Source organism: Apodemus sylvaticus, chromosome 14 (assembly GCF_947179515.1).
Source record: "Apodemus sylvaticus chromosome 14, mApoSyl1.1, whole genome shotgun sequence".
NCBI lineage: Eukaryota > Metazoa > Chordata > Mammalia > Rodentia > Muridae > Apodemus > Apodemus sylvaticus.
In genome coordinates this window covers 18,568,841-18,640,929 of record NC_067485.1, presented here as the reverse complement: position 1 = coordinate 18,640,929, position 72,089 = coordinate 18,568,841, and the positions used below count along the sequence as shown (strand labels likewise).

The following is a 72,089-nucleotide window of genomic DNA, read 5'->3' as shown; positions in this document are numbered from 1 at the left end:
AGTAACATATTACGTCATATATTTCTTTTAACTGCATAAGATAAGACCAGCAAGATGGCTATGTGGCTGAGGACGCTTGATACCAAAACCTGAGTCCTCACCGCAGGAGGAAAGAACTGACTTCCACAAGTTATTTTCTGACCTCAAATATGCAGGTGCATCACCACACAAAAAATAAATAAGTGTAAAAAAGCGTTCACAAGATAATCCTATTGTGACCAGGGTTGAGAGCAGCTAGAAGCGAGTGTTAGTAGAACACTAGTAAACATAGCTGAAGACAACAAAGCAGAAAAACAAGAAAGAAAAAGAAACATTCAAATCTATTTCAAGGGTCTTCATGGGTCAACTCTCAATGTGAAGTGTGGCATTTAAATAAATCTAAACAGTATAGATGATGCAATCATCTCTTATATATATATATATATATATATATATATATATATATATAATGCAAAAATATCAGCCTCAATAGATTTCTTTGAATTTTTAAACATTTGGGAACAATAGTGCAATTTAAAAGCTTTAAGGAACTGTTAAAAAAAAAATCACATTAAATATGCAGCAATGTACCTGGGCTTGGTGGCTCGGGCCTGTAACTATAACATTCTGGTGGATGAGGCAGGAGGGTTGCCATGAGTTCAAGGCCAAACTGGGCTGTGTGGTAAGCTCAAGCCTAACCTGGGCTACAGAATGCGAGCTTGTCTTAAAAAGCAGGCAACTACTCAAGAAAATTAATGACTCATTCAGTCCTTATCTCAGATGGAGAGTGAGGTTGTTATTGTTGTTTGATACAACATTATCACCAGCAGTAACCCTGGAAATCTTACACAAGTGTTCCTCTCCTAACTACAAATTCTACCCAGCCAATTTTTATTACCATTAGGATTGAGCTGTTTGTACACATAGGCTGAAGAGAACTATCATTTTCTTCAGAGAGACCTTCATCAACACAGAGCATGGACTCAGGCAGGACACAAAAGCCCTAGCAGGCTCATCCCCTACCTTCAAAGGGTTAAAAAAAAATCTAAGGATGAACCTGAGACTGGACACATAAAAATATTCACAACAAAGCAAAGAGCCAATGTGCAGAAATGTAGACAGAAGCAGAAGGCGGCCAACGGGCTTGTTTTCTCTGGAGTGAGTGGACAGGCACTGAGAAGGGAGTTTTCAACTTTTGGGTTCCTAAGTCATCAGGGCAGCTTCAGAAATGCAAATCAATGCTCACTTAGTTCCCAGGGCTACACACACTCACACACACACACACACACACACACACTCACACACACTCACACTCACACACAGGACTTGAAGCACAGCTATGCCCCTTTTCCAAACCTGCTACAAGATCAAAGGGCCCACGTGGGGATGGAGTGGGGACAGGACTGAAAAGCTTGCCTTGCCCCAACACCAGCTTTCTCCCTCCAAGGACAACTCTCTACTATTAATTCACATCCCAGAGATGTCTCAGATTCCTTTTCTGTTCTGGGAAGACTTGTCCATTTTGGAGAACTCTTTATATTCCGAACTTCAACTCCTAACTGTCTTGACATTCAACTTAACAAAAAAAGCAAAGCAAAGCAAAACAAAACAAAACACCATGTCTTCTTCTAAAAAAGGGTTAATGCAAATGTCTTTCAAAGAACGTTGTTTTGGGGTTGATCAACACTCAGCATTCTTCGCTGAGAGAGCCGAGGGTTATCATTTCCACTGTAATGACCATGTATTTTTTTTCCTCTTCTGTATCTTGGCTGGAGCCTCCACTCTGCAGGTGTCCTCGCTGCAAGCACTGAATCCAACCACTAGGAGCCTAGGGTGGGATGGAGCCCAAATGGCACCTGAGGAACCAAGTTTGCAAGCTCGTGAAGAACACTGGGACCTGAGCCCCAGGAAAACGGAGAAAGCGCATTTCCTTGCTGGAGGGACACCACAAGAGCCTGAGGGCTGTGGGGATGGATGGGGGTGCACAGTAGTAATGGAGGCACTTTCTACAGTGATATGTAGATGCACAAAGCCAGAGGGAAGGGAAGAGAAGGGAAAAGGGAACCTGTTCTTCTTGTCAGAGGCCCCCAAAGGACTAGAGAGATCTGTCATCAGGCCCGCTAGTCTAATACTGAATTGTTTCAAGCCAAACTTATAATTGATGCCAGTTAAATGTACTATGGACCCATCAAAATGTGGCGATTTGGGAGGGGTGTACTTTGGGGGAGGAGGGAAAGAAGAGGAGAAAAATATGGTGGTGGTGGATGGAGGAGGAGGAGGAGGAGGAGGAGGAGGAGGAGGAGGAGGAGGAGGAGGAGGAGGAGGAGGAGGAGGAGGAGGAGGAGGAGGAGGAGGAGGAGGAGGAGGAGGAGGAGGAGGAGGAGGAGGAACAACAAAAGGAAAGCAGGAAAGCTAAAGAGAAAGAAACCCAGCCGGCGTTCCCAAGCCTAGAGCCTGTGAACGGCGCGCGCGCGGGCTGCTCCAGCTGGAAGTCATTGTGAAGGCTAGCGTCTGCGTTGTCAGAGCGACCGCCCGGCCGGCGCCAGCGGAGGGGGGAGGCGGGCCGGGTGAATGGGTGACGTCACGGGGACGGCGCCAGGCAGTCTAGGCCGCTGAGCCAATGAATCAGCTGTCGGGGGAGGGAGGCTGCGAGCGAGGAGGATGCAGGAATGCAGCCCAGGCCACCCGGGCCAGAACTCCGCTGGCTCGTCCAGCCGGGTGCCGCCCGGCTCCTTGGCCCGCTGCAGCTGAGCCCCGCCGCCCTGGCTTCCTGCAGGGCCACGAGCTGGGGGGTCAGTCTCTGAGGTTCTGTGCCACACAGCTACTAGTTTAAACGAGGAAAAATTAAGTAAACCTTGCCCCAAGTAGATTAAGATGAGCTTTCAAAGTGTGTGTGAGCTCCCTTGTGGCCTTGCTGGGGGCTCTGGCAATAGCCTAAGTGCCGGGCATCATGGAAAATTAAGAGAATTCAGAGTGCCCAGAAGACCTCACAACAGAGCTGGAAAGAAAGGAGTGGACCAGGCTGAGGGGTCAGGCTTCCAGCCAGGGGCATTCTCTTCCATTGCTGCGCGTTGCTGGACAGTGCCTGCAGGAGTCTGGCTCAGAAGACAACTGGCACAAAAGACTAGTTTTTCAGTGTCCCCGAGTTTTGTCCGTCCTACATCTTTCTTTGGGGTCCGTTACACAGTGTCCTCCTGGAAGCTTTTAAGTCATTTCAGAATCCCAAGCCTTTAATCACTTGGTAAGGACTGGAGAAAGTCCGTGGAAAGTCCACAGCACCAGAGCAAATAGACTTTAACAGAGGCATGTGTGAAAAACCGAATGCTCTTACGTTCTTGGACATCTTGTTGGGTGCTTGCTGCTTTGGGTGGTGTTCAGGGCAGTGAGGCAATGTCTCTGGGGGTGTGGCTTACCTATTACAGAAGATGACCTAAAATTTGTCGTCCAGCCACACAGGGGACCTTTTTTTTTCTGTGATCATGTCCTCAAATCTGCCTTCCAGCCACTCTGAGGACCTTTTTAGGATTATGAAATGAGTCTTAGGAAGACACTCCTTCAAGACTCCTTCTGAGGTTTTATGAGCCTATCTCTAATTGGATAGGTTTAACATCCTTTAAAACTGAGATTTGTGTTCGCGGTGTATGATCTTCGCTCACTGCACACACATTTTAGAGCCCCGGGCTATGTTAACAGTATACATTAGAGCTTTAAACTTGAAATTCCAAAAAAAAAAAAAAAAAAAAAAAAAAGACACTAAAATATCGAATCACCATATGCATTAGCCACTTCTCTGTTGCTGTGATGAAACACTGTGACCAAAGGCAGCTTAGAAAAGGAAGAGTTTATTTGGGTGTATGGTGGTGAGAGCCCAGCATGGGGAAAGGGGACTCGGGCACAGCAGCAAAAGCAATCACAGTGCCTGGAGCATAAAGCTCACATCATGAACTACCAGCGCAAAGCAGAGAGAGCAAACTGGAAATGGTTCAAGCCTTTACAACTCAAAGCCCACCTCCAGTGACATAGTTCCTTCAATAATGAGACACTTCCTAAACCTCCCCCAAACAGTGCCACCAGCTGGGGACCACATGCTCAAATGCATGAGCCCAAGGGGGACATTCTTATTCTAAAGATCATAGGACGACGTGGCCCAGATGTACCATTCCTGCATGTACATCCAAGAGTCTGTAAAGGGTCTCTAGCCAGCCTGGGCGTGGCAAGCAGGGCTCAGGTGGGACAGAGCCCACAGAGCGCTGAGCCTGTGAGGAATCCAGTGGGATGAAAAAGCCTCTGGAAAAGAAATGGTTTGTAGTACTACTTACTTATCTTACGTTAATTATGGAATATGTAGGCAAATTACGAGAGAAGGCATTAGACATTTAGTGGTGGTACCAAGAGAGCGAGTGAGCAAGAAAACTGAAGCGTTTCAGAACAGAAACGTAAAGGCTGTGGGTCCCAACAAAACTAATAAGAATAAGAAAAATGAACAGGCTTGTGATTTCTTTAGATGATGACCAAGTTCAGAGTCAAAACCAAATCTGAGAGGTTTCGATTGGTCGAAAAAGAACCTTGCAGCTGTTTGAAAGTGAAATATCCGCAGCAGGCTCACTGTGGTAACCAGCTGAGTGCTATTTGAAAGACCATGGGACCTTTGGGGGAGGAGCCTCTCCAGAAGAAGTGGATCATTAGAGGTGGGCCTTGAATTTGTATTAGCCCTGCCTCAATGCTCCTGTCACTATGCCCCCGCCCCATGCACACACACCATGATGGACTGTTTTCCCCTGGAACCTTAAGCCAAAGTAATCCCTTTTCCTTAAATTGCTTTTGTCCGATTATATATAGTCAAAGTGATGAGAAAAATTACTACGTCCTGAGAGATGTTAGTCCCCGCTGTATAGGGTTATAATACATACCTGATATATTCAACTTACAAAGAGTCCTTATTTGTTTTGCCTCACCGTTTGGAGATATCAGCCCAGTGCTGCAGTCATCTCCTTGCCTTGGGGGCTGTGTTGAGGCAGCAGAGCACAGAGAAGTCCAAACCGTGGAGCTGAGGTACATCATGGTTGGGACAAGAAGAAAACGAAGACCCTTTAAAGGTCAGCTGCTTTCCCTGTAATGCTACTCTGGGGATGATGCCTTTGCTGTAGGCAAACATGGCAGACCCAAACCACAGCAGTACAAAAACAGTGTCCTTGACAGGAGAAGGTTAGATGACCCTCGTGGAGCCCCTAGTGACTACGTGATGCTCTGCCGTCTTGATTTTATTTTTGTTTTAATAATCTAATTCAAACAGCCAAGATTTTCAGTGCAGTGTAAGATAAAGTATTAGGGAAAACTGAAAGGAGAGAAAGAAAGGTTGAGAAGCAAACAGAAAGGGGCAGGGAAGCTAAAGGAAATATGAAGAGACCAAGAATGGAATTAGGGTATGGCCTGGGCTAGCAAAACGAGGTAGTAAAAGGGTTTAGCCTGAAAAAAATGTTATATTTGCATAAATTATAATAGCCAGCACCTTCCAATTAAAATATCTTTTCTAGTAAATAACATTAAGAGTGTCTCTCCATCCCTCATGGCACAGTGTACCTTTTTTTTCCCCTTACCTTGGCTTCCTGTGTAGCAGCATCCCTACGATTTTATAAACAAGAATACTGGCACTCAACCCTGCAAGCGTTTCTCCAGCATCCCTGAGCGTGGAGACCCAGCACCAGTATCTGTAGGGCTCCCTAGGTGGATGTAATGTGCAGTCAGTGTTGAGAGTCACTGATCTCATGCACGGTCTCCAGCTCATTTCGTGGCTTCATTCTGCCCTCTGAACACACCCTCCCCTTATTAGCTGTTATAGGAGCACTAGGCCATTTCATTCTCGGTGTGTTGTTTTGTGTTGGGTTTTGATGGAGCCTAGCAGATTCTGTGAGTTCAATATCTTCCATCCCTTATTAACTGTCATGGCTTAGTTGTGGCCATATCCAGGATACTGTCCTATCTCTCCTGATGGAAGAAGAGAAACAGTGATTTGGTACATTAGTGGGTGGAGATGATAAACCTGGTTTTATGAACTTCAAGGAGCCCTCATGAGACTTCATGGTGGCTTACCGTTGTTTGATTTGATTTGATTTGATCTCTGCTTTACTAATCTAATTCCAAGTCTCGCATCTTACATGTGTAGTCTCAACGCTAGGAAGGCAGCAAGAGAAGAGTGGTAGAGAGTTCAAGGCCAGCCTGGGCTACACAGTGAGTTCCAGCCCAGGTGACAGGAGAAGACCCTGTTGCAAACATTCAAGGCAACAATAGTAACAGTAACAGGTATTTTAACAGCTTTCTTAGGATTACATCTGAAGAAAGAGGCACATCCTTAAAGCAGCCACTGGCCATCAGAATTTATTTTCTCCTGAATCATCTTTTAGAGGTCCTTAGTCACTCGTTCCAGAAAGAATTCTGAGAGTGAGTTGTACTTCTTGATCTTTCCTTAACAATTAACTTTGGCAGCCAGGCGTGGTGATGCACGCCTGTAATCTCAGCACTTGGGAGGCAGAGGCAGGCGGATTTCTGAGTTCAAGGCCAGCCTGGTCTACAGAGTGAGTTCCAGGACATCCAGGGCTACACAGAGAAACCCTGTCTCAAACCTCCCCCGCCCCCCAAAAAAAACCAAACAAACAAAAAAACAATTAACTTTGAACTCATCGCCAATTTCTTTCATTGCTCCCAAACCAGTTAACTACCAAAAGCACATCAGAAACATTTTCAGATCTGGGGATGCCAATCGGGGTGAGGTGGGGTGGAGCAGGGGCAGCTTTCTTCTCTGGAGGAGGACGAGAGAAGTGCAGAAGGATCCAGCCATTCTGAGTTTGGAGATGTGAAAGGTACTTGGTTTTTCCCATCCTCAGTGCAAATCCATTATCAATATTGTTTTTAGATCTATCCATGGAATGCGCTTTTTAATAACCAATGATTTCATGTGCTACAAGATATGAAACCAGTTGTCTTCTCCTTCTTCCCTTCCCTCTACCTACTCTGGTTTCCTCCTGGATTATCTTTGTGACTACTCAAATTCAAGTACAAATATAATCTTATTTCTCCATTTTCTTGGACACTGTTCTGTATCCGTTTTTTCACTTAGAAATATTGGGGGAGTGTCCTTCCTTTTTGACGTACTCTGCTTTGCTCTGTAATTAAGTCTCATGGCTGCCAGCCTGGTCAGTTACCCATCTTACTGCCACTGATCCCATAACTCACTATAGATCCCATAGAATTGACATTAAAGATGGCCGTGAGTCACCTTCTGGGTACTTAGACCCCAAGCTGGATCCTCTGGAAGAGCAGGCAGTGTCATCTGAGCCACCTTTCCAGCCTCTTTGAATCTTTTCTGGCAAAATGACACAGTGAACCTCAGATGTGTGACTTGGCATGCACACATTAAGTTTATCTGAAGGGTAAGGCTCTGTGAGTGTACTATAGTAGTCACTGTACATTTTGTAGGTCTTAGGATAACATTTCTAATGGTTTACGTCAGATAAGTTTCTAGGCAGGAACTTACCAGCCTAGGGAATTCCTAAGGTGAACCACAGAAATGTTCTAAGGTCCTTTTAGGTATCTAGTGAGTCGTTGCTGACTAGACAGCACCGGTTTATCTTCTCCCTTCATGGCACACATAATCCATTCCACAGAGAATTATCGGTGTTGGGAAACTTACCACCTCACCTTCAAATAGCTATGTTCACATTATAAGTGGACAATAACAGACCTAATGTTAGAGGTCTGTTTTATAGGTGTCAGTTTGAACTTTACCGTGTATTTATTAGAAATTATACAATTATGCATTAGTTTATTTCTTGTGCAATTTTGAAGTTTTCGTTCTTTCTGTTTGATCTATAATAAATTACTTACAATAAGAGTGGTGTGTTTATTCAACCCTTACTTATTCCAGGCAGCTGAGCAATGCATTCTTAATGGGTCCTGTGGATCATGAAACTTTTGCTTGAGTTTGGTGTGTATCTTTAATTCTAAGATCATTTCCTTTAACAAATTAAAAAAAAAACTTCAAAAATTACAAAATAAAATAATACATTCTTATTTGCTTCCAAGTACAAAAATATCTAGGTCACTCTAAAATCAGATTAGCATTTTTTAAACAATTTTCTAGTTCCTGTAGGCATTTCTAATATTTTTTAAACCCCAATTAATCACTTATTATTTCTTAACAGCTACCTACAGTATGACATTTACAAAAACATTTGAAGCTAGAGACACAGCTCAGTCATGGAGTGCTTGGCGAGTATGTATGAAGCCCTGGGTTCCGTCTCTTGCATCACAAAGGAAAAGGAGTGGGGAGAATGGAGGAAAGGAAAGGAAGGGAAATCAACCGTACCCTTGTGTTGAGGTATGTAGCCCAGGCTAACCTCTAGTTTACAGCAGCCTCCCTAATGCTAGAATTACAGGTGTGAGCCACCATGTTGACGCATATCTTCATTTTTAAAACTACCTTTACAAATACAGATAACTAACAAAAAGTGAGTGGGGGAGAATTAAGGTTACCCACCATTCCCTCCACCTGAAATCATCCCTGCCAACATTTAGAGCAAACCTGTGAGTTTGCTTTATGTAATTACATCAACAGCACACAATGTTGTAAAATTTTGTTCATTTTTGCAAAAATATCATTATTATACCATGTACATATTTTGGAACCTGCTTTTTGTTTCTTGATAGCTACATAAGGTGACAGGATATTCTTCTGGCTGGTAAACCTATCTCTTCTTCCTCATCTGTCACCCATTAAAGGGACGAGGACTCCAGTGATGTCACTTCCACTTCTAGTGCCACACAGGAGCATTCCAGTAGCTTCGTTCCCCTCTTCATCAGCCCAGAGTTTCCTGAGCCATCGTAATCCTGTTGTTCCTCAAGGACTCCAGTTCTTCCAAGGTGCAACTGCGAGGGCAGACTCCTGGGCGTATCAATGCCTTATCTGCCTTAAGGGAGACAGCACAAAAGGAGACAGAGACCTCTTTCTTAGCCAGGCATGGTTTGAAATATTCTTCTGGAACAGGTTTCTTTACAGCTTGTTTTCCAAGTTCCTGCCTTCCCTCTAACCATCCATTCATGCTCTGTCCTTGGCACTATTTTTTAACGTGTGCCCCTATTTATTTCTTAACAAAAATGAGAACATAATTTGTTCTCCCACAGACCTAACCTTAGATTTATTCTAGCTGCTCCACAGGGAGAGACGGGTCTATCAATTATGAATGTCTTCCTGCATGCAGAGACGGGGGCAGAGCAGCGGTAAGCTTACCTTTTTTCTGGAGACTTAGCCTTATAAATAAATAATGAGATGTTCTGTGAACTGCCTTCAGCAAAAGCAGGGGGAGCATTTCTTCTAGATGTTAAGTGTAAAATCTAAATGAACAGCTCAGAACCTGTCATAGTTTTCGAGAAACAGGGAAACGGTCAATACATTTCCATACTGTGTATTTTAAATAGAACACTGCACTTCAACATATTAGCTAGCGATGTCTTATGATATGACATCACAGCCCACCATCATCTATCAAATGTTATAACAAAAAGTTGTGCCAAATTTATGACTTCAATAAAAGCGATAAAATCAATGGCATACTAGATCATTAAAATGTACCATTTTCCTCTTGCTCCAGTTAACTGATGTTAAGCTTGCATTATTAAGCCTAGATGCTAAATCAGGCATCTCCCTGCAATTGTGGCCAGTAGCCTCTTGAGTTGGCCATTTTCTAACCAGAGATAAGGAATCCTGTCTCCTGCCAGGGTAGAAAATGCTTTGTGGTTACCACTAGAGGGCAAATAGCCTCATGGACTTTACTTTGGCCAAAGGGTATCTCTGCCCAGCCAGACAGTGTCCAGGTCTCAAGTGACACTCTTTTAAATCTTGCATTACCAACTCTTGATCAACCCACAGGCCTAGAAAGAGCTTTGTTTGTGTTAAAGCAACATCCAACTGTCCTGTTTTCTCCATCCCTTTTGGAAGATAGATCTCATCTCTGTTTAGCCACTGTAGATACCCTCAGCAGATATCCTTTCTCCTCTGGCTAGTGAGCCCCGCGGTCTATAGCTTAGGAGCCTAACCTGAAAGCTCTCAGCACTTCTAGACCTTAGAGGCACCTAGGTGCCTTTCTCCCTGCTTTATTTCTGTGAACTTTGCAGGGCTTTCTGCCCCTCCGAGCCCAGAATTTCTAGCAGTTTAAACCATACAGCTATTCTCTGTGTCCCCAACTTAACTCAGGCTGGGGGTTCTCTCTCAAACTGAAAACTCCGTTCAGATATGTTACCTATGGGATGTCTAGTTTCTGCTAGTCGCTGTGCCCCACAACTTCTTTCCTTTCCCAACCAGTACACTTGGCTCTCCTTCTCCTCCTCTGTGTTCTCTTGCCTCCTGGTGAGCAGTGGCTCTAGTTTGAAATACAGGCTCAGCTTCTCTGTCCTTTGCTTGCCACAGAACCACTGAGAATCCATCAAGAGTTCTAGAAGCAGAATGAAATACAGATGACTCCCTTCCTCACCAGGAAGCAGTGAGCTGAACTGTGTTTTGAGGGCCGAGTCTTTTGGCCTTTCAGAAAGGAGGCAGGGGATTTCTTTGATTAAAATGTGGATTTTGTTGCAAGATAAAACAAATGTTTTTGGTTTTTTGTTCGTTTGTTTTATTAAAAGTGGATATTGGAAAGCTGTGTGCTTTCTTGAGGGGAAAAGCAAGGCCCAAAGATGAGCAAATAGTCCTCAGAGGCAGCAGAGGAGCCTTGGAGAAAGGCCACAATATAGCCCTGTTGGAAGAGGCCCCCAGAGGTCCCTCTGCCCCAGTTGATGTTCTCAGTTCAGGTCTTGAATTGTTCAAACCAGCTAGTGGTGCTGCTTTGGAAGGTTCTGGAAACCTTACAAGGTGGGAACTCCAAACATGAGGACGTAAGTCACCAGGAACATGTCTCTGAGGGATTCTTATATCTGGCTCTCACCAACTCCCCTCTCGTCTGCTTCCTGCTTTGGTGAAGTAAACTGCTCCCGCCACTATGATGCTCTTCATGCTGACACTGGGGGCAAGAAGCCGTGGACAAAACCCTCGGAAACTATGAGCCAAAATAAATGATTTCTCCTTCATGTTCTTTCAGGCATTGTGGTTACAGCAGCGAGTTGTCTAATGAAGTGGGAATTTTGTCTCCACTAGAAAAATAACCACCAAATAAGGTCCATGGCCCTTTATCATGTTCTTTATTCCCTTTTATTTTTCAGGGAGAACCAAACTCTCCAATACTGCCAAGGGAATTCTGGAGAAACATGTGAGATAAGAGTAATATCAAGGAGAAATGAAGACCAAATGTGATATGGCCTTCTAGATGGGACTCTGGGACAGAGCAAGGACATTAGGGGACAACTAAAGGAATATGGCTGAAGCAGAGACTTCAGTAACTAATAATCTTAACTCATTAATGCTAATTACATGTACAACACTAAAGAATGATGTTGGCAATCAGGGCAAAGTAGGTATATAGGGTATAGAATCTCTATCTTTTTAACATCTCTGTACATTGAAAACTGTTAAGTTTCTCTTAAAAAGAGGAGGATAAGGAGAGGGATGGAAGAAAGGAAGGAGGGAAGAAAAAAAGAAAAAAGAATAAAAAAGTTATGGCCTAGACTAGGAAAATATGATCTTCAAAGTCTTTAGGGTGCTGAAAGGGCTCAGGACACCTGAACCCCAAAACTTCTTAGTTCAGGAATTGATGCGTTCCCACAAGCTCAATAGCCAAAACACAAACCCTGGTTTTAAACAGTGCTCCATACATCATTATTGAATTAACAAGGAAAAAGTCAAGAGGGAGAAAAAGTATGCTTTCTTAGACTGCTAATAAAAACTTCAAAGTATTGTTTACTTAATTTGTTTAAGAAGCAATTCTTGGTAGGGATCTCCAATTCCATGAAGTTTGTTTTAGCATTTAAAACAAACAAGCACATTATGGGCTTGGAGCTAGCTGATTTGGTAACGTGTTCACCTTACAAGCATGAAGACCCAAGTTCAATCCCCAGCACCCATGTAGAAATGCCAGGCATGTCAGCATGTGCTTATAATTCCAGGACCCAGGAGGCAGAGGTAGGGATCCCTGGGGCTTGCTGGCCAGCCAGCTGATCCTAACCGGGGGCTCCAAGTCAACAAGAGAGCCTGTTTCCAGCGAAGTGCATTGTGGTTTGAAAATTACAAGGGAGGTAGTCTCCTGGCCTCCATATGCAAACACACATACACATGTATGCACACATATGCACACATGTGCACCCACACATTCCCAAACACTCTTTTATGACACACACTCATACATAAAAGAGAATGTGCTTGCAAAACTTAATCTTAATGCAGAAAATATCATTCAACTCCACTACTAGCTTTTTTCCCTGAAGTTAAGCCAGAGGCCGATCACCCTTGTAAGAAATAATCGTTAAGGTCAAGGCAGAAAAATACGCAGAGATCAAGAATAGGTGATATCAATAGTTGTAAGTAAAAAAAACAAAGACTCAGTTTCCTTTTCAGATGAAGAAGGGAACATATTAGATTCTCATGGCTACTACTATTTGAAGATCATAGACTAAAAGTTGGAGGAGCTCATACATTGGCTGTGAAACTTCTTGGGAAAGTCACTTGGCCACTGAGAGTAAATTCTCACAGGTGAGTGATATTTCAGATCCATTTGTTATACACACACTGCAACATTCAGATTTCATATCAAATATCTTTGATATTTGTCTTCTACATGGTAAAGTCTTACAAAGATGAAGACTTTTAAAAAAGAAACCATAGTAAAGAGCTTTCTACCCTTCAGAAGTCAAGCTCAAATGCATTTCTATTATCATGAATCTTCTGGTCTCCAATACTGTGATACAGCAACAGAAACTAAGGCAACCTGTGTGGACTGTATCCAAGGTCATGGCTCCATTACTTCTGCTCTCTTCTTGGCTTTGCAACAATTTTAGGTTCAGAGACCGTCTCTGCTGCTATTATTGTTGTTGTTTAGTATTTAATTTATCTCTTCTCGCTGCTCACAATGGTCTAAAAACATAATTTTTCATTGGTGAAAAGAATATGCCCACCCAATATCCATTTTTAGTTATCGTCACTAAAAACCCATGTCTATTGAACAACAACAAAAATCCAAGACACTTTTGTGTCCTAAAACTTAGATAGCCCAGGCTGGGATGAGGTTTGGTGCTGGCCTTGAAAACATGAAGACATGATCTGACACCCCAGAACCACTTTTACAAAGCCAGGTGTGGTCCTGTGTGCTCACCCCCCCCCCCACACACACACACACAAACACCCTAGCTGAGTTAGTGAAGACGTGAGTTTGGGCAGCAAACTGACCTAGCCAGTTTGTAAGTTGCACATCCACAAGGCCCTGTCTCAAAAAATAAGGAGAACAGTGCCTGAGAAAAACCCTTGGGCTTCTGCACCCACCCACCCCCCCACCCCCGCGCCACACACACATACACACACTCAAACACACTCATGAGCACATACGCTCACACACATACACTCTAACATACACATAATTCATAAACATACATGCACACACACATACATATAGATTCACAAACATACACTTTCCCCACTCCCTCCCCACTCTCTTACATATATACACACTCACACAAATACATATATACACCCTCTCACACACATTTGTACACAGACATATACATAAACACACACAAAAATGCACATACAGACAGAAGCACAACTATATTCAAAGTTATATAAATGTCAGAACTAAAGAAATTTCTGCTTAAATATTGTAATTGACCAAATTATATAATTCAACTTTTATAATACACCATAAAATGCATTTGCATTCAAAAATACTTCTCTTGGGTTTTGGTTTTGTTTTCAGGCAAGTTTTCTCTGTGTAACCCTGGCTGTCCTGGAACTTGCTCTGTAGACCAGGCCGTCTCTGAACTCACAGAGTTCTACTGGCCTCTGCCTCCTGAATGATAGGATTTAAGATGTGTGCCACCACAGCCTGGCTAACACTTCTCTTTGAAACTCACAAATTTTCTCTGCAGTGCAACCAACAATTGCAGTTCATATCAGTCATGTAAAGACTTCAGAGTTCTGCTTTAATCAAACCTCATTTCTTTATTCATTTAATCAAGTAACACACAGACCTTTGAAAAAAATAATTTGTCAATTACAGTTGTTCACTTTAGGGGGAAAGGTCAACATTGTCACGCTATCTATGACCAGCCCATCACTCTGTTTCCCACTATTCAGTCGGGTGCCCATAGCAGCCACTGCCCTAACTAGATGGAGATGCCAAGATGAGTGACACACAGCCCTTAACTGGGGGAAAAAAGAGACAGAAAGAAGCAGCCACAGGCCTTCGAGCCATTGGTATGGGTTACAATTGCTCAGCCTTATTGTCAGTAATCAAAAAATTTGGAAGGCAGCTATGCTTACCACTCTAAGACCAATCAAAACTTCTGATTTAGTAAAAAGGAGATGTGTCACTAGAGGGATGGCTCAGTCATTGTAAGTGCATACTGGAGTTCAGTTCCCACGTCATCCGGCTTACAGCCTCCTTTAACGCTAGCCCTGGGACATCAGATGCCTCTGCCCTCCTGGGGTACCTGCATATACTCACAGAGACATAGCATACATGTATACAGATAATTAAAAATAAAATCTTCTTTAAAATGAGAGATGTTTATGTATGTAAACTATATTCTAAAAAGCAGTGTTAGGCAATTGACCTCAGAGTATCTCACTGTGACTGGGAGACAGACATGAAAACAATCTTACAACACCCCAGTGATATTGTAATTGAGTTGTGGACACAGAGCTCAGGGATAAGTGCCTGGGTGTGTCTAATGAGGAGTCAGGAGAAGCCTGCTCAGCAGAAGAAGCATTTCAGCCTACTTTTAAAGCATTCTTTGACTACTGGTAACACAAAACATGATCATATATCTCTGGGTTTTATCCTGAACCAGTGATACTCAAACGCCCCTCTTGTTTCCCGGAGTCACGGCTATTCTCACGTGATCTGTCCACATTCATCTTTTCTGAGTGCATGTCACTCATTTTCCATCTTCTTAGTGAATCCAGATCCCTTGGTCAGCTTCCAAGGCTGTCCCCCCTCTCAGACCACCCACGGGTCTACCCCTCATCCCCATGAGGCCTCCCAGGCAGGGCATTTGCTAGAGCCAGACAGGAACCCCCATTTTATCACCACGTATCCAAGTGACACCTGAAGCCATGACTCAATGGTCCCAACCACGTGTAAGAGCTCTGTGGGTCTTGTCTTGGCAGTCAAAGAGAACCTGAATTAGCTAGCAGCTGTCAATTAAACCTGGTGATGGGTCAGACTGCTGGAGGCCCACAGAGCTCCTAGGCCAGCAGTTTGTAGCTGGTTCTCAGTGTTTTGGATGAATTCACAAATAAAAGAAATACATCAATAACTAACATGACCACAGTACAAGGGTAATGAAATGACCTGGAAAGAGAAAAGGTACTACCTATGAACAAAGGTTATCTATCTCATGCTGATGCCAAATCTCTCAAAGATACTGCCCATGATTTGAGACTAGGAGCATATCATAGTTTATATAGTTTGATTTAAAAAGAAATAAAAAACACTTTGTCAATCCTGATAATAAAGGAAACAATAGGATGCTCTGACAGTAGCACTGGAAGTTTAGCTGTAATTACGCAATGTGAAATGTAATACAGGCTCTAGCTTGGGAGTTGGAGCTACTGAGACTTTCCTTTGGGATGTTCTCCTTACTCTTTCTGGCTGTAAATCTCAGTTGATATCTGGTGGGCCTTTACAGATTTAACTGTGGATCTACTTTTTTTTCTTTTTTAATCAAGAACTAAAAATCTTGAAACAATTTCCAATCCTTATTTGGAGAAATGCACCGGTCAAAAAAATGTCTGGCCATGAGGGTACATGCCTATGATCTCAGCAACTTTTGAAGCTGAGACAGGGGGATTGCTAAACACTTCTGAGAGCTGAAGTTTATTTAGCTAGCACTCACACAATTAACCACAGGGAGATCTTTAGTTGTGTATAACGTTGGCACCTGAGCAAACAGGGCAACAGAGGGGGAGAGAGTTGTCTCTTTGTAACTTCTCTGTACAACTAAAAATAGTCTAAACAAGCCTTATCTTTTAAAGAATGGTGAACAATGATAAAAACTAGGTTTGAAGCAAATATCATCTACAGAAAAGTCAAATTCCCAGGTGGCCAACCCACTGTAGCCCACATCTTAACATGTCCCTTAGGCGGAGAAATGGGTGGTCTCCCTCCCTCCCTCCAGCTCGGAGTTCCTCTTGGCTTTTGGCCTTACTGGGTTTTGCATTTGTGTGTGTATTATAGGAGCAGCTCGGATGAAACTTGTGGTTTATGTGCAACGTCTTTACCTAGAACTGAGATTCTCCAGACACCGTATTAAGCTGGAAAGCCACCCCGGGAAGTCATCCCTAGTCCTCACAGAACAGTACCCAACAGAGAACAGCAACAAATAAAAGTGGCCTATAATATAAATTAGCATTAATATTCTAACAGCATAAGCATGCAGGCTAGCAGGGCAGGCAGCATCTTTTATGGGTTTACTAAGGTATGGCCTTACAGAAAGTCATCGGCATAACATCTCAATATCCGGTGAAATACCAGATTAGCCAAAGTGCCTGCATATCTATTCTACGTGGAATCTAGACTTTGTAATAAAATCCTAAAGCACCCCATTCTTCTCCAAGACTACCACCACCTGATAAATGAGCCATTTTTCTCCTCTGGAACCACCAAGGAGAACATTGTCTGTAAGAGCATGCAAAAAATATTCTTGCAACTCAGGTGCTGGAATCCACTGACAAAAGGAATCCAAGAGGGAAAGACTGATGACAACAGCCTAGGAGGAAGTGCTCCCTCCAGGAGACCCTGGTAAGGAGTGACTAGAGGAGAGACAACTGGGATCCACACCCAACTTCCAGGTGGCTGTCCGAACTATTGCCTGCTTATCATTAGGGACTGGGTGGGGGGGCGGGGAGAATTCCAGGTGACCTCACAGACCACCTGGCAGGCAGCTGAATGTTGCCTGGGTAGCACGCTTGAGATGAAAGAGGGCAGCTGATCGGAGTTTTAAATTACAGATCTCAAGTCTCAGTGTGCAAGCTAAGGACTGCTCCCAGCAAGCAAGTGACTAGGGCCACAAAGAGCTCCGTCAACCAAACTGGTTTACAGAGTGCTTCTTAACCAGAGTTCTGCGAGCTCATCCACCCATTCTATTTACAAGACAATCCAGGAATATTCACAAGCTAGACAAAGTGGGAGGGAGGGCTTTGTACTTACAGACTTTGATTTGTTTTTGTTTTTGTTTTTTGTTTTTCTTTCTGTTGTTTCTGCTCTTGTTGATTTGGAGACAAAGTCTCAGATGGGAACAGAGAGGACTGTTACTAAGTAGCCCAAGCTGACCCTGAAGATCCTCCCTATGGTTGTAGCCAAGCACCTCCATACCAGGCTGTACTGGACGGCTTCTGAGAGGATCCTTCCGTGTGTGGAAAGCAGGCGCTTTGGGTCATCTGCTTTAACTCCCAGGTCACTGAAACCAGAAAGAGTGGAAGAAATGATTGGATGTTGTTCTGCCTTGATTGTCAGGTTCCCGTCTTTATTTTGAATATATCAAATTTAAAATCTTCTTTCTCTGTACTTGCTGTTCAGACGTACAAACTGAGGTAAGTTATATCCCATTTCTGATGAGGTCTTTCCCAGAGAATGAAGCTTCTTCTGGCCTGTGTCATAACATCAGCTGACCCGGCTGATTTGTACACAGCCGCTTGCCTGGACTTGCCTCCTCAGTGGCCACTTTTTGACACTCCTCGGATGTCCCTTTTCTTCTAAACCTATGGAACGTGAAATAATGTAGAGTTCACTCCTTGAACCCTGGACCCCTTGTCTAGCTAAGGTCATTTTCTGGAACATGCTACCCAACATTTCACTGTTATATAATGTGTCCGTTATGTTTCTTGTTGCTGTAACAAAATGCCTAACAAAGCAATTTAAGAAAGGAAAGGTTTATTTTTGGCTCCCAGTTGGAGGGTACATTGTATCGTGATAGGGACCCCACAGCAGCAGGCATGTGAGGCAGCTGGTCACATTGTGTCCACCTTCTAAAAGCAGAGAGAGATGCATGCTGGGATTCCACTCACTTTCTACTTTGTATCCAGTTAAATCGTGAGATGCTGCCACCCACCTTCAAGGTGGTTCTTCCGGCCTGAATTAAGTCTCTTTGAAAATGCTCTCACCGGCATGTGCAGAAGTTGGTCTCCTAGGTGATCCTGAAACTTGTCATTGACAATAAAGATGAGCCATACACCTGGTTCACTTGGAGATGATTGTCCCACGCATGTGCCATAGAAGTTCAATGACTGTAGTTCCTTCCTCCTTCTGTCCACTACAATTAGCACCACCATCACCACCATCACCACCATCATCTTCTCCATCACTTCACTCCACTTCATTTCCTCTGGTTCATTCCCACACATAATATTCTTGACTTGTGAACTTTTTGACTAAATAACTCACGAATGGCCCTGATAGGGTTCAAAGGGTCTCCTGTGTTCTCTCTATCTCCTCCCGGCTGCCAATCATTGGCTAGAACACTGAGAAGTGATATAAACAACTTAAAATGGCTAAGTCCTAATCTGTTCAAAATAAGACCCATTAGTCAACACATCGATTAATTCACCAGGGTCACTGACTACCAGAAGCAGGCAGAGCCTTACAAATCAGTTAGTTCTAAGGTTCTGTTTGTCATCCTGTAGCTGACAAGAAGCCAGAAGCAGAGACACAGGAGTTTCATGAAAGTTAGAACTACCACTGTGGGCAGACAAGGTCTCTGCTCCTGTTACTTCCCCAGAACTAGGATCTGCAAGTTTTCTTTTTCTCCCAGAAAATCTTGGAGATTTTAAGTCACATTTTCTCTACCAAGTCAGTTTGTTTCATCCTCAGAAAGCTTATCAATTACAGAAACTCTGCAGTTAGTGTTCATAAAAGGATGTGTTATTTAGAACCCAGTTTGAAAATGAAGTGTCAGAGGTAACATGGTGTTCCTGACTTATCAGTCTGTTGACTTCTAAGGTTTCTTTAGGGGTTGAGTTCATGTTGTTCTCACCAAAGTCCATGAGGAGTTGTCATTGTCTGAAGCAGGGCTCCATTGCCACCATGGCTGGCTAGGATAAGCCCCCACACCACGGCCGCTGCCTTAGTTACACTGTCCCAGGAGTTTCCCAAAGAGAAGCTTAGCTGGGAAAACCCCTTTCCCTTCTCAGAGACTATATTTGGAGGGCCAAGTTACCCTGCTGCCCCAAGCATTTCAATATTATTTTTAAAATAATGTCTAACTTTAGGGCTGGAGAGATCAGTCACCAGTTAAGCACACTCTTACAGAGGGCATGGGTTTAGTTCCCAGCAACCACATGATGGCTCATAATCTGACTCCAGTTCCAGGGGATCTGTCCCACTCTTCTAGCAGCTGTGGACCCTGCGTGCACAAGGTGCTCATTCAGGCATGTGGGCAAAGTACCCCACACATTAAAAAAAAAATCTTTAAAAAACTGCCTAGCTTGATGTTTGAAAATATAGCATGCACTTGAATATTCCCATTTAAATGATAAGCAAGTTATAATTAGAAAAGAGAGAACACACACACACACATAATTATAGATTAGATAATTAATCTCCTTGTCTTCTCATACTTTCCAACACTTCCTTTACCAGTGGTAAAATGGTAACTGATCTGACTGAGTCTTTGTTATTTGATAATCTCCCAGGATTATTGTTCATATTGTATCTACACATACAGCCACTTTCTACTTTATGATATAGTCAATCAGTAGTCTAAATTTATTGAGCCTAGTGCCATTTAATAACCAGAAGGTGCTCTGAACTATTAGCATCGTCACTGTATCATCACCACCACCATCACCACCATCACCATCACTATCATCTCATTATCATCACTACCATCATCATCTCTGTCACCATCACTACCATACCACTGTCACCTCCATCACCATCATCATCATCTCTGTCACCATCACTACCATACCACTGTCACCTCCATCACCATCATCATCATCTCTGTCACCATCACTACCATACCACTGTCACCTCCATCACCATCATCATCATCTCTGTCACCATCACTACCATACCACTGTCACCTCCATCACCATCATCATCATCTCTGTCACCATCACTACCATACCACTGTCACCTCCATCACCATCATCATCATCTCTGTCACCATCACTGCCATACCACTGTCACCTCCATCACCATCATCATCATCTCTGTCACCATCACTACCATAACACTATCACCTCCATCACCATCACCATCTCCATCATTTGTGCCACTTTGTTCCCTCTGGTCCATTCCCACACACAATATTCTTGACATGTGAACTTTTTGCCTAAATAACTCAACAAAAATTTCCATGTTATTATTTATCCATGTTTACCTACGGTCTTGATAAAAATCCCCCTGTGTACAATATTTTAAAATATTTGCTGCTAAACTTAACCATTGATTTTCTTAAATGTCATCCTGATTCACTACATGTTAATCACACAAAACAGAACAACTAGAAATGGTACCCAGATGTTTGCATTGAAAGCAATTACTCAGAAGATTGTATACAACATTTGGGGACTGCTTACCCTACCCTCAACTCAGCTTCTGCTGTTTGTCAAGGCCATGACTTTTCCAGGGACTATTTTAGATGGCGTGAAATGATTCTATTCAATACATCATTAAAGTAACTCATCTTTGTATAGTATAATTTCTGGGATAAATTTATTTATATTTTTTACATTCTTTTATTTTCTCTATGCATGTGCACACATTGGGGGCAGGAATGTGTGGAGGTCAGAAGACAACTTGTTGGGGGTTGTTCTTTCTTTCCACTTGTGTGGGTCCCAGGGACCACACTGAGACTATCAAGCTCCGTAGAAAGCACCGCTCCCCCATCTCACCAGGCCCTTCGGACCTACTGACAACATAAAATGCGTATTTGCTATTGTTTGAACGAGTCCTCAAAGCCAATGTGTTGGATACTTAAGCCTCAAAACTGAAGCAGCAGCAGCAGCAATTTTAAGGGCTGTTTGAGTCAGGGGCTGCCCCTGTGACACAGACTACCAAGGGAATTGATTGGCCAGTTCAGTAGTGGCTTCTTTAAGAAAGGACTAATCTTGTTCACCCCTGGGTGCTCACTTTTTTTAAGCCTCTCTCTTTGCCTTCCCGCCATGGGACGCGGCACAGATACAGCAGCAGAGTCTTTGCCTGATGTTGGCACCGTGATATTGAACGTTCAGACGTGTGAGCCAGTGTCTTTTCGCTCTAAATTATTTAGCCGGTGGTATTTTATTATAGTCCCACAATGCAGACCAAAGCAGCAGCAGCAGCAGCCCTATTATAAAAGTTTCTGTTTCCTAGAGAAATGGAAGGGTTAGGATAATGGATAATTATTCTAACAATTCAAACCTCTCCAAGAATTAAGAACCTTACGTGTTAGAGAAGGCACCAAAGTGGCCAGGGCAGTCTGTACACTAGGGACATATTGTTTGAGGGAAGCTGCCTATTTCCCTGACTTAATTAAAAGACTGAGTTTCACAACACAACACCCTTGTCTATGAAGAGAGATGCTACAGATCCTATTTGGAACTTGACTTCTTAGTGTCTTGCAGCTATAAAATTAGTCAGAAATCCAGGATTCTTCTGTATGACAGGACCCTGGGGTGGGGGTGGGGGCTAATTTTCTTATACACGATATGGAAATCAGACTTGTTCCTTTAGAGCCATAACGCTGCATTTCAAGAATTCAGTTAGCCTGGGTTTCGTTGGGGGTGATTTTAATGGTGTGACTCTGGAATGTTTCCTTCTCAGAGAACTGGAGAATTTATAAACACCACACTGGGTGCCACAGCAGCAATAGAATTCTGTTTTGTTTTTGCTTTTTATTTTCTCTCCTCTTTTCTCTTTCTGTTTTTTGTTTGTTCATTTAATAAGACATGCTGGTCATCTCTTTAATTGTATTCAAATGACTCCAGAGCCCAGAAAGAATGCTGCTGTTACTGATAAGTAGCATACCAGTCTCGAAATAACATATTCATATATGTATAGTTTAATATTTTAAAAATTTGGCTGTCAATTTCTGGGAGAAAAAACATTCCTACTATACAGTGTTGTGTTGGCATCATGCAAAAAGTCATAGCCAGAGTGGTCTGAGGAGGTTTTTAGGGGTTTTTTGGTTTTTGTTTTTGTTTTTATTTTTTTCCCATTTGCTCATGTGGAAGTACTATATTAAATATGTAAGGTCTTAGCTGCATGAGTTTGACTACAGAAACTAATACTCTCTCAAGAAGACAAGATGCTGCAGCCGCTATCTAGCACGGTATAGATGAGGCCATCAGTAGACAGTGATGAACATGGCACAGACATTGAGCTGGATGCTTTAAAACATTCAGTGTTAAATGTTTTGCAAGATGAAATATTAGTATCACTGACACGGGACACCCATCTTTATCACCAAGGTGCCCATTTACCTCTTAACTGCTGGCACTACAGTGACCTTAGCTATCTACAAGGACAGGCTGGTGAGATGGTCCAGTGGTTAAGAGCACCTGCTGTCTGTAGAGAACCTGGTTTTGGTTCCCAGCACCCACATGAAGACTCAAAACTGTCTGTAACCTAACCCCAATGTCTTCTGGATCCTATGTATCATGGATATCCATGTGATCTACATACGTACATGCAGGCCAAACATAAAATACATAGTAAAATACAAGTAAATCTTTAAAGATTCAAACTAGAGAATCATTTTAATCCATCTAAAATTGCAAAGCCACTGAAGTCTTCAGATGAAGGAAAAAAAAATGTCATGCATGTAAAAAAGATGGTTAGGTCATAGCCTCCTGCATCTCTGACCTAGATAATTTTCAGTCCAAATTCCCAAGCATGAATATCTGAATGCAGAGTGGATTCTACGTCTTCACCTAGGAAATATACTACATCCTAGAGCTGTTGTCATACTAGCTCCTTGGTTCAGATACAAATGCATTTGGCCCTTTGGACTTGCCTTCCCAAGTATCAGCCCTGGGTCCTCGCTCCAGCCGCTGCTGTTTTCCCTTCTGTGTTATCTTTGAAGTAGTTCAGGCATTTATCACAGGGTACAGAGACACTTGAAAACTGCTAATCCAAATTTTCCTCCCTCGGCTGGAAAGTAGGTCTCATTCAGGATACATTAGAGTCACTGGTAGAATGGTTTTAAAAACAAAAAGTAGGAAGAAGAAAAGCTATATAGCATCCTGATCTGGGATTTCTATCCAGGATGTGGGAACAAGGACAGTCAGGAGACAGACTCCTGCCACACCCCCTCCTCAGCCAGCCACTGCTCAGGCAGTGAGTTAGAGGGCTCTCGAGAGGGGTCCTTTAGCCAGACACCACCTTTTGCTTGCCTCCTCACCCCTCAAATCTGGAATTGCAAATTCAGATAGTACAGCAGCTTTACGAAGAACTGAGCGGTCGCGTGCACGCTCCCAAACATTTAGGGACTCTTTGCTGGGTCAGGGGGGTGGTGTCGTGTTTAAAGGCAACTGCTGCTGTGCTTGGTGAAATGAGTTTGATCCCTGGAAACCACACAGAGGAAGGAGAGAACTGACCAGATATGTACCACATGTACCATGGTGCATGCTCACACATGTGTGTACATGTGCATGCATGCGCACACGCACGCACAAGGGCATGCTTGCACACACACACACAAAGGGGGGTGTTGCTTCTTGTTGCTGTAATAAAAATATCTGAGAAGAGATAATGTATCAAGAATAGACATTTGTTTCCTATACTTCTAGGACCTTGATAAGTCCAAGGTCTAGGGCCTATCTGGTCAGGACATGGTTACTGGAAGGGACTCTTTAGAGTTCCAAGGGAATGTTTCATATGGTAAGACACTGATGACAACTGGCCAGTCTGCCTTTTATTACAGCCCCTCTTTCAGGGTGGCTAATTCCCTCCCTCATTGTCTCAAGACTCTCTCAGCCCATGAATGAATTGTTCCATTCAGAAAGGCTGGGCTCTCAGGATCCAGTCACCTCCCAAAGAACTCCCTCCCATCATTAGCATATGACAGAGGACTAAGTTTCCGACCTATGAGTTCCAGAGGCACGCCCAAACCCAGAAAAGCTGCTTAGCTCGAAAAATAATTGCACAGTAGCATATAAAAAAAAAAAACGCAAACCATGATGTAATGCAGTCCTGGGAGGAAATGTTCCCATCGGGCTTGATAAGAACACACAACAATAATGGAAACAATATGAAAATTTCCAATGTCATACTTGTTAAATAAGTTATCCAAGTAAGAGAATATGATGCAACTATAAAAATTAGGACACAGATAAGTAACTGTCAGTTTGGAAATATTTCCACATTGTATGAAGTGAAAAATTACAAGTACTGTACACTATACCTTTGAGTCCAGAATTAATAGCCACTTGCATGGTATTCACACGCCCGGTGGAAAACTGGAAGTCTACATAATAAAACAATAACAAATGTTATTTACGGATGTAGTTCATGGTGAGCTTCATTTTGATCTGTATGTTGGTCTGTATTTCCTCTGTTTTGATAGTATGCATGCTATATCGCACAATAGAAAGCCAGTGACATTGTTCTTAAATACTTTCCTTTGGAGAGTAAATGATAGGTTGGATGGCTCCCTGGATGGAGAAGTTATGTATCGTTAAGTTCTATGCTGTGCTTGAAACAGTTGATTTCCTGCCTTCTGTTGTGGGAAATATTAAAAAAGAACGTCCCACCAACTGTCCCTGGCAGCACCAAACCACACATCCGTGATCTGCTGGCCCGGTAGGCAACCAGTGGCACAGAGCTCACTCAGGTATTCTGTGCCGGGCCTCGGGTTCTGCCCGCCAACCCACTTTCTAGGCCCCACTTGGCTATCTGATTGGGTCCTGTGAGTTCATCTCATTTCCACCCACCACCCACATATCCCAATTGCCCAGTAAAGCACGACTCTTAATCTCAAATAGCCAATTAGATTTATGTATATTATAGACACAATTACAAGATGCCAATACAGTAATTCAAGAACCAATTAAGAGTGATAAAGCTTTATCCCAATATTTCTAACTTATAAAACTTAGCGATTTTGACTAGTAGAAGTCCACGTCAGAAGCCATCTCTGGATTGGAAAAAGGGCAAATGGAAAAACCCTTGGATGGGGAGCCCTGTCATGTGCTAGAGAAGAAAGATTCTGATAAAATATAAAGAAACCAATGCTGAGATCCAAACTGAAGGAGTAGACAAGAACGTGACCGTTTATCCTCAGTATCTGCACATGCCGTGCTTAGATCATCTTCCATTGATGACGTCACTCTCAATGGTTACTTGCAGTTGTTCGATGTTATTTGGTTTTGCCCCACCTGTGTCCTATTTGGGCCGGTGTCGCTGCACAGAACACATTACATCACACTAACTGAATTTTTAGATTTAAATATTTTTTTTTAAAAAAAACCATCAAGATTTACAAAGATAGGTGGTTTGTTTTCTTTTTAAGTTCACTTGGGCAAGTTTGTGTCTGATTAGCTAGAACTGAATTTAATTCAGTTGAAACCGTTGTGGGAAGCGGTGAACAATCTCAGTGGGGTCAGAGAGAAACTGGGTCAGGAGAGTGCTTGCCACATAAACCGAGGACTTGGTTTGGGATCTCTAGCACAAACCTAAAGAGGCAGACGTGAGGGCTCACACCCAGAATGCCAGCTTTAAGGAGACAGAGACAGGATTCGTGGAACTCACCAGCCAGCCAGCCCCGCTGAATCTGGGAATTCCAGGTTCAGTAAGACAGCCTGCCTCAAAAACACACAGTGAAGAGTGTCAGGAGACATTTCCCCCTGGCCTCCACATACTCACGCACACGTATGCACATGCATGCACACACGCGTATACACATGTAGTAGGGCTGAAGAGTTAGGTTTGGTAGCATTCATAATTGGAGATTTTAAGCACAAATAGCATTGGTTTGCATAATTAAACAAAACACGTTATTCTTGCCCAGGACCTTGTGACTGACCATTGTTTTCATGTCAGGCTTTATGTTTTTTCTAGAAGCTGAAGAAAGACAGTATTTTCAACTCTGTTCCCTGAGAAAAGCTGACAGTTCAGGAGAAGCGTTAGCAGGCAATGTGGCCACGAGTACCATTCACTTAACCATCCACCAAGAAGCAAAAACCTCTTGTGTGTTGCAGGTTGCAGATTGCCTATAAACATGGAAGAGATCCGCAACTGAGATTTAGGGAAGAAACATTTCAGCAAATGACTTTGATATCAAATTACTCTTACTGTCCACAGTACTTGGCAGAGACATATGTGGCATTTTTGCCACATTGGCACAGTGATTGTCATATTTTTCCCTAATACCACTCACCTTGTTTACTTTTAAAGCAATGTAAACAGAGAATTACACATGGGGTACTTTGAGAAATGTCCCCCATAGTCACGTGTATTTAAGCACTTGGTTGCCTGTTGGTGGTGCTGTTTGGGGAGGTTACAAAGCCTTTAGGAGATAGAACTTTGCTGGAGGAAGCGTAGGGGTGGGCTTTGAGGGCTTATGGCCTCTCCCTACTTCCTGTTCTCTCCCTCTCCTTCTCCTGCTTCTCCTCTCCCTGCTTCCTGTTTGTGATTGAGGTGTGATCTCTCAGCTTCCTGCTCCTGCCTCCAGATCATGCTGTTGTCCCTGCCGTGATGGGTTCTCTTTATGGAATCGTAAGACAAAACCACCTTGCTTCCGTGAGTTGCCTTTGGTCATGGCATTTCATCTGAGCAGGAGAGTTTGTTTTGCAAACAGTTCCAGAGGGTCAGGGGCTTAATGACAGGGACAGCCTGCCAGGCAGGGGCAGGGTGGCAGGATGCAGGCACAAATCAGAGAGAGCCCTGGCCGGCTCCAGTCACATCATTCTTCTGATCCACAAGGCTGCATCTCTCCAACAGCGCCACCAACTGGGCACAAAGTGTTCAAACACCTGAGCCTATAGGGGGCATTTTCACTGAAAACACCACACAAAACTATATATATATATATATCTGATCTATTTCTGTTGAGAGGAAAATTGTAGCACAGCTCTGAAAACATAGTTTGTTCATCCTGGACTGTTTAATAGAGAGCCATCAATGTTGTTGTTGTTGTTGTTTTTGGTTTTTTGGTTTTTTTGAGACAGGGTTTTTCTATGTAACCCTAGCTGTCCTGGAACTCACTCTGTAGACCAGGCTGGCCTCAAACTCAGAAATCTGCCTGCCTTTGCCTCCCAAGTGCTGGGATTAAAGGCATGTGCTACCACCACCTGGCAAGAGAGCTGTCAATGTTGATAATGTTCAGAGGCAAGCCAGTCCCTCCCTGCCAATGCTTCACCTGTAAGTCATGGCGTGTGAGTTTGGCTAGCAGGGAAAAATAATTGTTTTGCTGGTTTCACATATGAGTGAGTTGTCCTACCTTCTATTGGCTGTACACGGTTATTTTCCACTGTGAGCGTGAGGTCTACCTATCCTCCAGTGATAACCGACTGGGGGCGTCTACAAAAATGTTCTCCAAGTTCCTCCGGGGGTGGAGGGATGCGACCTTCTTCAATGTTCCATCTGTTCTAGGCAACCTTGACAACATACTGGAAAAGTGTTTTCTCTCTGTCAAGGTAAAACGTGGGCAGAAGATCCTCACTCCTACTGGGAAGCACTGTTTATTTTCTTTCCTCCGAGTAGTTAAAATGCTTTTAAATATGAGTTTCTCCAGCATGGAATTATTCTCTCTTCTCTTTAATCATTGGGTCAGGAGAGAAAGCAGCAGACAGACGCAGGTTCAGATCCCCCTGGAATGAGTTAAATTATAATAATAATAATTCTTGTCTCACATTTCTCTGCTAAAGGACAATGAAGAGCTTAAGCAAATATTTGATCTCTTTGGCATCTTCATAACCACTTCCCTAGTACGAACCCCTTTCAATGACGGCTTAGACATCAGTGGGTATTGAGTATCCCATGCGTACAAGCATCTTACTGTATCATCCCCGATTGTTTATTGACTAGCCTTTTCCTGGATTTTCCAGAGAAGTAAATCTTAAGTCTGCTCCTGTGACTCTTTTTTGCTGTTAGATGAAGAAACTGATCTTACACATTATATCATAAATTTTTGGTGAAAACAAAATATGGTACCCATTGGAAATTTTTGCTGTGGAAGGCATAAAGGGAGCACTCCATCCTGCTGAGGGATTAGCTTTCTTCCCAGGGAAAATTTATAGGAGGAAAAATAATGGCAAAATACCTTCAATATGATTCAATATGAAATGACAGTACCTCGTGTGTGTGTGTGTGTGTGTGTGTGTGTGTGTGTGTGTGTGTGTGTGTGTACATATAGAGTTAGAGGTCAACTTTTGGGAGTCAAGTGTCTTCTTCTTCATGTAGGTTCCAGGGATCAATCTCAGGTCACCAAGCTTGCTGGACAAACCCTTTTATCTCCCAATCACTTTTAAGCAAGGACCCATGAGGAAGCTTATCTTCCTCACCCACTGGGTGTTTCCCCAAGCAGCTGCAAATTTGAGGTAATCTAGACAGCAGAGGCTAGCTAGGGCTGAGCACAGAGGCAGAGCATGGATCTAGCAACTGCACAAAGGAAAGGGCCTTTGTGATCAGGTCAAATGATCAGGCCACTTCTGAAGAGTCTGAGACCTTAGGAGATATGGGTGTGTTACATTAATGCATTTACAGCAGGTGATGGGATGAGCTAATGGATACCCATGGTAGCTGTTAGTGTGGTCAGTACCTGCCTTGAGCCTGCTCTCACAGCTTGCCAGCGTTTGGCCAGTGCTGTGATCCCTGACTCACAGCAACATGGTCCAGCGTGCGGGAGATGATGGGCAAACCCACCCTTCTCTCCCACCTCTCCATTTCTTCATGGTCTTCCCATCTTCCCACTGGCAGTGCCTGACTGTCCCAGTTTCTCTGCATAATCACCAACACTTAGCAGATTCCTATTATTGAATTTTCAGGAATACATTACATTTCTAGGGTATGATGTGTGTGCTTGTGTGTGTGTGTGTGTGTGTGTGAGAGAGAGAGAGAGAGAGAGAGAGAGAGAGAGAGAGAGAGAGAGAGAGAGAGAGAGGATTCTAAAAGTCACAAGGAAGTGCAATGTACAGCCAAAGCCCAAAATGCATGAGAAGATCGCATGATCCAATGCTAGCTGTTTTTCAGATTTATCAAAGCTACCCTGACCAAGACAATGTGGTTGTGGTATAAAAACAAATAGGTCAGTGGGTCAGTGTCAAGGCCAGGTGTTACCTTCGGCTGACTTGAAGACCCGAGTCAAGGCAAGGAACAAAGGATGGTGTCTTCAGCTCGAACAACTGAACCAAAACATAAAATGTTGACTTTGGTCATTAGCTTGTACTACCTGTGAAACAGAAAGGCCACAGGCTTTTACATAATTCTGGAAAACAATGACCAACCACCTAATTTGTGGACTCCAAAGCAAAGTGAAAATCCACTTACTTTCCCTTATTCAAATATTGTGAAAACAGCCCAGCATAGTGGTGCATAGCTGTAATCCCAGCAAGAGAATCAGGAGCTCAAGTCTAGCCTCTGCCAAACAGTGAGTTTGAGGCTAGCCTCAGCTAAATAGAGGCCTTGTCTCAAAAACAGAAAGAAAGAAAGAAAGAAAGAAAGAAAGAAAGAAAGAAAGAAAGAAAGAAAGAAAGAAAGAAAGAAAGAAAGAAAGAAAGAAAGAAAGAAGGAAGGAAGGAAGGAAGGAAGGAAGGAAGGAAGGAAGGAAGGAAGGAAGGAAGGAAGGAAGGAAGGAAGGAAGAACATGGCTAAGGATTTCAAGATGGCAGTAGAGGACCACTGTAGCTCTTAGCGTGCTCTCAATCCTACAACCTTCAGTGTATTTAAAAGTTCCATGTTATAAAAGCAGACCCTCCTGAAAATCTGGAACACCTAGAGAAAAACGGAAGAGAAAATCTTTCTATCTTATGTTAGGAAAACTGTCTTAGATCCCTGATAAAATAAATTGATGAACTTGACCTTGTTGAGATTAAAATATAAACAACTGATCCCCCGATATTTGAACAAAAATACAAACCAGAGATTAGGAGACAATATTTGCCAAAACTAATAATGAATTTGAACTTTGCCCACTTGCTAGATTCCACAGTACTCAGGTCTTAATACAATTTTGGAGAGAGACCACAGGACATATATTTACCGAAGTGGATATATTATGAAGGTTCTCCAGGTATTCACTAATCTGAAAGTATTAAGCTGAGAAGCCTAAATCGAGGGAGAGCCGTTACGCTTCACTAAATGTTATCTCTTCCCCCCCCCCCAAACTTTTGTTCCTGGCTTTAATATGAGAAATGCTTTTGAAAATTCACCTACTTCTAATCCCTTAAAAAATTTCCCAAATAAGGCTGTTTTGATGACCACACCTGCCCAACTATGTTCAATAAACAAGGTCCTCCTTTCTAAGACTGGGCACACCAAGAAGTTGTCTGTGTTTCCTAGGCACCCATCAGCACGCCTGCCTGGCTCAGGTAAGCTCGCAGAGCCTGGTCAAAGCAGCCTTGTCCTTGAACTGAAATTCCCCAGCTCACTCTTTCGGGGTAAGGGACATTCCAGCCAGAGAGATCATATAATGTCCCATAATGGTTCCCAGTGCCCTGAAAGTATGCATGTATCTCCTTCTGTAACCACTTCTAACAGCTAGAGGAAACCAGGGCATGAGAACACATGAGTGTCTGTATGAGCCCACTTGCTGGTCCCTTGCAAGCTTTGGAGAAAGGAGGATGGAATCCTCAACCATCTACAAGCTACAAAGAACAACAGATTTGGGTGTCCTTTTAAATACAGGGACACTGGAAATCCAGGTGTTCAGCAGAGGTCTGATGGCACATTTAGAATGTCCCTCAAGACATCGGGGCAGATCTCTTCATCTGGAGGGTGGGTATATCACCAATGCTCCCTGATAGTCAATGAATTGCTTCACCCTAGAGTTCCACTGAGACTAGCACTTCCAGGGCAATGAGTTTGGGCTAGCCTACCTCATTTTTAAAAGTGTGAGTAAAACACCTTCTGTAAAAGGAAGAGACACAGGCAGTAGCAACGACACGGCTTACAAGGTTAATTCCAGTTCTGGTGATTGATGAACACAGGTTTGTTTTGTTTTGTTTTAACTCACTTTTGCTGTCATCTAAGTAGCTATATCTAAGAAATAAAAAAAAAATACATTGCACAAACTCTAGTGTGCTCTGGTTTCACAGGCCCAAAAGCACAAGATCGTATTCCTTAATCCCATTGTTTACCATTTTATGTAGCACTTTAATATTTTATTGTCTTCATGCCGTCTGACCTCCAAAGGAGGCATATAATTGTTGCCTCTGCCTTCTCCATAGACAGGGTTGGGGGGTCACATTTGTCCTGGGTGTTCATCATCTGGTGAAGATTATTTCTCTGAACTTCTGTGCCATCATGGTAACCCAGTGCTGCTACCTTTAAGCCCTGTCATGCCACAAGCCCTGAAACTTTGATGTTTGGCAAAAGTGTGGATCTCTGAGATAAAGGAAAATCTAAGAAGGTCTGTCACATATTTATAACTTCAATTTATTGTGGATAAGGTTAGCCTAGATGAACTTTTGATATATTGTGTGTGCTCTGGACATAGTGAGGGTTTCCTCGAAACATGATAAAACACATGTATGTATGTATTTCCAGTATCGAATGTGATGATAACAATGGATAAAAAAATATACTAGCTTTTGCCCACCAGAACTGCCTCCTCCAACTTTCCATCTAAAATCACAGCATTTTCCCCTGTCTGGGTTTATATTAAGAATATGTAAGACTTTGGAAGAGAACACTACCTAGCATTTTTTGTCACTTTCTCAGTAAGTGTGGACGGAGATTTTGCACAAAACCAAAGGCAGGCGTCATTTGTTTCCAATAATTAGGGATAGTGGCCTCTAAGGACTTAGAGAGAGGAAGATGGTTATATCCATCTATGAAACTGGTACTTAATAGTCTGCTTGTCATTCCATCAGGAAAAAGGAATGCACTCTGGGAAACGTGGTGGCCAAATAGTCACAATGTACATGCGTGGCGAAACAGAACAGCTGCCTGGTGTGGGTCTGGGAGCTCTGAGAAGCAGAAGGGAGGCACATGAAGCCGGTCCAGGGTGGCCAGAGGACGTGAAGACCACAGCTCTTTCAATTATCAGTGAAAATGAAGGCACCAGCCCGTGTCATGTATAGGAAGGAAGAAAATCCTGGGGTTAATTCATTTCCGAGCGTGTCTAAAGGTGGGAGGGCTGGCAGGGGGAAAGCACTCACGAAATTCATTTCCAGTGAGCTGTGAGTTTTATGTTTATTTGCCATCTGAAGAGCTTGGTTGTTTTTTCTTGAAGAGGACATACAAGCAACACTTACTTTGAATCCTTGAAGGACTGTTTTTCTGCTAAAAAGACACACACACACACACACACACATCCTTAAAGGAATAGGCCTTGTAGCAGGGTGGGGCAGAAGCAGGACCCTGGGGACTGGAGATGTGAATGTTAATATTTTGTAGCTCTACAGGGAAGCCTCGGGACTATTCTTATTTCCTTATTCAAATCGAGGTGTGCAGAAATATATGAAGCTGTGCATTAATAGCTTAAATTAAGTTACAGGTATGAATTTTACATAAATCAGATTAATATTATATGTCATGGTGGAATTTAAAACACTTCGTGTCTGTGCATTTTTTATTTTTGCTTGCTCTAATTTAACACCCGCAAAGGATTGCATGTCTTAAGCCCACTTACGCATCTGGATAGGTCCAAGAAAAACCCACCACGATCTTGGATCTTGTTTTATGTGTATTTCCCTTCATCAGAAATCCTTCATTGGATCCGGCTTCCGGCATTCTTGCCCTGTGTTTTTCATTTATTAAGCTTTAGCTTGCGTGTATATGCATACACACATACGGTAAGGCTACCCATTTTCATTCCATCATAAGGGCACCGCGATTGTGCAAAGATGAATGGTGATGCTGAGGGGGAATAATAGACAAATGAACCAACGTGCTTCTTGAAAGCGAGTCCTTCTGAAAGCACTGGAATCTTAGGGACTGATGGCCTGGGGACTGAGTCTGAAGAGTGACAGGGGACCCACAAACAAGGCGCACAGTCCCTCAGCATCTTAGGCCCATGGAGAACGCATTCGAGCCAGCACATTCCCCTAGTTCTTCGTAGGAACTTCTCTCTTCCCCTCCCTCGGGCACTCTCCATCCTGGCCCGACTCCCACCCAGCTCTCATTTTCTCAGATGCCCCCTCCCACAGCGTTGACGGAATGGAGTGTCTTTCTTATTGGCCCGAGCGTCATTCCCCCAAGGTGGCACTTTCCTCCTGATTGGCTGGTCACTCCCGACCCTCCGCCCATCCCAGCACTCCGGTTGCCCGGCGCCCCGCCCTCGCCACCACCCTCCGCGCCACCGCCTGCACGCCCAGCTCGCCCGCGTCCGGTTCTCGTGGCGACCCGGCCCGCGCACTGGCCCCGCCCCCAAGGCGCGCGGCTCTACAAATACTGCTGCGCCGGGAGCCCAGCGACGCTGTTGAGCTGGGAGGCGCGGTTGGAAGTCGTTACTTGGAAGGGGGGCAGTCACTAGCTAGGGGAGCTTAGGGGCAGCAATCCACCTTAGTCTGAGCTGGGCTACGGGAACGGCTCAGGGACCAGGGTGGGCTACTTTATTTTTTCTTCCGGGGCTTTTGGTTTTTCTTGTCTTTTGCTTCGGGCCGATTGTCGCTCACTAAAAACTGAGATCCCCAGCCAAAACCCGAGCAGCTCTCCGGTTGATTTCTGGAGCTCGGGGCCACCGGGTGCTGCGAGCGCCGGACTCGCAGGCGAGGGGAGCAAAGCATATCGCGGGCGGAGACCCGGAGCTCGCTCCACCGCTTGTCGCCCAGCGGGTCCTCTCGCACGGGGCGCAGGAAGCGCGCGATGAAGGCGGTGAGCCCGGTGCGCCCTTCGGGCCGCAAAGCGCCGTCGGGCTGCGGCGGCGGGGAGCTGGCGCTACGTTGCCTGGCGGAGCATGGCCACAGCCTGGGTGGCTCTGCAGCCGCCGCTGCTGCCGCGGCGGCAGCGCGCTGCAAGGCGGCCGAGGCAGCGGCCGATGAGCCGGCGCTCTGCCTGCAGTGCGATATGAACGACTGCTACAGTCGCCTGCGGAGGCTCGTACCCACCATCCCGCCCAACAAGAAAGTCAGCAAAGTGGAGATCCTGCAGCACGTTATCGACTACATCCTGGACCTGCAGCTGGCGCTGGAGACTCACCCTGCTCTGCTGAGACAGCCGCCACCGCCCGCGCCACCGCTCCACCCGACCGGGGCTTGTCCGGTGGCACCGCCGCGGACCCCACTCACCGCGCTCAACACTGACCCGGTGAGAAGCCTTGGCGGGCACCCTGGGCATCGCGGGAGAGGTGGCGGGGCGGCGAGATACAGGGGTCTTCTTCCTCCTCTAAGGGAATGACAGCGGCTTCTCCTGTCTCCGCCGGGAGCCGCCTGCTGGGCTTGGTGATCGGTAGTCCCTGAGCCAAAGGCGGTTGGGACTCGGAGCGTTGCGTCTCCAGAGTGTCCCTTGTTCACAGGGGGCTTCCCCAGCTTCGGACTCGGGAGGGGACTCTGCTCGCCTGCCTAGTTTCCCAGGACGGCCCCCGGGCTGTGGCGTCAGTGTGGTCTGCGCACTCTAACCTTTTTTTTCCCTTGGTGTTGGGTTGCTGTTCCAGGCCGGCGCCGTGAACAAGCAGGGCGACAGCATTCTCTGCCGCTGAGCCGCGCTGGCCAGGTGAGCGCTCAAGTCCTCAACTGGGTAGTGGACCACCAGGGTTGCACCTCCCCAGGGGCGACCGGTGCCAGGCACCGCTGCGATCTTTGTCTCCTAGCATTTCGAAGCGTAACCCCCCCCCCCCTACACGCACACACCCATGGACACCATACCTCTGCCACCCAGTTAGCAAGGCAGTCCACTTAGCTTTCCAACTCGGGGATTACTCTCTGTAGAGCCTCATCTGCTGTGGTCCCCACCGCCCTCGTTCCTCTTCCTGTGACCGACAGGCTCTGCTGGTCTCCTCTTCCTCTGAGAGGACATCCTCGTGATCGTGGAAACTATCCCAGTGTCTGGAGATCTCTCAACCCTCCTCCCTACCCTTCATCCCCAGCTGAGCGGCCTGACATCCACAAAGAGGGATGCGGGCAAAGCGCCCCAACGGGTCCATTGGCCTTCCCCAGCCCGCATTTGCCTCCTGGCGCTTGGCTGAGCTGCAGGCTGCAGGCTGCGGGCTGCGGGTGTTGCCTGACCCGGCGGTTTGTTTTGGGTTGTTGATCATGCATGTCTTGAGTTTGGTCGGTGGCGCCAGTTAGTCTGCAGCGAGAAGGTTCACACACCCCCTCTATTCATTCCTCTTCCACAGGTGTGCGGCCGCCTGAGCACCAGCGAGCCAGGAGCCCTAGAAAGGGAGGGCCAGAGCAGAGATTAAGAGAAACAAGCCACACCGGAGGAAAGGGGGGGGAAATCTTCAGCAAATCTAGAAACGTCTCATCTTGTCATTCCGAGAGAGAGAGAGAGAGAAGGGGAAAAAATAATAAAACTTAAATTCACTTTTACTTTTTTTTTTTTTTTGCACGTTCACAAGCATTCACCGTACGTATTCTCTTTAGTTTCTTCTTTTATAACCGCTGTGAATTGTACATTTCTGTGGTTACTTTTTAATCACCCTTTTGGAGGTGCAGTTAAACTTCGAAGCTTAAGTATTGTTGCGACAAGACTCATAAGTAGAAGACCAATAGTGACTCCAACTTTAGAGGTTACATTGTGACGAGGGGACTGTTTTTGTTTTCGAAGCTTTACTAATATACCAGAGCATTGTAGATACGTTGTTTTACATCTATTGTTTAAAATAGATGATTATAACAGGGCGGGGAACTTTTTTCTCTGCAAGAATGTTACATATTGTATAGATAAGTGAGTGACATTTCATACCCTGTATATATAGAGATGTTCTATAAGTGTGAGAAAGTATATGCGCTTTAATAGACTACTGTAATTATAAGATATTTTTAATTAAATATTTTTTGTAAATATTATGTGTCTGTTTTTTTAAAATCGATGGGAATATTTCTTTTGGAAAATTATTTTTCAGCTCCGTTGCAGAGCTCTTAATATCTGGATGTTTTCAGTTTGGCCAGGCTGTTGATTTGTTTCTTTTTGTTTTGCCCAGTATCCAGTATCTGAGGCTCAGAATTAACAGCTCTCCGGTACTGGTCTTGCATGATTGCATGAGATATTCAATCACAAAATAAGCCGGTTATGAGTCCTTTCAAATGTGCTTTCTTTAACCTAGATAGAAACCTTTGTATTTGAAGTGTACATGTTGAAAACATACCTTATCAGGTTTTAAGTACAGGGTTTTATAGTGTAATATATAAAGAATTAACTGTGTGGGTTTTTTTATTATTATTCTTTTTGAATTGAGGTTAAAAAAATAGATTCTGAGTGAATTTGCATATAGGATGGAGAAATGCTTGGACCTTTAAGAAGTCTACAGAACTGCTGTCTTTTCAAGGTGAAAATGTTCGTCTTTCATTTTACTCTAAGGCATACTGTCATGAAGTTTCATATCTGTACAGATTATTTAAATCATAGAAATGAAAAATGTTCTCTGCTTGCTACCAAAGGACAAACTCTTGGAAACGGACATTTTCTGCCCTCCTCCCTCCAAAGAATATTAATAGGCATCAGTAGAAGAAAATAAGAAAAAAAAAACATACTGGAAAATCCTTCAAGCAGGGATAAAAGTCGATCTTCAAACATTAACTTGAGTAGACCAAAAATTCTGATGACCACATCTAGATTATTTTTCTATAAAAAATGATTTTCACTATAGCGATGTCAGTCACCACTACGCTACTGTCCAATTCTATGTGATGTGTAACTTTTACATGTGAAAATTAAAAGTAGACTTATCTGTCTTGTACTGTGACTTCTGATGTGATTTCTTAATGCTATAGAACTGACTAAGGACCCTTCTTCCCTACCGGGAAAAATCATATATTCTAAGTGCGCTGAGAATTCCAGGGTTGATGAACATCACACATTTAATGTAATGTGTATTTTACATACCAGTTAGATGGAATTTTTAAGTGTGGGAGAATTAAGTAGGATTTAATTGGGTGCTTTGTAAATAGTGAACTGTGTGTAAACGTGCTCTGTTTGATTTTTAAAAGGAAAAGGATTTGTTTCAGATTATACAAGAATAAAAGTATTATAGACCCAAGGGACTTTTTACGAAGTCAAAGTCAAATATTTATGGGGATCTGAAATGTCACAGTTCCTAGCTGTCAGCTGGGGAATACCTCAACAGAAAGGATCAAAATGAGTGTGAGGTTAAAAATTCAGGGAGGGTTTCTGTAAAATCTGCACCATCCTGTCTACCTCCCACCCCAGGGCTTGCCCCTCATCTCCTTCCCTGGTCTCTGGTGTATTTAGAATTTGGTGTGTCTGATGTTGAACCTTATAAAGTCAAAGGGCCGCGTTTGGATGAGATTTGGGCTTGGCTGTTTTATAGTGCTCTTCTCTCTAGTACATCAGGAAGAAAGCGCTAGACTACTGGTGGAATTTGGGATCTCAAGAACTCTAAGGACTGCATTCTTTGTTGTTAAAAAGGGCACAGTCCCTCCTTTTCTTTTGGCAGTTTAATTTCAGAGGGATTGTGTCACGTGTGTGCCCTTCCCTGGGACTGCGGGCTTGCCATGCCTGACTGCTGAACCCTACCTAAGCTGTTAGGCAGAGTTTAAACTACAGTGCTGGACTCTGAATCTTTAAAAATAAATAAAATGTTTGGATGTTTCTGCTGTTAGAAGAGAGATATTGGTATATACATTTATATTTGAGCATACAAAAACCAGTGGAAGAAATATGGAGATCCTGTTCTTGAGAGTTGATATTTTTATCTTGGCCCACTGAAGCAGCAGTTGACATCTCTAAAGAAATATAACCACTGCTGATTAAATGACAGATAGCAAGTACTCTGTGTAGTTGTAGAAGATGCCACGTTCTATGAAGATGTTGCCTGTGTCCTAACCAGGCAACCAGATAATAAAAACATTTTAAGTCTTTTATCCAGATTGTTCTACTTATGCAAATATTTAGCTTAACAAAAGAAAATATCCTGGCCTGGTTTTGGTAATTTGTAGAGTTTCATTGTATAGGCAAAACCAAAGAATAAGGTTCATTTAAAAACCTGGAAGGAAAAGAAATATGCCCTGCCCCCCCCCCACACACACACATACACACACACATGCCCTCTGTGGATGTTATTTCTAAAGTTGTTACAAAATCCTGGCATCTCAAACATGATAAAACAATATATACCTTTTTGTTTGAAAGAGCTGACTTTGGTATTGTACAATTCCTACTCAAGTTCACTGTCGACTTTAACGGCATTTTTAAAACTTTAAAAAATTTTTGATTCATCACCCCCACCTCCCAGCCTGTTGTATTAAATGCCTCCTGTACTAATAAATCGATCTTCACTGAGATCTGAAGTTTGTGGTTTTTAATTGACTTGCACCGAGCTATGCAATATTTTCATGATCAGGAGCAGGCCTCTTGACAGATCCTCTCAATGCCTTACCGTGTTCCTCACCATGGGGTGAAAGGTGTGGCTTTAAAGGTGTGATGTGAGTGGGAAGAAAAAATCTAGTCTGAATAGGGCAGCTTCTCTGTTAGATAGTGCCTGTTATGATGAATCAGAGATGCTAAACCCAAAGATGGTGGTACCCAAAGACTAGATACAACAGAGAGAGAGAGAGAGAGAGAACAAAAGTACATAATGGTCACAGAAAGAAGTTATTTCACAGTAGTGCAGAGTCAAACCAAACTGCCTTTTCCTTTCTAGTTGGCACATATTAATTATATACATGTTAATCAGCCCATGTAGCCTTTGGGTCTCCACGGGGCCAAGGCCCTACCCTCCAGGCTTATGAGGAAGCGAAGCCTTCCCACTGCTACTGTGTTAAGTCCAGAAAATTAATTTTCAGCTTCTGAGTGAATCTTAATAGGGCTGTCCTCAGTAGGCTTCGGACCCACATGGCTTCTATCATTATAAGCCATGATATTCCGCTACAGTATCCGTTTCATTAATTAGAACCACTGCCCCCAAGACTGTAAAACTGATTTTACGCCCAGCTGTACCTGAAACAAGATTCAGGGCATATGTTCAGTGACAGAGATTCTATTTACAACTGGGAACCAATTTATTGAGGGGTGACAGCCTGGGGTCGCACAGTCTTCACTTGGACCACTCAAAAATTTTGAGGGTGATTTTTTTTCCTAGTGTGTTTGCCTTCAAGTTTACATCTTATCTCTGTTCTTTCGAGATAAATAACTGTTAGGTACTAAAGCTTGGCTCTGGGATCACCTTACCAGGAGCCTTCCATACAGTACACACCACAGTGAAGTGAATCATATCAGAAGCTTTCTCTTTTGGACTGCTCTAACCAAGCATTTCATATTTAAGCACAAGGCAGGATTGAAAACAACCCCCACAAGCCAGGTAAATCAATTATGTTTAGGAAATCCTAGGATGCTGTTTGAACCTTGCAAATAATCTCAGGAGAGATAAAGGGAAGGAAGATACTCTGTATCATCAGAGAAAGCCCAGGAAACTGAACTTAAAGGACAGTAAGGATGTGACTTCAGCAGCCAGCCTTGGTGGCCACAGACTCAGGCTCAACACCAAGGCTGGCTGCATTTAAAACAGAGGAGGCTCCCTAAGGTTGGCGAATACCTGTGTTTTTTCTTCTTATAGCCCATGGTAGCTCGAAAAGTATTCGGTGGGATGAACAGTGTCTTGTTCTGATAGCTTCTCCCCCAGAGTCCCACTCAATTAATCCTTCCACCCGTGCCTCAAACCGCTGTATCAGCCGTCCTCTGGTCTGTCCTGCCCCTGAGAAGCGATAGATTTGAAATGGCAAGTCCCCAGACTTGCTCTTCTTCTGGATTCCTTATCTTGAAGGTGGAATTTCTCTACAGGTCAGATATCTGAGAAAAGCACTCGATTGTGTGGCTTGACACCATCATAAAAATGGCTCCTGAAGGCCACGTTCCCAGTGGGGGCCAGCTCCACAACCTCCATTCACATCTGGATTCAGCAGCACTCCGGAGTTCACTATTTGAAATTTTTGTGTATGGGTGTTTTGTCTACACGTATATCTGCGGACCACTTGCAAGCCTGTGTCCTGGAAACCACACCCACGCGCCCCCGCCCCCGCCCCCGCCTCCACCCCGGCCCCAAAATGGTGTCAGGTCTCCTAGAACTGGAGTTACAAATGGCTGTAAGCTCCATGAGGGTGCTGGGAATCAAAGCCTCAACCTCCAGAAGGTCAGCCAGTGGTCCCATCCCCTCTGCCATCTCCAGAACGCTGTCTCATCTCTTTTCATTTTTGCCCTACCACATATGAACCTAACCATGTGTGGGCTATGGGTGGGTTGGAAGCCACAGGCGGAGGGAAATCCCACCCACCCCTTCTCTCTCCCTCTCTCTCTTCTTCTGCACTCTTTTCCTATGGTGGAATGTCTAGTTCCCTGGGTCAGTTTAGCTGATCATCTAGGCACTAAATGAATCAATTCCATGCTGGGAATATAGTTCGATTGAGAGTGCCTAATCAGCACAATGGAAGCCCTGAGCTGAATTTACCCCATAAACTTCAGCTCCACATAAACCAGGTGCAATAGCTCATGTTTATAATCCAAGCACTTGGCAGGTAGAACCTGGAGGATCTGTACTTCAAGTTACACAGTGAGTTCAAAGCCAGCCTGGGATACCAGAGACCCTGTCTCAACAGAACTATGACGGTGCTGGTGGTAGTAATCCCCACCAGTCCTTTCTGTCCTCCAGTCCTTACTGTCATTGTGCAAACATTTTATGGACCTAAGATCTCATCCTGTGTGTGTTAATTCAACTTACCTCCTAGCCTTGACAGAGTTTGACAGATCCCTGAGTGTTACAGCAAGATCAGACCAGGGAAAGATACACCTGGAATGTTATCTTCTGTATTATATGGGTGGGGGACAGAGCACACCTACCTTGCTAGCCAAACCAGTTAAGTCAACCTCATCTCCCTACAGCTGCTCTTTCATGATTCCTTTCTTCCACCACAGTGTTACCCCTGCCTGGACCCCCGATCCCCAACTCCCAGTCCTGGATATTAAACTCCCAACTATCAAGATCCAGCTGCTGCCCCTTTTGGAAAAAGATTTTCCTCACCCTGACAGGTATCGGCTACTCAGTCCATATTATCATTCTTTTCATGCAGCCATGTACATGGTAAGAGTCCTGACCTTCTGAAGATTGCAGAACACAAGCGCTAGCTCTGTACCAGCAAATCTAGCAAATTCTTCGCAGCTCAAAACTGCAGAGGAGAGATTTTCATTATCTAAAAGCCTTTGGCTGCCTCCAACATGGAAGCTAGATAAGCCGTGCATTCTCAAGAATGAAGGAGTGTGGTCAGCCGCAGGCAGAGGCTCGGAAGGAGACACTGAGCAGGGGAGACGGGAGGAAGAACAGATTCTGAACCCCCAGTTAATAAAAAAAAAAAGAGGCTTCACTGATTCAAGTTAGAATAAGTAGTCAGAGTCAGTCAGAGCCTGGGCTTAAAATAGAGGGGAAAGGTTAGGTGACTGACTGGGTGTGGATGGGATAGAAGCTGCAGGCAGGGCAAACACCCCACCCCCAACCCTTCTCCCTTCTTCTCCTGTAGCAGAGTAGTCATGAGCATCTTTGATCCCAGCATTAAGGAGAAAGAGGTGGGCAGATCTCTCTCTGTAAGGGGGAGGTCCTGCCTGGTTTATATACTGAGTTCTAGGACAGCTTCTTGTAGAGAAGACCTGTTTCATAAAAACAAAAGAAAAAGAAAAAAAGTAAAGTGTGCAGGGGTGAAGCTTTCCACAAGTGTCAAGAACCCCCAAGGGGGCCTCAATGTGTGTAATGTGTGTAGGCACACGGAGGCCAGAGGTCAGCACGACGCATAGCCAAGGGTCTCTCAATGAACCTGGAAGCTTACTGGTTGAGTAGGCGAACTTGCCAAGAAACTCCAGGGATCCATCTACTTTCCAACACAAGCTGCCTTGCCTTTTTTTTTTTTTTTAAACAAGCCTTTTGGGGATCTGAACTCAGGTCTCTGAGATGGTGCAGAAAGTCCTTTAACAGCTGAGCTGTCTCCCTCCCAGGGGAGTCTCTGGATGGGACCCAGGGGACAGGTTAAGTATCAAGTGCTGGCTCCTTTGTAGGCTTGGTTTTTATCTGGTCTTTCTCTGAGTGGAAGTAATCGTAATAACCTTCTATATGTTCATACAAAAGCATACTACTTGCCAAGGAAGACAGAACAGAATGGGCAAAACACTACCCTCTCCTACATCTTTCCAAGTTATTACCATCTCTTGTTGCATCTATGTGGTAGCCATGCAGACAGCATAAACAACCAGGTTGTAATAGTGATGACACTCTTCTGAAGCAGCACATTCAGAAAAGAAAAATCTTATTGCCTTTCCTATATTAAATCATACTGAGACATTGCCTTTAAGCCAGCCTGGAAACACCAGCTAAGCAGTCCTACCAAAACCACTGTGTTAGCCTTCCTACTACCTAACACGGAACTACTGAATACTAATACACTAGCCATGTGTAGAGTTGGAATGCGCTGTCACTGTCATCAAATTTGATGAAGGCTCACATGTTTGATGGCTAAAGAAGGGAATGGCTGGAGTGTGCTTGCCCTGGCCCAGCGGGAAGATAGACGTAAGCAAAAATGAAAGACATGGGCATGTATGATGCATTCACTAGATACCCACTGCAGTAATTTCAAAAGGGTACCTGCACAGTTGAGGGGGATCAGCCTTCTTGAGCAGTCTCTAGAATAGCCATGATGCTCTGTGCATAGACCCCAGCCTCTTAGACACTACCGGTACAAGACAGATTTGAAGAAACTCAAGATGAAGGGTTTGGGCAAGAGGAAAGCTAGCTTCCCTGGAGCTTCCTTGCAGGAGGCTGGGGGAGGGGCTGTGTCTGTTGACTGCTCTGGAAGGTCAGGCTCAGTGCTTACCTATGCTTTGATCTGTTTCCTGATGTGTGGCTAAATGCTCCTAACTTACACAGTCTATTTACATTCTTCTGGTGGAGAAGCAACTTTGAAAGACAAAACTAGAGGGGTGTACCACATACCAGCTAAGAAACAGGATAAGGATCAGGAGTGAAGATGCACCCTTGTAATACTAGTACTCGGGAAACAGATGGAAGATCTCCAGGAGTTCGAGACCAGCCTCAGCAAGTTAATGACCATCCTGGAACTAGGTGAGACCCTCCCCCCATCTCAAAATCAAAAACAGAATTAACAGGCTAAAGTTGAAAATAGCATCCAAACCTCTGTATTCTTCAGGGCTGAGAGAAATATATCTTATAACTGATGTTGAAAATTACTTGGGGCATTTATGTGTCCTTATATGTGGTAAATTCAACAGAGAGGTGGGGCGTGTCATGTATTTAGGAGTCCACTGTGTCCATTGCAGCATTCCAGGGAGCCATGAAGAAGAGGCATCATGAAAAATATCAAAGTCCCACATTATACTGACAACAAAACTAAAGCTGTGAAACTTGAGAATCCGTTTGCAAGGAGAGATGCCAGACTAACTCAAACCTCCCAAAACAGAAGAGCCCTCACCTTCTTCTGACTTCCAAGGGCCCCAGGCAAAGCGCCCATACACATACACACACACACACACACACACACACACACACACACAAAATAAATCTCAAAGTATTTCTTTTAAAGCTCAGGTCTCCCATCCTCAGCAGAAAAATCTTTAACTTCAAAAAAAAAAAAAAAAAAAAAAAAAAAAAAAAAAAAAAAAAAAAACCACTACACTATCAGAATTCATTCTCATACTTTTTTCTTTCTTCCCTAATTCCTTTCTCTTCTTCCCTCCCTTCTCTCTCCTTTTAAAAAGCCCCTATTTGTACTGTTATAGCATCTATTCCTTTTTCTGAGAGATCCTTTCTGTTTCATGCAAACTCTGCAAGCACGGCCATTCCCCTTGCCTTTATACTCAGTAAAGAGCTCTGCTCCAAGAGACACTGTTTTGAACAATAGCAACTCTAGAGACTAAAGGCTGCTCCTAAGAAGGTCAGAGCTCACTCACTGTACTGTGATTGGTGTTGTTGTCGCTGTCATCATCGTTGTTGTTGTTTTGTTTGGGGAGGGCGTGAAAGACTGCATAACCACTACACAAGTCAATCCCGAGGTCCTCAGCATTCCTCAGATCCTACCAATTTGCTGATCAGTTTGCACTTCCAATTGCCTGCCATGGAAGACAGCCATACAGTGTCATTCCCCTGCCTCAGCACTTCAGAGACTAAGCATGTGTTTGTGGACCCGTGTTCTTGCCAAGTCTAGATTTCATTATCACACATGCGGAGAGAACCCTTGGTTCTCCAATGCCTATAAAGTGGCAGATTAATTCTGCTCCAGAGTGACTGTTTAATATTAAATCAGCACAGAACTTTAAGGCATGCTTCCTGAAATCTTTTGTGCAGTGTCAGGTGTGTATCTAGACAGTATAGCACCTAACTTTGCTATAGAGTTTGCTTTGAAGTTACAAAAAGGGGAGGGAGGGAAGAAGGGAGGGAGAGAGAGAGAGAGAGAGAGAGAGAGAGAGAGAGAATGCATATTTCCAAGTTTGTGATCAGAGCTCTCCACAGTTCTAATAATTTACTTTTTTGATGAAATTTTTAACACATTTCAATTATTTATCAAGAAATGAAAAATCCGCTAAAAAGGCATAAAGTGTTCAACTTTTAGAGGCAGCATCTTTTCTGGGTCAGTTGAGGTGATTCTATAGCGCTCTGAGTAAGAGAATGCGGTAGCTCAGCACCTGGCAGAATTTAAAACAAACAAACAAAACAACAACAGCAAAAACCCATCATCACCATCAAGTTGTGAAGTTGTCAGGAGCATTTCACAGCCGCTGGCTGGAGATTTGCCTGGACTGTAAGATTCTTAAAGTCCATCTCGATCACCCTTCCTTCCTTGCTTAAGGAGGGGCTGCAGTTGGGATTCATTTCTGAAGTCACTTCACTCAGGGGACTGCTTTATAAAGAGGACCTAGTAATGCAGAGATGACTCCGCAGGTCTGATTTTGTGTTCAGGCAGGAATGGTGGCAAACACTTTTGATCCTAACATTAGAGAGGCAGAGGCAGGCGGATCTCTGAGTTCGAGGCCAGCCTGATCTACAGTGAGTGTTCTAAGACAGCCAGGGCTACACAGAGAAACACTGTCTCAAAAAACAAAAATCCCAAACCCCAACAATAAAAATAAAAGATTGTGTTTTCAACTTGAGGTCTCAGAGACCTCTTCCCAGTCTTTCCTGTGCCATCTCGGTCTCTTTAAAAGCCTAGCCCCCCCTTTTCTACTCCCCACTACCTACATGGGACATGTCCTTCCTGTCCCAAACTCTCTCCTGTAAGCTGTGACACTCCTGGATTCTCTCCCTTGGGTGGATCTTAGTGGGTAAACCGCCTCTGCCAAGAACAGACTCTGCAGGGGGCTCTGTTCACTGCGGAGACCCAGCAAAAACAATCATAAAACATCAGAGGCAGCGGGGTGGCCTTCGCCCCTCAAAGTAGCACTTGGCACCGGGCTCGCCCTGCTTTGGGGGAAGCATCAGCCCTCTGCAGGACAGGGGTGGGGGAGGGGAGCAAGCATCTCCTAGGACAAAGTCTTCACTCACTCCTTTCAATCCCATGAATCACGTACCTGCTTTTCAAGCACATGGGACTGGAAACACATTTCTGGCATGGTGAATGCCAGGATTCCATGAGTTTTGAAAAGGACCCCGAGCCTCCCTGCGCTGGCACTCCTCAGGTGACACCCTTGCCTGCCGCGTCCTCCAGGCAGTGAGTGTAGGTTATCTGCTGCCCTCTTTTGAATTTTAGGGCACATTGCATGCAGACATAGGGCCTGTTGCCTGAGGTCTTTCCCCCTGTGTGAGGCTGCTTCCCTTTATCCTGTTCAAGCTGGAATGTGCTGGAACACCCCCTTTGAGTGGGGCCTTTGTTGGGGTCCTGAAGTGAATGTCAAAGGACTCAGAAGATGCATAGCACCCTTTTTCTTTTTTGCTGCCTTATTAACATAAAATTGACAAATGATATAGTCAAGGGATACAGCTGATTCTTTACATATTATCATGAAGTGACTACCACTAAGCTAGTGTGTGCGTGCGTGCATGTGTGTGTGTGTGTGTGTGTGTGTGAGGGGTATGGTGTTGGGGTGTCATTGCTGTGTGTATGTATGTGTGTGTTGTCTATGTGGAGGTGGGGTATGAATATGTATGTGTGTGTGATATGTGTGGGGTGTAAACATAGATGTGGATGTATCTGTTGGGGAGTGTGGTGTGTGAATGTGGTTGGTGTATATATGGTGTGTGTATGTATATGTGGTATCTATGTGTATATGCAGTCTGTGTAAGATGTGGAGGAGGAAGGGTACATAGGTGTAAATGTGTCTGTGATGTGTGCTTGTGCACATGTGTGTGTATGTGTGTGTGTGTGGTGTGTGTGATATCTATGTGAATATTCAGTGTGTGAGCTGTGGAGGGAGTATACCTAGGTGTAAATGTGTCTGTGGTGTGTGTGTGTGGTGTCTGTGTCTGTGGTGTGGTGTGAGTGTGTGTGTGTATCTGTGGTGTGGTGTGTGTGTGTGTGTGGTGTGTGTGTCTGTGGTGTGTGTGTGTCTGTGGGGTATGTGTGTGGTGTATGTGTCTGTGGTGTATGTGTGTGTCTGTAGGGTGTGTGTGTGTGTTCAACCCAGGTCATATGAAGACTGTCATCAAGCCTTGTGACATCAATTCCATGCCTGTTTTCTAACATGGCGTCTTTTTGCTTACTCTTTTGTCCCTACCAAATGACACAGAACTTTGAAGAGCTACAGATTTGATCCACAGCCTAGATTGTGTAGGGAACTGGACCATGTAGAAGTCTGAGCAGCAATCCCAAACAGAATAGCCTATTTCCAGTCCCATGAATATGGCCACCACAGGCACACTAGGCACCCAGAACCTACCTGTCCTACAAAACAGAAACCAGGCTCTTTGACCAATGACTGTTGGTCATTTTTCTGGCTGCGGAAAATGCAGTATCAATCTATACAATGGAGTTTATTCAACCATAAAGAGGAACAAAATTAAGCTGTCTGCAAGAAAATGTGTGGCACCAGAGATCATTTTAAGCAAAATAACGGTTGCAAGCTCCATTTTTATGTACTTTAGCTTTAAAACTTTCATGTGTGAGTGGGACCACACCGTGTTTACCTTCCCACTCGTGGCTCATTTCACTAAGCCCGGTGTCTGCCTGGTCTTACTCTTACAAAGGAAGGATCTCCTTCTATTTTATATTTTTTAAAGACTGAGTATTATTCTGATGGATACATTCAGATACAGGTATATGACACATTATAGCTGTCCATTCATCTACCAAAGACCATCTGGGTTGTTTCTCTACCACGGCTACTGGGGAAGAATTCTACTTCTGCACCCAGAAGACCACCCCCTCTGCCTGATCTGCTTTTTTCCCCACTAGATGTCCACATACAGTTCCTAAAAGAACAGGCACACCAGAATACATTTCATAAGATTCTCAGGATGGTACTGTTTGTCCTTCCATGACAGAAGCGGATGGACTGAGACCCTCGCAGGGGTAACAGGGTTTCAGAGACATGGAGGGGCCTTACAGGAAGCCCAGCAGTGCAGATCTGACTGGCCCTCCCCCCTCTCCACAAGCTGCTCTCTGTTCTCCTCGACCCCCTTCCCTAGGCCCTTTCTGATTACAGCTGCCCCCTCTCCCAGCATGTCTCCCCTCCCCCACATCTCTGCAACTTCCTTATACCAAAGGAATTCATGGAACAGGAAGAAAAAAAAAGAATACTCCTGGGAGACAAAATACGACAGATAATTGTCACCCTCACCTCTCAATTTCCTGGGATTTAGAAAGCAAGGAAATGGTAACCACGTACCGATGGGAAAACCACTAGAGGACTATTTTTTTTAATAGTCTTTTTTAAAAAATTGCTTTATTTATTTACATTCCAAATATTGGCCACCTTCCCAGTACCCTCCCCCAAGAGTTTTCCACCCCACCCCCCACATTGCCTCAAGAGAGGGTGCTCATCTTAAGAATAAACCCTCTCAGAAATATGATTTTCAATTTCTCTGTGGCAAGGTCTCCTTCAGCCTGTCCCTATAGCCATCATGTAGAGAGAAAACAGCCACTCCCTTCCTGTGGATATGAAGAGATGACAACAGTCTTAGCACACACTTCTTGGTCAGAAAAAGAGCGGGTGACACTGTTATCCTGACGAAGGAAACACTAGAATTTTCTGAGAGCCCGATCAGACCATTGGAAGATTAAAAGGAACTAAAAACGCAGACATCCTTACAGCATCTTGGGCAGCAATGTGGCTGGCTTGCTGCCGGTGCAACCTCTGCTGCTCGATAGGATGCACACTGAATTGGCTGCTTTGCTATGGCTGTCTTGAAATTCTTGGCAGTTTGTGAGCAATTCACCCGCCGTTACTTTTTGCATGGTTCCTGCAGAATATATAGCTGGTCCTATCCAGCACTAGAAAACAGCCCAGTCCTGAGGCATGCTATCCCTCATTGTGATGACGACGGGCTAACTGTTTATCTTAGCGGTGTACTGCTGTGTGGTTTGCCTAGTACCTGTCAGGATTCTCCCATCTAGCATGCCTGCCTGCTTGCAAGAGCAATTCTGCATGGCTGCCTGGCAGCTTCAGTCTTGGGGCTGCAGGCTCGGTCAATTACAGAGAGAAGTTTCCATGGAGAAGTGTGTGATGTGCCTGGAAGGAATCGTTGAGGCAGGTGGAAAGATGCTGAGAAATTCTGCACAGGGGAGATCATTCAGTCGTAAGAGTGGCTTCTCCAGCAGCCCCAAGAGGGCTCTTGCTGAATCTAGAAGAGACAGGAAAAACACTTTCTTCCAGATTCTTCTTTTTTAGCTGAAGCCACAAGGCCCCTGATACATATTCAACTGACATTTTTTTTTATGTTTCTGTTTATTTTGAATTCTTCAAGAGGTTTTTTTTTTTTCCTGAGAAGCACTGTATCAACACAATTTGTTTTATGACGACACCATAGCATATTGTATATCTCCAGCTCACATTTGGTTGACAGGGCACTGCCTTTTTGGATGATCATATATAGATGCACATCATCACAGTTATCACAGAATACCATTTATTGAATGTCCACTACCACAGTCGATGCCAGGAGCAGATGCATGAAAACACATATGACAATTTAATAATGGGAGGAAAATAATACACTTTCTATTTGATTCAACACAACAGAAAAGCGTGCTGTTTGTTCCTCGTGCCTGCTGGATGGTGGCAAGAAAGACCTCTAAAATGTATAAAGCTCTTATCTTCATTCATTCCCCCAAAGAATAATAGATCAGTCAGAGCCCTGATGCTGTTTTAATAATGTACAATTTACAATTCATTGGTTACCAAGCACTCACAGTATAATTAATTTTACAGACCTGTTCGGCAAATCTGTGTGGCTTTGTACAATGTGGGCGGGGGCAGTGTCAGAGGAAGGCTGCCAGGGAGAGAAGGACAAAGAAAGAAAGACATCTTCTCTCCCCTCTCAAAGTAACCGGGTCCTGCACCAACCGAGCAGATTAGCAGACAGACAGCCGGAGAGCATCACTTTGTCTTCTAGGAGACCAAGGTGGAGGGAGCTGCATCATCCAACCAGAGCCGTGCTGAGCGGGGCCGCTTTAGAGAGATGATCACCGTTAACTATGCTCTTCTACAAATCAGACCGGAGTGGCGTGTGCTTGCCCCCTCCCTCCCTAGTGTACAGCAGATACAGCATTACTAAGCGGGGTGTCGGGGGCACATATTTCCTCCCAACCCTTTACCCCTCAGCTGTACCATTTACTCCATCAAACCTCTGGAAAGCCATGGGAAAGGTTCTGAGCCAGATGTTTTGTTAATGGGATGCTCTCCATTTCCTTCCATTTACCTGCAAACAACATAATTTCCTTCTTCTTTGTGGTAGAGTAAAACTCAATTGTGTGTGTGTGTGTGTGTGTGTGTGTGTGTGTGTGTGTGTGTTGTATACCATATTTTCTGTATCCATTCATCTGTTGGTGAACACCAAATTCCATGACTGAAGCACACACACACACACACATCAAAATGATTTTATTTTTTATGTTTGGGTTTTTTTTTTTTTTTGAGACAGGGTTTCTTTGTGTCCCTGACTGTCCTGTAACTAACTCATTCTGTAGACCAGGCTGGCTTTGAACTCAGAAATATGCCTGCCTCTGCCTCCCAAGTGCTGGGATTAAAGACGTGCGCCACCACTGCCCAGGCAAAATGATTTCTAATCATTTAAAAATGTAGGCAAAGTATATGATATGCTTGAATTAAAATGTCTTTAGGAAGGTCATCATTAAGCATAATAAATATGTGCCAATCAAAAATAAAATTGCTAAATTTATTACCTATTCTGATTGATGACTCACTCTGTTTTCAAATATCTGTTCTAATACATATACACACATTTGTATAATATATAATATATGTGTGGATATACACATAATACATTCTATACATATATGTGTACCTTGGAATCAGTTTATTCCCAAAAGAAAACCTGCTCAATTGTTCACTCTTGTCCTTAAAAAATTGTGTGTGTGTGTAGTGTATATATATGTGTGTGTGTGTATATATATACATATATGTGTGTGTATGTATGTAAAATGTACTTCAGTTTATCCCTAAAGCCTGTTCTCTGTCTCTCTCCCTCCCTCTCCCTCTCCCTCTCTCAATCTCTCTCTCTCCCTCCCTTCCTCCCCACTCTCTCTCTGCCCCCTGTGGTTTCCCTGTAAAGGCCACAGGATAAACCTTGCATGGGCAGAGGTTGTGTCCTCCACACACCCTACCATAGTGCCATGCCTAATACAGAACAGACATTAGGAGCTGGACCTTTCTGGGTGGACAACCTGAGTTAGACCTTGACTTTGTCATTTTGTGGTTTTCTTGTTGACAATGTCAAAACCATACAGCACAGACTTGCAAAGAGCTCAAAGAGTGTGTGTGAAGCTATCACTGTGTCTGAGCTGTGGGAGTTCAGCACAAGTCTGCCATTTTGTTCACTATTATGGTGTCTCTATATATATGTCAATCAAAAATTAGATCTCTAATTTTATTTATATTTATAATATATTTATATTATCTTTTTCCCTTGGGGCATTTATAAAAAAGAATGGAAGTCCTTGTGAGCAGAAAGGGATTTATAGTACCACCACATACATAGACTGAGGTTTACCACTCCCTGGTAGGCTACAATTGCTTTGCTTATTCATTTAATTTCTCATAGTTATGGCTGCTGACCTCATTTGGCAGAAAAGGAAGAAAATGAAGACATAAAGAAGTCCAAGGCGGACTCAACATCTCTTCTATAATCCCAGTCAGTTCTGAAGCCATATGAGTCCCAGGGCCACCTGGATAGATATTCTACACGGAACTGTGGCATACGTATGTTAGCCAAGTCATCAACTATTAATCGGCAAAATTATACATTGGAGAATTTTATATCTAGACTTCTAGGGAGGTGGCAAAATATTCATAACCAAGGAAGACTGAGGTGAAAAGGGAACTCTAAAAATCTGCAGAAATGGCAGCCCCATGATGATTCTTGGAATCTCATGTCTGTGGTAACCCTTAAGATCATCTCTAGCAGCCTTTCCTAACAAGGACCCCAATTTGCCGCGTGTCCTGCTGATTTATTCATGTTTTGTGGCCAGAGCAACAAACTTCCATCGAGAAGACAGCATGAGGAAGATGGAGGACTGTTGGAACTGTCGAAAGCTGAGACTAACCTACAGACTCGAAGCTCTGTGGGGATCAAGACTGTCTGCTCTAGGGGCCAGCCGTTCCCTCCTACATGTGGTGGTGCTGCTCTGGGGCTGGAGAGACAGTCAGTCCTGTGGTTCAGAGTATTTGCTGCTCAGTTCACAGGGTGCACATCAGGATGTTCACAGCAGCCTGTAACTCCAGCTCCAGGGGATCGGGCACCCTCTTCAGGCCTCTGCATGTACGCACACAGACACATACATGCTAGTGATAGCACTTCTTTCATGTCCCCTCATTTCTCAATCTGTGTCTACCATCTTCTCTCACTATCATTGGCTTTACTTGCCTCATTCTGTTGCTTTACGCAGTTCTGGTTTCCGATGCCCTGGATTAACACCACCAGCCCCAACACTGCCCGCCGCAGTCTCTTTTCACCCTCTGAATGTCTGAAGAGAGCCCAGGAAGTCATAAACCTCACCACGTCTCATGGTGCTCATCATCATCATCATAGCTCCAAGAGGAGCTCAGATCTTTTTTTTTTTTCCTGCACAGCTACAGGTACGATCCAGCACAAGGGGTTCTTTCCCTATAGTGTAATATACCTTTTATGGGAGTCCAGGGAGGATAGGACAGTCTTAAGCTCCTATGTTATACCATATGATTCTACACTACCTGAGGCTTCCATAGGGGAGAAAGGGGACTAGTAAGACTGAGAGAGAGATTATATATCTGCATGAAAATGGCCTTATGTTGTATGCATTACAGGTACTATATATATTATATATATATATGTGTGTGTATATGTGTTTATATGAATATATAATATATACACATATAATAAATATATGTGTATTATGTATACATAGTTTTTAAAACCATGGATGCCAGATTCCCACTAAGACTGCTCTAATTGGAACCTCTGGGTTTGGGCTATAGATGTGAGCTCTGTGTGTAATTCCCTCGGTGGTTCCAGTGCTATTGTTGAGAACTCTTAGGTGAGTGGCATTTACACTTGACTGCACATCAGGATTACTAGGAACTTGAGTCAATACAGATGGCTGAGTCCCATGTCAGCAGAGTCTAATTTAGGAAGTCTGATTTCCAGCCAGGCCATAGAAAACTTCAAGGTCTCCCAAGAAGGATTCTCATAATTTTGCTGAGACTAAGGACTAGTAGTCCCTTAAAATGTAATCTCAACATGAGGTGACCCACTTTCTGCCTAAGGATCCAACAGAGGCAGAACTCCACAGGTTTGTGGTAAAGAGACAGGGTTTTCACAGTTACTCATGCCTTCCCAATAATTCTAGAAATGGGATGGCCAGCTTAAATGCACCACACCCAGTTAATTTTGAGGTCTAGAGAAACAAGCTGTCATTTTATGACCACACCCCATATAATAGTTGGATGTGGTGACATCAAGATAGCCACTGCCTTCTCCAAAATTCTCATTTAACCGAGTTTCTGTATCTTTATTTGCTTAACTATGTAGTCTGCCATGACATCTAAATACTCAACATAATCTCTTGTCTGTGATCAGCTTACCAGGCACCGGTGGCACACCACTATCTCTCAAGACTCTCCTGGGACTGTCCCCAACAGACAACAGTCTCATCCCAGACTCTCATTCTTGCTTATTTGAGATGAGATCCATAGTTAAGCTACTCACTGACTCTCTACATTCTCACATTAGCATTTACTCTGTTGAAAATGAGAGCCATGCGTGGTAGGCTCACATGTGCTTCCAGAACTCAGAAGCTGAGCCGAGAGGTTTGCTGAGTTCCAGGGCAGCACGAGCAGACCCTGTCTCAAATCAAAGATGATGATGATGATGATGACGATGATGATGATGTTGATGATAATGATGATGATGACGACGACAACGATGATGACAACAATGATGACAATGATGACGACAAAAATGTAAATTTATGAAAATTCTAAATATGAATTTAAGAGTTTGAATGTCACTATGTAACTGAATTATATTCAAAAGTTTAGCTTGACTTATGACAATAGTAGCCTGCTTCCAGAAAGTAGAGGAGTAAAAAGGCCTTTAAAATTAAGGTAATAACAGCTATGAAAATCAAACCCCACTAAGTGAGACTCTAGTCAAAACCACTAAAGTGTTTTGCATCCTTTTTCCTCATTGTTTAATCCAAACTGTGAATATATTCTCCTCCACCCTTTTCAAGGACAGTTTTCTCTTATTCTTCTTTATGCTTCCCACCTTGAGTTACACATGGGGTCTCTTCTGGTCACTTCATCAATCTTATCCAACCAGTATGCATGTGCATCTGGCAATATGCACACCAGCACCCCCAAGAGAACTGGGTGTGTTTGGGCACCCCCTTCCTGAGGCCCCTAGATCCAACATGAAAATATATTGAATCTACCAGGTCACCAGGGTTGAGAGAAACAAGTTGACTCAAGAACATCTTTTTATTTCCCAGACCAAATGACACTAAGATTAAACCTTAGTGTGGACCAAATATCCCAGAAGAAACTTGTGTATCATTCTTTCATCTAAACAAGGTTGTCAGACTGTCTAGACGTATGCTGGATTTCTCTCAGTTACCCCCACTCCCACTTTTTCCCATTAATTTCCTCTTCTATCATTCCCCTGCCTTTTCTACTAACCCACAAGGCAGCGGCGTTGCCAGCATCTTTGAAGTCATCCCTACCAGGATCAGACTCAGCTTAATGATACAAGTTGCTATGTCCATTTCACAACAGCGCTTCTCCTACAGCGAGACTACTGCCTTCCCAGAGATTATCAGACCGAGGTCAAGGAAAATGCTTAGCACTGTGTACTGTGGCAGGGTAGGGTCAGTTAAGGGTCTGAAACGAGAGACAGTCTTTTTCCTTTGCAAGCTTAGATTTTTCCCTAACTCTACTTTAGTTAGGGTTCTTGAACGCTTCAACCTCCCTTCTAACCCACTGACTAGAGATTGAAGAGAGAAGGATACTAAGAAAAGAGGTCTGTGGCCTTTTCTAGAAGCAGTTCTTTGGGGGGTGATTTCACTCTTTGTTGTCAGGATACCAGCAGTCCAGTCCCTAGCAAACACCAAACAAGAATCAGCATTCGTGGCTTGATCCAGAAGAAACCACAGGGCTCCACCCAATTGGCAAGAGTCAATGGAAGCGGCAAAAATCAGCCAGAATACCACAAGAAGTTCTTTAGTATATTGTCCTCTATGAAGTGAAGACTGACAAAGACCAGAGAAGACCAGAAAAGACCAGTGGAAACCAGAAAAGCATTGCTTGGTGTCGAAATGCAGGAGTGTTCTTTCACTATCTGTGGGGTTCCATTGATACTCTTTCCAAACATCATGTACCCTCTCACCTGTCTGCTCCAGCAAAGCATCCTCTCACGTGTCTGTTTCATCAAAACATCCTCTCACAAGACAGCCTCCAAAAAAACATCACATGACACCCCTGAGTTCCCAAAGAAACCAAAAATTTCCACTTCACTCCCTATACACACAGTATGCCAGCACAACCCAGTAGTCATGAGTGAGTCTGTTTACAATGAAATTATCAAGTCAAGCTACTAGTATTCAGTTCCTCTGTCTTTTCAAATCAACTTCTTACAAGATCTCTTCTGGGTTCTCCCTGTGCGTAAAATCAAAATGATTGGAATTCAGAAGAGCATAGCTAACAGCCAGGAACTTGGACAAGTCAGGAGCTGCCAGTCATGTTAAGACCTGTTGGGTGAGCTGATCAGGCCTCCGATTCCACCAGTCTGAAATGCCTAGTGGTTTCTATACTCCAGATAAGCACAGCTGTAATCTCCCCCATCCAGAACTCACAGATCACAGCTGTGCAATTCAGGTAGCATGTTCCCCTTGTTTAGATTTGTTTAACATTGTTAAATATATAGTCAGACCATCTGCATGATATTTTTTTTTAAATTGGAAATTACAACCATAACTTCATTTTTATATATCAATAAACTAAACAGCAAAATTTCAAAGGGATCCTTCTCTACCCAGCACTGAGGCAGAATGCCTGTCCCACGCCACACCACTGCCTAATTGCACACTAATTGGACAAACGTGATTAAATATTTCAAGATCTTTACTAATTGCCTCTATTTTAGCTTTAAAATTTGCTTGCCACCAACAAATTTAATGACACTGGTGTCTAGTCATCAGCAAAAAGCCCAAGAGTTGCTCTTTAAAATGTACCTAGTCAGAATATTTACTGATTGTACATTGTCTCCAATGTAGCTTAATTAGAAATCCAATCAGTTCGCTAAGTCTAATTATACTTGATTTGTAGATTCAAACTATGATCCATAATGAGGCCAAGCAGCTAACAGTGAACGTGCCTAAAATGTAACAATAAAGGAAATATTTTTTTTCAATACATGCCATGTCACTACAGGAAATCAAGTAGCACACACACACACACACACACACTCTTCCAGGGTGGGGCTTTCAGAGGTTTGAGACTTACAGAGTTTCCCTGAACCAGATTCCATCCCATTGGCAAAACCTGCCATGGAGGATGGTGGCCACAGGCAATCTCTGTATCTCCATGTCAGAGATTAGAAGGAGAAGCCATTGTTCCTCTGCGAGACTCAGGGAGGAACTCCCATGGCATTGTTTCACAGGCTCCTTGATGAAATGGGTTCAGTTAAAATAGACACACACAGATTATTATTGCTGGGAAACTGACACGCCTAGAAATTTGATTCAACTATCTTGAGAAATGCCTTCTCCAGCGGCTAAAACCGACAGTGTTTATATAAGTGTGGATTCAAATGGGTGTGGCTGTGTCTGCACACAGCATACTACAGAAACCTGCTATGAGGCATCTGCAATGCAGCATCGCCAAGTCTTGGCTTATGAAGATAGCCTAGATGGCGCAGAGAAAGGGAGCTTTATTATTTTTTTTTATTTCTTTTTATCAAGTAGATGAAGTTTGCAACTACACAGCCTCAGTTCCCATAATTAGAGACAGCATAGTGCCTAGCACCCAAAATACACATTATCCTGCGCCCCAGAACCTCCACTTCCTCTGGGCACTTACCCAGTGCAGCCATCATTCCAAGTGCCCCACAGACCTGTGCTGAAGCTACTCACCCCATTCTGCAATGGTCACCTGCCAAAAATATTGTCACCTGGGAGCTGCGAGAAGACGTGAGGCAATGGTGTTCAGGAGAAACCTCAAGAGAACATCCATTGCACTTTCCGTCTGAATACAATGGGAGAAATAAATAAGGGACCAGCCGCCAGAGAGTGGATATGGAAGATATGCAACGTCTAAGCTTACGGGACAATATCGTAAGTATGATGGAAGATAATTCCAAATAACCCTGAACTCCAAACGCCTGTTAAATGTTCAACAATAGACTTTTACAACCCTTGGCTCTCCTTTGATATAAAACTTACCACATTCTGACAACGAATGTAGCCTAAAATGTTAAGATGTTGTTAGCTGGAAGCCTGCAGAAGTACAAAGTATGGGAGGCTTTAATTTCTGCTTAAAAAGAAAGAGCAAGCAACAAACAAAACCATTAGGCTGAAGAGAGGGCTCAGTGAGCAAAGAACCAAGTGCTTGCTGTGTAATCGCAGGGCCTGAGTGTGGATTCCCCAAACACTCAGAGATTCTGGGTATAATAGCACACAGGTATAAATCCAGCACTAGGAGACAAGGACAGGCAGATCCCTGGGTCTGACTGACCAACCAGCTAAAGCAATGGGGCTGTGTTCTAGGTTCATTATCTAAAATAATGAGGAGGAGAAAGAAGACACCAGAGATTGGCCTCTGGCCTCCATACTAGCACATACAGATAAGTGTACAGGCACGCACATGTACCCCCCCCCCACACACACATATATGCCCACAGTAAAAACAGGGCCACACATTGGGTAAGGACACTTGCTACCATGCCTGAGGACCCGAGTTCTATGTCCTAGCTCCTCATGGTGGAAGGAAAGAATCAACTCCTTCAAGCTGTCTCCAAACCTCCACAAACACTGTGGCATACACATGCCCATGATACCCACATTCACAACCACTAAATAAATTTATTTTTAGAAAGAACCAAACCTCACCCTCCCTTTCTGTGTTGCTTTTGTAAGATGTGCACATGCATGCTCCTAAGCATCTGTAGATGATACTTTTTCTTCCCACTGGCTTCCAAAGTACCTTTAGGGGTGTCCTGGGTCTGGGGGGGTTCCCTTTGCCTGTTCCCTTCACCCCATATAGCAGTATCCAGGTGACATCTTTGATTTTTACTGAGCAATGTTGCTCTGTCTTTTCCCATTCTCTGGTGCAAGGGTTTATTAACTCAAATGCGTGCGTGAACAAAATCTGGGTAATGGAGTTGTCTTGTTTCTTTTCTGATCAGAATACGTCCTACTCTTCAGAATCAACAGAAAACGCCCTCTTTGATTAGCTAGCTATCAGGCCACAGAAGTGTCTCGTCTTTATCTCCCAAGGTCTGACTGTCTGCTGACACCAAGATTCTCCAACTCTGCAAGCTGGACTGTTTTGTTTCTCTGGGCCAAGGCAGAACTCATCTCACTCATCACCTGAGAGCACAAAACCCAAACCCAACATCACAACATCAGGCTCAGAAGCAAGCAAACGTTGACAAGGTTTGAAACAGTACGGCGCTTGTGTGTGCTTCACATGAACTGAAACAGAATAATCTTCATAGGTTTCACAGAGGAACTGCACCAACAATGTGTGCATCACCGCAAACGCCATGCAGACCAGGAATAAGAATATCCCAATACACGTTTCCCTCTTCACATGCCAGGGACTGGTTTAAGAAATGTGTCCCCCCCCCCTTTTCCCCTTGCAGCTTAGTTTTATCTTTTCTTCTTATTAATAAGGCCTAGCCCCTCGTTAACATGCAGGCAGAACCTAATGAGCCTTGCAGACTCCTGTAATTTCTTCACTGTTGAAAATGCCTGACACTAATCTATGCCATTTATACTAATAAGAGGTGGATCAGCTGATATTGGATGCAATGAAAATATGCTAAATATACTTTATTGAATTGCACAGAGTCCTTCCCCACTTGCTGCATTGCAGAGGCGGGCCTACAGCCGTTGCCCCTGCATTCTGTGCCATGGTTTGAATAAATGAAAGACGGAGTCAGGTATTTGATGCTCCTCTGCCAATGTGGGTCACACTGACTTTCGTACTTTCGCTCCAGAAAGCCACCTTTTTGGCAACTTTCTGAATTGCAAGCATGGTGTCTCTTGTTGAAACAAAAAGCAGATGAACATCTGACTCAAAATTTGACATGCTGTGTGAAGTGGACTTTGGTGAAAGCCAAGCTCAAACAGGTCTTGCGCAGCTCTTAGGAATTTCATTCATAAGAATACCCGGGAACTCTCGCTAACTGATAAAGTCATGAATGGCGAGCGAACGAGACTAATTTGAAAATGTGTCGACTACCATGTTGTCATTATATTAAGAAAAACAAGTATTTTAAAATCTTGCATTACTGCTCTCTTCCCCCGTGCGGATGATTGCTGGGTTTGTGTTCCTCCCTTTACTTGTAGAGAGACACATGATTGCAGAGGCAGGCTGCAGGTGTTAGCAGATGTTTCCAACACTTTGTGTCAATACCTGTTTTTGGCTCAGACATCACAAACCAGGGGGTGCTTTTAAAAACATTACTTAAAATCTCCATATTTATTCAAACAGTCAGCCATTGCTGCATCTTGGAGACATGAATAGGAGGCTGACTGGCTCCAGGGGCCTGACCTCAGGACTGGTCCACGTGCACTCCAATGCACGGGTGTTCCCAGCCCCCAGGAAGTGAGCTCAGCCAGGATGAGATGAGTCTTCCCAGGAAAGTCAGTGATTCCTTGGAGAATTCCTATTAGGTTCCAATGTTTTGGAATGGGGTAGCAGAGTGACCTGGAAGGCAGACGTGAGGTCAATGATCAGTTTTTACCAATGCCTGTACTCCTTTCGTTCGCTGGCTTTGTTTCTCTTACCAAGGCTTATGGCTGAGAGCAGACCCTGGCCAGCCACTGGAGGATGCAGAAAGAATGCATGTTCATTGACATTCAGACACATCTGACACACGTTTGACCACCTCTTGACTACCTCTTGACTGGTATCTCCTGGGAATGTGCTTTGTGTATGAGAGCTATACATCCTATACATATATGTGTATGTACATACATACACATATATGTATATGATGTATATGTAGAGGATGTATAGGTATATGTATCGATATAGGTATAGGAATAGGCATAGGTATATATATAGGTATATGTATAGGTATATGATATGTATGTGCATGTATATGTATGTATATTTTTGTTTATATTTGTATATGTATTTATATATATTTGCATACATATATTTGTATATATACAGGTAAATATATACATATATATGATCTATATGCAATTTGTTTTCCAGATTTCTTTTTTTTTTTTTTGGTTTTTTTTTAGGGGGGGAGATTTGATTTTTTTTTCCGAGACAGGGTTTCTCTGTGTAGCCCTGGCTGTCCTGGAACTCACTCTGTAGACCAGGCTGGCCTTGAAATCTGCCTGCCTCTGCCTCCCAGAGTGCTGGGATTACAGGTGTGCGCCACCACCGCCCGGCTCGTTTTCCAGATTTCAAAACGTCTTTTGAGTTATCCCTTAAGAGGATAATGCATCCCTGCTATCTCTCTGCCCCTGGACAAAGGCTGTGTCCATGCCTTCTACAGTCTCTTGCCTCTTAACCTTTGCCAGCACAGGTACAGCAACTCCCCCAAAAATCCCAGCCTGGTTGTAGGTGGTGACTGAAACAGGCGTGGCTCCCCTTCAGGATCCAGTGCCCTTGCCTACTAAATCACCTTCCCTAATCTTGTGCACTTGGGCAAAGCAAACAAAATAATCTGCCAGGAAACACTAATGGCCCAGTGTCAACGCCAACACTGTTGGTATTAACTGTCCTGTTACGGTTACCTCATTCCTTAAATCCAATCTAACTTCAATTCCCACTCTCCAGGGGTTGGATGTTAATTAGAAAGGATTCGTGTTCATATGTACCTGTGTGCACACATCCGTGCCCCTCCGGCAGTCACACACACGCCTCCTGCATGCCTGTGCCTATACAGATGCAGGTCTCATTGCTAATTAATTTAATTTGCAAGTGCCCCATGTTTCTGGTCTGCCATTCCGACTCCTGAAAGCCTATATTCTGCACACACATCTTCTGCCCTGCATCTTGACATTTTCCAACAGATGTTAGCTAATGTGGTGGTAGAAGGTTTGCTGTGGATGCTGTGAGCCCAATAAATCTTCCTCTTAAACGCAGGCACTCCACTATCCCAGCATCTTATACCTATAATACATTTTAATTACTCGGCTATTCAAATTATACTAAATTAGGTTTGCACAGAACAGCACCGAGGATTTCTCAATTTACATTTAATCCACCACAAACAGCACAAAATCGGCAAGTGAGCTTTCACTCAAACTTGCAGGAGCCGCGGAAGTCTGATGTCTTTAAAATTATTAAGTGACAGAGATTACTAGCACTAAAGGTTCTACTTCGCCTCCCCATTAGCCATTTAGGTGACAGCTGCTGTATTACACATAAAGATGGACCATTCCTTGAGGGACGATAGAGGCTCCGCTGTGCGGCTGCTGGCATAAAGCATTATCAGACCATGGTTGTGCTTGGAGCCACCAAAGTCTCCTAGGCACCTATCAGTACCCTCATTATCTGCATCACAGAGTGCCGGGAACGAACACTGCCAGGCCTCACAGCTTCGCAGCTCATTTGAGAAGCGGAAATTAAATGTCCCAGGAGAGAAAACAGGCACACTGTAACAGCGTCTGCGCTCCACACCAATAACACGCCGACCGCTGGAGCACTGACTTCTGTCTCATTAATTTAATAGGCTCCCAGAATGGGGATGGGGAGGAAGAGCGGCTAGCCTGACAAAAGGATTACTGAGTGGCACTGGCTTTGTGCGCCTCGCAAGCCCATAACCCACCAGAGGAAGGACTTGCCAGAGGTGTCTCAGCTCTTGAGATGTTTTCTGGGGCTTCTAGAAGCAGTGAACAGCTTTCAAAAAAAAGGAAAAAAAAAGAAAGAAAGAAAAAGAAATGCAGGAGGGAAAGGAAAATCACAGAAGGGCAAAATTAGCTGATCATAAACATGATCTATGTCTCTATGTCTATAGCGAGCAACATTCCTGGGTGAGGTAGAGGAAGCTGGGAAGGGAGAGGATAATATAAAGGTACTCTAAACACACAAGGGAGGTGTGTGTGTGTGTGTGTGTGTGTGTGTGTGTGTGTAAATGTGTGAGAGTTTTTGTGTGTCTATATGTAAGAGAATGTATGTGTGTGAGTGTATGTGTGTATGCGTGTGTGAATGTGTGTGTGAGTGTGTGAGAGTATATGTGTGTCAGTATGTAAGAGAATGTATGTGTGTGTGAGAGTGTGTGTGTGTGTGTGTGAATGTGTATATGTATGAGAGTATGCATATGTCTGTATGTAAGAAAATGTATGTGTGTGTGAGAGTGTGTCTGTATGTAAGCATGTGTGTGAGTGTGTCTATAAGAGAATGTGTGTGAGTGTGTGTGTATGTATGTGTATCTGTCTATAGATTGTGTGTGAGAGAGTATATGTGTGTGAGAGAGTGTATGTGTGCAAGAGGGTGTGTGAGAGTGTGTGTGCTTCTAAGAGAATGGATATGAGTGTGTGTGTGCCTGTAGGTAAGAGAATGTGTATGTGAGTATGTATGTGTGTCTGTCTATATGCAAGAGTGTGTGTCAGTGTGTATGAGTGTGTATGAGTGTGTGTGAGAGAGTACATGTATGTAAAAGTGTGTGTGTTTGTATGTAAGAGAATATGTGTGTGTGAGAGAGAGAGAGAGAAAGAGAGTGTGTGTGAGCATATGTGTGTGTGTTCTCACAAACCCTGTGGAAAATTGGTTTTTACTTCTGTGAAATTTGAAACTGGTTTTGTTGCAGAAATATCAGCTCCTTTCTGATCAGAATAACAAGCTTGCAAACAAAGCTGGAAGGAAGGGTCACTCAGATAAGTCCATCCAAAGAAACTTATTCTCAGGAAAAACAAAACGTTTGACATCTCTGGGTGATAGAAGCCGTTGAGGGGTTTTCACCTTGAATAATCAGATAAAGGCCTTGACTCTCTGCTGAGGAGGCCTGCCCGGCCTATGGGATTTGGGTCGCTGCTAAACCAGAAAGACACAAAGCAGTCAGATTCCAAGATTATCAGCACAGATTCCTGAACACTGCATTTTTATTTTAATAACTGTTCTTCGTCCTTGCCGTTTGTTTAAAGGCCTCAGGGAAACAAAAGATCAAAAACTCCCGTCTCCTGCACTTTGGGACATTGCTGATAATGGCTTTATGCGGTCTCAGGTTTTGTACCAGTTCAAAGCACCAAGCAAAAAAACGTGATGACATTTGTGGCTCTGTGGAATAATGGATGGTTTTGGAGCATCCTAGGTAGAGCCGCAAGCAGCCTCTTCATACTACAGCCCAGCAGGATCGGTGGTACAGTCCTGCATGCTTAGGGAGAAAGGGGGTTGGGTCTAGCTGCTGCATGTGTGTCTCTGCATCAGTCTCTTTGCCTTTTTGAGCCTGAGTTTCCCTGTCAAAGAGATGAAAGGGGGCCATCTAGTTAGTATGTCTCTGAGAATGTAAATGTGATTCCTAGGACCCTCGGGCACAGAGTACTGATGGGCAATTGTTCCAATCTGATTAGACCCAGCACTGACTGATTCTCCTCTGGGGTCCCTGATGGGTTTCTGAAGGGATGTTCATTGTCCAAGTTGTGTCCTTTTTTGGGGTCAACACTAGACCAAAAGCAACCAGGTAGAAAAGATCTGTTTTACCATATGGTTTACTGCCCATCTCTGAGGGAAGTCAGGGCAGGAACTGAAGGCAGGAATTTGGAGGCAGGAATTGAAGCATGGGCCGTGTAGGAATCTCATTAGCTTCTCCTGATGGCTCGCTCACGAGCTTTCTTATACAACCCAAGAAAGATCACCTTCCCAAAGGTGGTGCTGCACATAGTGTCCAGGGCCTTCCCACGTCAATTATTAATCAAGAAAGGGTGCTATTGATGTGATTGCCTACAAGTTTATCTGATGGCAACAATAGCTCAACAAATGTTCCCTCTTCCCAGATGACTCTGTATCAAGTTGATAAAAGACTAAGCCGTGCATCCACGGTAAAGGGGCAAGATGGTGGAGGGGCATTATAAACAAGAGAAAGCTGAGAGCAATGGTACCATGAGGAGAAAGAGAGCCCTGTGTGACACGCAAGGGCCCACAGTCGTATCCATGCAACACGGGCCACGGGCTGCTTGCAGATCAGAAGAGAAGTGTTTGCCGCAGGCTGGCAAGGTACCCAGTGAGCTCAGTGTCTACCACCAAGTCTGAGGGCCGTAGCTCAATCCCCAGACCCACACTGGAGGGGAGAACTGACTCCTGCAGTTTGACCATGACCTTGAGGACATCCATGCACATGCATGCCTGTCTGTGCTGAGAGAATGAATAAATAAAGTGTAATATTTCAAAAAGTTTGCTCCTATTAAAATCTCAAAAATCAGAGATTCATAGAGTCCCTAAAGGCCAGCCATGGACACAGGTCCAAGACCACCTGCTCTAAAGTGGTTATAATGTGTGAGTTGTGGTGTCAGGCATCTCTGTGTGTGTGTGTGTGTATGTGTGTATGTGTGTGTGTGTGTGAGAGAGAGAGGGGGGGGACAGACAGACAGACAGACAGACAAAGAGAGCATCCAGATGGGCTAAAAGGCAGAGTTCTATAACAGTTCACCAACATTGTCTCTTCTCTACTGTGTCCGTAACCCTGGCCTTTCCTTCCTCCGGTCTAATGATATAATTGGATGCTAAACCCCTTAAGGGTTGGGGCCAGCTCTGTGTCTGGGCCACTGGAATGCTGGGAAAAGAGGACAGAAGCTGAGAGGACTCTGAATCTACCATCTCCAGGCTGCAGGGGCAGCAGCAGACACTGCAGGGGTGTCCTGCTCTGAGCAAGGCACAGGGACTCGGGGCCCGCCCACTCCTGCTCACAGTTCTGGCGTGGTGTGTTCCTCTCATCCCTGTGTGGTTACTTGGCCTAGATCCTCGGTTCTTCCCAGAAGGATCTGTGTCCAGGCCTTTTCCCAGAATGAACTGTTTTCCTGATGACCCCGAATGACAATCTGTTATCAGCATGATTAGATTAAGAAAGGCCCAGGTGTTCCTGGGCCATGCTTTTGCCTGTCTATGAGAGCATTTTTAAAAAGAAGATAGCGGAGGAGGGGAGACATCCCTGGTGCCATCCAACAGGCCTGAGAGAAAGTGGGTAGAACATCCAAATTCTTTTTTTTAATTGGCTATTGTATTTATATTTTAAATGTTATCCCCCTTCCCAGATTTCCCTCCACAAACCCCCTATCGCATCCCCCTTCCCCCTGCTTCTATGAGGGTGCTCCCCCACCCACCCACTCCCGACTCACTGCCCTAGCATCCCACTATGCTGAGGCATTGAGCCTCCATGGGATCAAGGGCCTCTCCTCCCATTGATGCCAGAGAAGGCATCCTCTGCTACATATGCAGCTGGAGCTGTGGGTCCCTCCATGTGTACTCTTTGGTTGGTGGTTTAGTCCCTGGGAGCTCTGGGAAGTCTGGTTAGTTGATATTGTTTTCCTTCCTATGGGGTTGAAATCCCCTCAGCACCTTAGTCTTTCCCGTAACTCTTCTACTGGGATCTCCGTGCTCAATCTGATGGTTGGCTGCAAGTATCTGCATCTGTCTTGGTCAAGCTCTATATGGGGACAGCCATACCAGGCTCCTGTCAGCAAGAGTTTCTTGCATCAGCAATAGGAACACCAGCATTCTTAATCCATACACAGATGTAAGCTACTATCACCATGACTTTCCAGCCATGATGGGATGGACCCTCACACTATGAACCAAAGTAAGTCTTCCCTCCCTTAAGTTGCCTCTTGTCACATATGAAGTCAGCGCAATGATCAAAGCAATGAGAAAAGTAGCTGATAGAACCCAGATGAGCCTGGCAGGGCATCTGTGGGGTCTAGCTGCAGCCTTTTCTACAACCCACCTGTCTCCTCTCTACACACTCCACTCTCGCTGTGACCATCTGCCCAGGTGGCAAGGTCCCCATGGACAACAGATGGTACTGGCCATCCTTGCTCTGCCAGATTCTGGACATAATAAACACTCCATAACTGTTATCTGAATAAACAATAAACAGCAGCACATTGGAGAGAAGGGAATCGGGAAGAAGAGGAGAGAAAGAGTGGGCAACAGAAAGAGATTGGCAGCTGAGAAAGAAAGACACGGAGGCACCTTTGCTACCTGCTAAGAATAAGAAGAAAGTGAAGAAGCAGATTCACTCTACTCTTTCCAACCCACTTCAGAGACAGATATGAATATTTATGGATGGAAGGGAAATCACCCACAACGGTCGCCATGACTGTGCCTCCCCCAACATACTGTCTCAAATCCTGTATCCATGTGGGCATTATGATCATACAATAATGTAGGGTAAGGCCCTCAGATGAACTACCCATTCCACCCTGGATCTGTTTAGCTTAGATAGCACAAGCGTTCTCCTCACAGCCCTCACTGAAGACCCAGGAATTTCTCTCATGCATAAAAATCTACTTTGGGGCTGGGGAAATGGCTCAATAGGTAAAGTGCTTGTTGGGTAAGTGTGAGGACCTCAGGTTAGATTCCCAGCATCCGGGTCAAGATGTGGGTGTGGCCACTTCCTGTTATGCCAGCACTGATTGGACAGCCAGCTGGATGATGCGTAGACAGAAGAATCACCAGGCTTGCTAGTAGCTGACCTAGATGAGAAAAGGCAACCCACATCCATCTCACTATAATGGGTTGAAATCTCCAAAACAATGAGCCAAAATAACCCTTTTTTCCCTAAAGTTTTTCCGTCAAGTGCTTTCGTCACAATGATGAAAAAAAACAATAAATACAGGAATAATGTTAGACCTCTAGAAGGGTCCAGAGATAGTACAGTGCCACCACACATGGCCCCTCTCATCAGTCTTGTTATATATTAACACGGCAGACTTTTCTAAGTTTCTAGGTAATGTTCAAATTTGTTTAGCATGCATAGAGCTATTCTAACCCCATCATCGCTGGCCTGTCGTGTCTCATACTGGCCCTGGCTCTGCTTTTCAGGACCTTTCTGCACAGATAACTTGTAGAATGAACTTCCTCTGGAGTTTGTCTGGTGCGTTCCTTCAAGTGGCCTGAGGTTTTACCTTTTTTAGGACGGGGTGTGGCACAGGAGGCCAGCACCGCTTGTCCCCAGCTGATCCCAGTGGTTTAGGGCTGGCCCTGCCAGGTTTCCCCTGCAAAAGTACTGCCATTATGAATTTCTCTTCGTTGTTCCTCGATACACTTCACAGTTTGTAGGAGGGGAGTGTAATGTCCCCTAGAGGCAACAGTATTAATATATAGTGTTTGGAATTCTTTAAGGAAGAATTCCCTCTGCTTCCCACTTATTTATCTATTTAATCATTTGTCGAGATTACTCTGGACACATAAATATTCTATCCTTGAGGATATGACCTAATAGCACCACTATTCATGGTACTGTCATTTTATATTTTCAGGCTGCTTTAAAAAAAATGGTATCTAGATTCTTCTCATCACTTAGACTAAATTATTTCATTTATCTTAAATTTCTCTTCTTCCAGCTTCCATGGTTGCCTTGTGATTTAGGAGTCAGGCTTTCTATGAGGTGCTCAGAGAACATGCAGATGTCTGTTACAAGGTGAAGATGCAGGACAGCTCCCTAGTGTTCTATAAGACCAAGACCAACAGGCTAGTCTGCTTCAAATAATCGCTGTTAAGATTTAACCAAACCCTTTCCTTCCAAACATCATCATTTCAAATGAAGAAAAGTCTTGCTTCTTTTATTTCTCTTTCACGTTATCATATGCCACAAACTGCCTCTATACAGGCAGATGTTTGTGTAGACACAATGTCTTAACATTCTACCGTTGGTTTCTACTCACACAGAGATGGATTACTCTTCTAGCTCAGGTTCTGACTGCAGGCATACTCCTTCCGGGAATGTTGCTAGTGGTTCTTCATCTACGGGTTAATGAAGCAGCAGCAGCAGCAGTAGCAGCAGCAGCAGTAGCAGTAGCAGCAGTAGCAGTAGCAGCAGGTCATCACAGTGGAGGTTGGTGACAGAGGTCATAAGGGGTCAGCTAGCAATAGATGGAACCCATGAGAAGAATTCATGCATGCAAGTGCATGGCTTAATGCTTATTATTTGAATTGCTCTTCTCCAAAACTTTTTGGCTTTCTCTATGTAGATCTTGAACTGTCTTAAACGTCACAGAGGGAGAAAGGAGTTTTTGTGCTTTCTGATCAACTCTGTGTGTGTTTGCGTGTGTGTGTGTGTGTGTGTGTGTGTGTGCACATGTATGTGTGTGTGTGTGTGTGTGTGTGTGTGTGTGTGTGTGTGTGTGTAGGAGGCCTAAGCCAAAATAGATGTCTACTACAAAATTGTTTTGCCTTATTTTGTAAAACAGGAGCTCCCATTAAACCTAGGGCCTCTTTTATTTGCCTAGGCTGCTGGCTAGTAAGTCCCAGGATCCTCCAACCTCCCACTCCCTAGAATTAAGATTACAGGTACATGCCACCAAGCTTTGAAGTGGAAGTTCCTGGCTGTGTCATGTTAATCAGACTCATGTGTTTTTCTGAGGTAAGACCTGTGAGAGGATGTGTGGTGTTTGGAGAGAGTATAGTCGTGCAATACTTCCTTGGTCTCTAATCTTCACTGATCTTTGCTTTGTTGAAAGAGGCACTGCAGAGAGTTCCTGGCATTCTGGCTGGTCCTGGTTGCTTCCACTGACTTGTGCCAATTTGGCGGAGGCTTGGTCATTTCTGCTGGATCTGTGTCATCACTATTGATGATTTGTGTTTGGTGACTCTTTAGAACTGGACTGCTGGTATCCTGACAAACAGATTGGAATCACTCCCAAAGAACTACTACAAACAGATCCACACTGCCTCGTCCTATTTACCATCTCCCCTACCTTTGGACGGTCAAAGCATTTGAGAACCCTTATTAAAAGTAAGTTTCAAAAACTCTAAACCTACATAACTTGGCTTTTATCACATGAGTAATAGGCAGTGTACTTCACCAACTGAGCCATGCCCTCAGGCACAACTCTTTCTTTAATGTGCCCAAACCTATGAACAGGCAGCCAGTATAGCTTCTCTTCTGGAGTTTTGAAAAGAATAAGACTTAGTTCCTCACAGCTTCTCTGTGTTAAGGCTTCTGCCAGGTGCAACCCTTCCCCCAAACATAACACAGGAGGTTTTCCACTCTCTCTCCCAGCTTAGGTGAGACCCCCCTCAAATACCCCAATATCCTGTAATGCCAGAGTGCATGTCACTGTTTGTTATGACTTGGAGACTGTGTCACGGTCCCTGAGGTAGCTGTGAATTCTTAGAGACAAGAGTTCAATACTTGGTGCATTGATTGGTACTCAATGAGCAGGTTTACCTTTAATGGATGAATGGACAGTTACAGGCACACAGTCCGTCAACATTTGTCCACAGTGAAACTTGTCTGCTTTCCTTTCCACATACGCTCTGCTTTGAAGACCCACGTATAGAGTGTCTAGACACTGACTGCTCAGGAGAGCTCAGCGCCACATGCAGTCCTAGAGCTTGTCCTGCCCACTTTCCCTTCCCAGTCATCTGAAGCCATGTTGAATAACTTTAAACAGAAGCCTAGGGATCTGCTCCTAATGGCTTACACCGGAAGCAGCCACTTACCCCCAACCTTCTGTGTGCTGATGTAATGGGTATTAATAAATAATTGTATAAGAGCACAGTTCTTAAAGATGTCCATTCTGTTCTGGATGGTTAGCCCCCCTCAGAGAGGAAAAGACTGTCTGTGAGAGCCTCGTTCTCTCACCTCCCAAAATGCTTCATATAGCCGTGTGCCGCGGGGCTGAGCTGAGCGCCTTGGAAGTGGAAGTAGAGGAGATCGGTTCTATTTATAACAAAGATGTAAAGGCTCTGATTTAGAAGTAACATTTGTGTTCACTACTGTTTGTATCTTAAATAAACTCTCAAAGCCCATGTGCTGAAGGCTTGAACCCTAGGGTGCTTCTATTATGGACTGCAAAGTTCTTTAAGGGCTGGGGTCAGTAGGGGTTCTTAAGGTAGCCGGGGGCATGCCCTGAAAGTGGTCTGTGGAACCCTAGCCTCCTCTTTGTTTTGAATCTTGGTCATACAGTGAACAGCTCTGTCTCACCTTACCTTCCAGCCATGACACAGTGTTTGACCCAAGGTCTTGGGGCCAACAGACAAATGCACCGAACCTTCCAAAACTGTGAGCCAAAATAAACCTGCCTTTACAAGGTGATTCTACAAGTTCTTGGTTAAAGTAGACACCTTGCTGCCACCTTACCCTGATACGGCATTACCACAAAGAGGCGGTGATTGGGTATGTCTGAGGTGTTGCCAGAGTAATTTAACTAAAAGGGGAAGATGTGCCCTGAATGTGGGGGGCACCATGTCATGGGATACAAAACTGAATAGAAAGGAGAAAGCTTGTGACCAGCATCATTCATTCATCTCCCTCGCTTCCTAAGTGTAGATGCAATGTGACCAGCTACCCCATGCTTCTGTCGCCACAGCTGAGGCCACTTTCAACGCAACACTTGCCCTGTCAAGATGTACGGCTTCCAAAGAAACCTTCCTTCCTTCAGTTGTTTCTGTCAGGTTTGTCATCATAGAAATGAGGGGAAAAATTACTAATATCTAATAGAGTGCCAGAGAGTTGACTAACAGAATAAGTATATGATTTTCTTTGTAATTGACTTTATCATTTAGAGAAGTCTTGGGCTCATAGAAAACTTGAGCCATCAGTATGGAGAAGTCCTATGTGCCTCTGCTCCCTGCCCTTCCCCCTGCACATATACACACCTTATCATCAATACCCCCAGCCCATGCATTGTCAGAGATTAACTTAAATTGATCTGCCTCTGTCACTTAGGTTCACTCATGGTATGAACCTCACATTTCGTGGATTTAGGGAAACCTGTCATGATGTCAACACAGCATCTTACAGAATAGTATCACCACACCGAGAGTCCTCTGTGGTTTGGCTGTATTATTCTTCCCTTCAGAAGAAGCCCGGGTAATCATTGATGATTGTTATGGTCTCCATGGTTTGCTTTTCTAGGTCATTTGGTTGGAATCCCAGCTTGTGGTACCTTTTCAGATCACTTTACCTCACTTAGGACTATCCATTTAGGGTATGTATGTGTGTGTGTGTGTGTGTGTGTGTTCTCCCACACCTATGTACAGTGCACTCATTAAATGATGTTCAAATTTTTTAGTTCAGAATAATATTCCATTACCTGGATATCACACAAAGAATAAACTTTTTAATGAAGTAGGTTATACTTAAAGTACACCAATCATTCATAGATGACTTGATGAACTTTCATTAGAGGAACACTTCATGCGGTCAGCACTAGATCCATCGAGAGGCCATTGTAGCACACAGATGCACCCCTGGTCCTCAGATCCACTCTGCATCCCACAGAGTCCTGACCTCCACCACATGAATAGTCCTGTCTGACCAGCCCCCTACAAGAAAGTAGACTTGGGAAACATCTTCTTGTCAGCAACTTAGCAACTAGCAATTTCCTCTCAAGTCAGACATGAGTCAGAATTAAATTTAAAAAAATGTAGTAAACAGTGAGAATGATTATTTATTTTCAGAAAAGAGTCCTATTAGTGTCTTCATGGAAGCGCCTGTCTCCACTCAGAACCACATGGCCATGCATCTAAGATACCAAACTGAGCTGCTGACATGTGGCAATTAGGCACACCGTAGGAGGGCAGTCGCTCCTCCAGAGCTGACATTGTGGAGTAAAACAAGATCAGATGGAACATGGCCGGACAGCTTTCTGTGGGTTGCTTGGCTGTTGGGCTCAGGCATCTTTAGCAGGTGTAAGAATGGACCAGAGTAAAGCTCTCTGGGGAGCGTCAGAGATC

General features: G+C 44.1%; 1 protein-coding gene across 1 annotated transcript; it reads left to right on the top strand.

The window, feature by feature from the left end:
• The first annotated feature begins 33,652 nt into the window (after positions 1-33,652).
• Id4 (inhibitor of DNA binding 4) lies at positions 33,653-38,656 on the top strand. Its single transcript, XM_052157131.1, has 3 exons — positions 33,653-34,499; positions 34,846-34,904; positions 35,530-38,656. The coding sequence occupies exons 1-2, from the start codon at positions 34,059-34,061 to the stop codon at positions 34,888-34,890; spliced, it is 486 nt and encodes a 161-aa protein (XP_052013091.1). The 5' UTR covers positions 33,653-34,058; the 3' UTR covers positions 34,891-34,904; positions 35,530-38,656.
• The last annotated feature ends 33,433 nt before the right edge of the window (positions 38,657-72,089 follow it).

Excerpts from the sequence above, each read along its gene's own strand:
- Id4 (XM_052157131.1), top strand. The coding sequence starts at position 34,059 with ATGAAGGCGGTGAGCCCGGTGCGCCCTTCGGGCCGCAAAGCGCCGTCG. Across the intron at positions 34,500-34,845 it reads CCGCGCTCAACACTGACCCG|GCCGGCGCCGTGAACAAGCA; the intron begins GTGAGAAGCCTT and ends TTGCTGTTCCAG.